The sequence below is a fragment of the Nicotiana tabacum genome, chromosome 8 (genome assembly GCF_000715075.1).
Source record: "Nicotiana tabacum cultivar K326 chromosome 8, ASM71507v2, whole genome shotgun sequence".
NCBI classification, from domain to species: Eukaryota; Viridiplantae; Streptophyta; class Magnoliopsida; order Solanales; family Solanaceae; genus Nicotiana; species Nicotiana tabacum.
In genome coordinates this window covers 30,462,099-30,534,187 of record NC_134087.1, presented here as the reverse complement: position 1 = coordinate 30,534,187, position 72,089 = coordinate 30,462,099, and the positions used below count along the sequence as shown (strand labels likewise).

The 72,089-nt window shown below is 37.9% G+C and overlaps 3 protein-coding genes across 3 annotated transcripts; 2 read left to right on the top strand and 1 right to left on the bottom strand.

The window, feature by feature from the left end:
- Nucleotides 1-28,629: 28,629 nt before the first annotated feature.
- On the top strand, nucleotides 28,630-34,141 carry LOC107776869 (small nuclear ribonucleoprotein SmD1b). Its single transcript, XM_016596810.2, has 4 exons — nucleotides 28,630-28,736; nucleotides 28,834-28,910; nucleotides 33,610-33,801; nucleotides 33,924-34,141. The coding sequence occupies exons 1-4, from the start codon at nucleotides 28,723-28,725 to the stop codon at nucleotides 33,983-33,985; spliced, it is 345 nt and encodes a 114-aa protein (XP_016452296.1). The 5' UTR covers nucleotides 28,630-28,722; the 3' UTR covers nucleotides 33,986-34,141.
- Nucleotides 34,142-42,242: 8,101 nt separating this feature from the next.
- LOC107776870 (protein trichome birefringence-like 10) lies at nucleotides 42,243-47,420 on the top strand. Its single transcript, XM_016596812.2, has 4 exons — nucleotides 42,243-43,011; nucleotides 43,933-44,322; nucleotides 45,679-45,837; nucleotides 46,527-47,420. Exons 1-4 carry the CDS (start codon nucleotides 42,557-42,559, stop codon nucleotides 46,891-46,893), a joined length of 1,371 nt encoding a protein of 456 aa, XP_016452298.1. The 5' UTR covers nucleotides 42,243-42,556; the 3' UTR covers nucleotides 46,894-47,420.
- An 18,745-nt stretch (nucleotides 47,421-66,165) lies between these two features.
- On the bottom strand, nucleotides 66,166-67,632 carry LOC107776873 (protein FANTASTIC FOUR 2-like). Its single transcript, XM_016596816.2, has one exon. The coding sequence runs from the start codon at nucleotides 67,295-67,297 to the stop codon at nucleotides 66,455-66,457; it is 843 nt and encodes a 280-aa protein (XP_016452302.1). The 5' UTR covers nucleotides 67,298-67,632; the 3' UTR covers nucleotides 66,166-66,454.
- Nucleotides 67,633-72,089: the final 4,457 nt, after the last annotated feature.

The window sequence follows — 72,089 nt, the reverse complement described above, 5'->3', positions numbered from 1 at the left end:
TCAGGCTTTGTTCCTATTGAATTCCTCCTGTTTAGATTTGTGTTTGAATATAATTTTCCTTTCTTTGTATAAAAATGTAGTTGACTGATTAATGAGTAATGAGGTTGCATATGTATAACTTCATCTAATAATGTTAGTTTAAATTAATCAAATACTAGTTAATTTGTTTTGATATTATGGTATGTCAATCTCATGTTCTAGTATTATTGAATAATAGAATACAGAATGAAAGCAGTTTTTCTTTGTACAAACTCGATCGCAATTTTCCATTCGCATTAGCCGTAAACTAATAACTAATAAGTTACGTTTTTCAGCATGTAATTAATTAAGAGATTTTCTTTTATTTTAGAGACGAACTTAATAGAAAAAAAAATGTAGTCACTGTAGGTTTATCCTTTTAAATAAAAATGAGACGAGCCTCGCCAAATAAAACGCACAGATTGCGGGGCTCTCACAAAATGTACGTGTTAATTACTTAGAACTCGGGATAGGCCGCTTAGAGAACTCCACGGCCTTACCCAAAATAATAATACGCTAATCGCTTTAGGCGCGCATTTTAATAAATCTTACCTTCTTAAACTCGGGTGCACATTTATGTGACCCAAATCCAAATCTCAACGGAGTCGAAATGTGGCTCTAATAACGGGTACATTGATTGTGACGTGGTCCGAGATGCATGTCCACGACGTTGCAAATTCCTTTTAAAAAGAAGAATGAGATGAGCCTCGCCGAATAAAAAATACAAAATTGCGGGGCCCTCAGTAAATATTTGCTTTAAAATTTCTTAGACTTCGGGTTGGACCGTTTAGCAAAATTCCACGGCCCTACCCAAGGTAGATGATACGCTAGTCGCTTTAGGCGCGCCTTTAATAATTTAATTTTCTTAAACTCGGGTGCACATTTATGTGACCCAAATCCAAATCTCAACAGAGTCAAAGTGTGTCGACGACCACGGGTACATTGATTGTGACGCGATTTGAGATACATTTTCACAACATTGCACTTCCCTATAAAAATAATAATAATAATTAAGAAAGCGGTAAAAAGTTAAAATTTGCACATAAGTTCATACTTGTATAAAAATCAGATAATCAAGCCGAATATGACAGTTGAGCGACCGTGCTAGAACCACGAAACTCGGGAATGCCTAACACCTTCTCCCGGGTTAACAGAATTCCTTATCCGGATTTCTGGTGCGCAGACTGTAATATGGAGTCATTCTTTTCCTCGATTCGGGATTAAAATTGGTGACTTGGGACACCCTAAAATCTCCCAAGTGGCGACCCTGAAATAAATAAACAAATCCCGTTTCGATTGTCCTTTAATTGGAAAAAACTCCTTATACCCTCGCGGGGGCGAAAAAAGGAGGTGTGACAGTGATTTGACTTATGATGTGGAGCGAGCAGCTATTTTGGAGCGTCAGGTTCGAAAGTTGAGGTCAAAGGATATAGCTTTAGTAAAAGTGCAGTGGAGAGGTCGGCTCGTGGAGGAGGCTACCTGGGAGACCGAACGGGAGATGCGGAGCAGATATCCTCACCTATTTGAGGCTTCAGGTATGTCTCTTGACTCGTTCGAGGACGAATGTTTGTTTAAGTTGGGGAGGATGTGACGACACGGCCAGTCGTTTCATGAGTTACCGCTCCGTTTTTTCCTATTTCTGCTTCTTTATTCTTTGTTTATCCGTGTTATGTGGTATCGGGTTGGTCGGATCAAATCCGGAATGGTTTTGGTAAGGTTTGAGACACTAAGTCTCTAAAAGTAGCTTTAGAGTTAGAAAAGTCAACCGAGAGTTGACTTATTTGTAAAGGACCTCGGAATGCAGATTTTATGGCTTGGATAGCTTCGTTAGGTGATTTGGGACTTAGGAGTGTGACCGAAATATTTTTGTGATGTCCGGTGTAGAATTAGGCTTGAATTGGCGAAAGTTAGTTTTTGGCGATTTCTAGTCGGCAGTGGAAAATAGGCTATCGGGGTCTTAATGGAATTTTGACAGTTGGAATAGGTTCATAATGTCATTTTGGATATGTCTGCAAAATTTCAGGTCAATCGGAGTTGTTTTGGATAGTTTCGGCGTCATTGGTGGAATTTAGGAATTTCAAAGTTCATAGGCTTGAATTTGATGTGATTTTGGTGTTTTGATGTTATTTTTGGTATTTCGAAGACTCGACTAAGTTCGAATGATGTTATGGGACGTGTTGGTATATTTGTTGAGATTTTCGAGGGCCTCGGGTGGATCTCGAAAGGTTAACGGATCAATTTAGACTAGAAAAAAAGCTGCTGCATCTTTTCACAGCAGCATGAACAGTAACTCGGGTGAACAGTACTCTGGTGAACAGTAACTCGGGTGAATAGTAAACCGCATGAGCATTATTTAAATAAACCCTCCGCGACCATTAAATCCTTTTACACCATTTTTTGAACGGGAAAAGAGCTTTGAGGCGATTTTGAAGAGAGGAAATCATTGTTCTTTATTGAGGTAAGGATTTTGGACCCTAAAACTTGATTATTTGTGATTAAGAAACAAAATATCAGTGTTTAATTCATAAAAATCAGTAGAAAAAGGCGGAGTTAGTGCTTGAGATTATGAGACTTTCTAGGAATGATTGAGGGGCCAAACGAACTCCGATTTTCGAGTTCTTTATATGTACGGACTCGTGAGATGATGAAGAACATTTTTGTATAAATTTTGTCTAGTTCTGGTACGCGGGCTGGGGGGTCGGGTTTTGACTAATTTCGGGTTTTGTGCTTAAATCGATATTTTTCAATTGGAATTCATTCGTTTAGCATAATTTGATGATAAAATCTGAACTTGGTTTTAAAGATATTTTGAGCTGGGCTGCATATTTTTACTATTGCCTGAAGGGCTTATGAGATTCTGACTGAGTAAGGCCGAGGGGCTGTATTGTGAGGATGTTTTTGGGTCGGGTTGCACGCCGCAGTAGTGATACACTAATTATGATAATGAGGCCGAGGGCCTGAGATTGTATGCCACGAGGTCGCTTGATATTGATATGAGGCCGAGAGCCTGTTTATAATGCCACAAGATGGCTTGATATTGCGCTTGGGCCGTAAGGGGTCCTCCAGGAGTCTGCACACCCCCAGTGAGCGCGGGTACCCATTGTGACATGAGATATAGTCCGAGGGGCTGGTATTGTTCTGTGATATTGCCCGAGGGGCTGATTTGATGTTATTGTGCCCGAGGGGTAGTTCTTATGTGTTTACCATTCCTAGTTGTTTTTCCTATCTATTGTTGACTGCTTAAAAATATGTTTTATGAGATTTCATCGTTAAATTGTGTTACTGATTTTGTTATGCCTCTGATAGCTAAATGTTGTGTTTAACGTAATTTTATATCGTTCAGTCTTCATTTATTCTTATTACTCACTGAGTTGGAAGTACTCATTTTACTCCCTGCACCTCTGTGTGCAGATTCGGGCACTACAGGTCCTACTACTGAGGGTGACAATCCCACAGATCTTCGGAGGTTTATTAGGTAGCTGCTTGGCGATTCGCAGCCCAGTGCAACCTCCCTCTATCTTATTTTTTTCTGATTTAGTTATTTAGTAGTGGAGTAGACTTTCAGACTGGTAGTATTGTTTTAGATGCTCATGACTGGTGACACCACGATGTCGGGCTGTGTTGGCTTTTATTTCAGCAAATTATACTGTTAAATGCGTATTTTGGGATTTTATTTCTGATTAAAAACTTAGTAGTTATTATTTTAATTGCTTAAAGTGAATTGGAAGTGAGTCGGCTGGCCTTGTCTTCACAAGAGGCGTCATCATGACCGGGTTGGGTTTAGGGTCGTGACAAACTTATTCTTGTCATGCTCAGACCTGAAAATGTATAGACCGACCGACTCCTTACCAATCCCCTTCACCCAGCCATTGCATAAATCCTGAAATATACAAAAATCAGGAAAGAAATCCGCAAAGCAGGAGAGTTCTCTGGTTATTTTTGAGACTGATAGGAGGTTGAATTTAAAGTTAGGCACATAAAGAATATTGGATATCATGTCTCCTTTGAAAATAGATGTATGACCAGTATAGGTTATGTCCACCTTATCTTCAGTAGGTAAGCTAACCTTATCCCTAAGTAAGGCATTGATAGTAGGCGATATAGTTGATATTTACACCTTAATATAACCATACTTTGTTGTTGTTTTATAGATAAATTGCCAACAAAATGCTCAAAATAGTGTTCTTTTATTTAGCAGGGAATCTTATATGAGAGGAAGAAACATGGAGTGTTTTGGAGGCGATAATGTGAAGAAAAATACCCACTCGAGAAGTACCCGAACACAAAGAAGCATAAATGGCCTGGGCAAGAAGGCCACCACGACCGCGGTGAACTACGACAGGTTACTGAAGTGAGGCAGAAAGGTCAGCTTTCACCGCGGTTGGCCGCGACCGCGGTGCACTATTCACGCAGCTGGAAGTTTGAGGACCAAAGTGTAATTTTGGGGAAACTTTTGTAAAACCCTTATAAGCTTTAGAAACTCGCCCAACTGAAGGGGGAAGCTAATTTTAGACTACTTTTGGATGAAGAACAAGTGTGAGAAGATCAACAAAACATTAGAGTTTTTCTATCTCCTTTTAAGTCTTGCAATTTTACATTATGAACAATTTAGTAGTTTTCTCTTGTTTTATTATGAGTAGCTAAATACTTATCTAGGGTAGATGGAACCAATTGTTGGTTGAAGTTTTGACTTAAGTTGCTATAATCGAGCCGGATTTATGATATGATTGTTCAACTACGTTTGTATGGTGATTAATTGAATGAGCCCTTGATAAATCGTGTCTAATTACCTTATATTGCTTGAGAAAGAGTATTAGGTTAGACAGCGGTTGAACAACACCACTTTTGGGTAATTGAAGAGATTAATTACTTGAACTTAAAAGTGGGTTTAGAGATAACAAAACTTTGGTGGGATACTTTAGAGATGCATAACTATTGTCAGCTAGAGTAGTTCGAGAGAATGCTCTAGTAAATTATTGTAGTTGATCGAGAGATAATTACGATAACCCATAGCTCTTAATCCTCATAGAGTATTATGGCGAGATTATAGCGGTAGAGTCGGGACCTAAACTAGCAATTGGGGAAATCACTGCCCTAGACCTTTTTACCATTGAATTATCTTTGTTTTAGCTTACCGTTGTTTTTAATAGTAGTCGAAGTAGTTAAACAAAAACCTAATTGTCATTGATCAAAAAACTTGCATCTAGAGATTGATTGAGTTGATAATAACATTGCCGAAGTAGGTAATGGATAGGTTAGTTCCCTGAGGATTCGATTCTGGACTTAAAAACTGGATTATATTTGCAGCGACCGCTTTGTCCTTTAAAAGGCATAGTTGGGAGTTATCAAATTTTGGAGCCGTTGTCGGGGAACTAACAGTGTTATTTATTACAACTTAAAAGTAGTGTTAAAATTATTAGTTCAAATCAAATTTCAAAGGTGTTAAACAATTTTTATTGAAATTCTAACGTTTGAACTCTTGTGGAATTCATGTGTATGCCTAGAATTTTTTCGAGGACTGGAGAACTGCTTGAAGGACTTTCAGACCCCGAGAAAACATTCAGGGCATTGAACCATGCCAACAGGAGGATCCAACAAACACAACAACCACACCAGCTTGAATTTGACATGGGTGACGTAGAGAACATCAAGGGAAACATCAGGGATAAGCCAGCTGACCCAAACGTCAGAGTGGTGGCACCTCCTGTGCCAGAAGCTGCACTTTATGATTCGGCTCAACCCATAGCTGACAACCTGACAACTGCCATAGTTGTGCCCGCAATTCAAGCGGAGACATTCTAGATCACCAACAACATGCTGCATCTACTGCAGAATAAGGGATTGTTCTCTGGGTCACACATTGAAGACCCTCAACAACATTTGAAAATTTTCTGTCAATTTGTGTGACTCAAAAGCAGTCAAATGTGACCCCAGAAGCTATCAAGCTATTACTGTTCCCGTTCTCTGTGACTGGGAAAGCTCAGATTTAGCTGAATTTGCTCCCAATCAATTCTATCGTCACCTGGGAGGAATTAGTAAAGTAGTTCCTGAATAAGTTCTACCCGCCCAACAAGACTGCAATGCAGATTGATGAAATATTGCAGTACAAGCAGCAGCCGACTTAGACCTTGCAAGAAACTTGGGAAAGATTTAAAGGGATGCTGGTGAAGTGTCCTCACCATGGCATTCCAGACCAGATGCTTGGCGAGAGATTCTACATGGGGTTAGATGACAATCTAAAGGCCAATGTGGATGCTTCAGCTGGAGGTGCATTTTTGAGTAAGACATTCACCGAGTGCAAAGTCCTTCTTGACAAGATGTCCCAGAATTTGGGGTGGATGACTAGAGGGACAACACTGACACCTATAGTGCATTCAGTTCCTCTTGACCCAAATAATTCGCATGTAGAGAACATGGACACACTCATGACTCATATGAGTATTTTGATAAAGAAGATAGATGAGATGGGTACCAAACAGGTGTATATTGTTGACACGACAAATGGAGGACTGTGTACACCTTGTGTTAATCAGTCTTATGTGTGTTCATGGAGCGGAGAAGGTGAAAATCAAAAGGCAAGGGAAGATATGAATTATGTTAACAACTTTGGGGGTTGGAGACAAGGAGGACAACAGTGGAGATCGGCACCAAATCAGCAATACAGACCTAACATGCCTCAGCCTGGGGGCATGCAAGTTCAAGGCCAAATGGTGCCATACCACCAGAGACAACAGGGCTACCCACAGTAGAACCAACAACAATTGACATATCAGCCACCTCCTCAGCAGCAAGATAACAACATGGTAGAGATCAGGGGGATGCTCCAGCAACTCATTGGGACAAATGGTAAGATGCAAGAAAAGTTGGCAGTACATGATTCAGCTATAAAGAACATTGAAACTCAGTTAGGGCAGTTGTCTATAGCTTTAAACAACCGCCCCCAAGGAACATTTCCAGCAGACACAAATATTAACCCCAAGGAGCCAAACCCGAATCAGCTGATGGCAGTAAGTCTACGGAATGGGAGAGATTTAGACAAAGAGCAGGAGGTTGCACAAGCCAGCAAAGAGACTACGCCAGCCACTCCAATTCCACTAGAGGTAGATGAACCATCAAATCTGACTGAAGTGGTGGTTGAACAGGGTCAAGATGAAAAGGGTAAGGTTAAGGTAAATGAACAAGCTGCAGAGCAGGTGGTGCCTCTTGTGCCACAGAACCCCAATAGAGAGAAGCCAGCAAATAGTGCACAAAGGGTGATACCGGCACCATTCCCTTAAAGACTAGTAAAATAAAAGAAGGAAGATCAATACAAGAAATTCATGGAGATGCTGCGTCAAATTCAGTTGAATATTCCTTTGATGGATACCTTGAGGGAGATGCCAGGTTATGCGAAGATGATGAAAGACCTAATGTCACGGAAGTTTGATTTTCAGGACTTATCTACAGTGACTCTGACGCAGACCTGCAACGCAGTAGTGACCAAACCGATGGCTCAAAAGATGTCAGACCCAGGTAGCTTCACTATTCCATGCATGATTGGGAGTTATGCCTTTGCAAAGGCATTATGTGATTTAGGAGCCAGCATAAATTTGATGCCTCTGGTTGTATACACCAAACTGGGCATTGGCAGAGCTAGATCGACTTCGATGCTGCTGTAGCTGGCTGACCGCACGGTAAAAAAGCCTACTGGGATTCTTGATGATGTGTTGGTGCAAGTGGGGAAGTTCGTGTTCCTTATAGACTTTGTTATTCTGGACTGTCAGGTAGATGAGGAGATACCTATTATTTTAGGTAGGCCATTTTTGGCCACTGGGAGAGCACTGATCGATTATGAGACTGGGGAATTAAAAATGAGATTGAACGATGAAGAAATCATAATCAATGTTCAGCAATCTATGAGGAGACCCAGTGAATATGCTAATTGCTCTCTAGTGGAGGCAGTGGATGTGATTCTGCAAGAAGATGATGTGACCCTGACTGCTAAAGATCCATTGGAGGCATGTCTGACAAATTTAGAAGAGATGGATAGTGAAGGTTTAGCTGAGTGGGTCATGGCACTTGAAGGCCAAGGATTCTGGAAAAGGGACCCTCAGTTCGAGTCCCTAGAGTTAGAAAAAAGGGCTACACCTCCAGCAAAGCCATCAATAGAGGAACCACCCAAGCTGGAGCTGAAGCCGCTCCCAGCTCACCTCAAGTATGTTTTCTTAGGCCCTGATTATACTTTGCTTGTTATTATATCATCCGATTTGCTAGATGTGCAGGTAGAACAGCTCTTACAGGTACTGCAGGAAAGTAAGACTGTCATTGGCTGGACCATGGCAGACATAAAGGGTATCAGCCCAGCCTTCTGTATGCACAAGATTCTCTTGGAAGAAGGGCACAAACCTTCCAGAGAACATCAACGAAGGCTGAACCCGAACATGAAAGAGGTAGTAAAGAAGGAAGTGATCAAATGCTTAGATGCGGGAATCATCTTCCCCATCTTTGATAGCAATTGGGTCAGCCTTGTCCAATGTGTGCCGAAAAAAAGGGAAATGACTGTTGTGCAAAATGAGAACAATAAGTTGATCTTAACTCGCACAGTCACGGGATGGCGGATTTGCATGGATTACCGAAAATTGAATACATCCACCCGGAAGGACCACTTCCCCTTGCCTTTCATTGACCAAATGTTGGACAGGCTGGCCGGGCGCTCGCACTTCTGTTTCTTGGATGGTTATTCGGGGTACAATCAGATATCAATAGCCCCTGAAGATAGAGAGAAAACATCCTTCACTTGTTCGTATGGCATCTTCGCCTTTCGGAGAATGCCTTTTGGGCTTTGCAATGCACCGACGACATTTCAATGGTGCATGTTAGCTATTTTCACAGACATGGTGGAGGATATTATGGAGGTCTTTATGGATGATTTCTCCATGGTGGGAGATTCATTCGAGGACTATCTTCACAACTTAAGAAGAGTGCTCAAAAGATGTGTGGAGACAAATTTAGTGTTGAACTGGGAGAAGTGCCATTTTATAGTACAGGAAGGGATAGTCCTGGGACATCGAGTGTCCAGTAAAGGAATTGAGGTCGACCATGTTAAGGTTGACGTGATTGAAAAACTACCACCACCCATTTTGGTCAAGGCGGTGAGAAGTTTCCTTGGGCACGCCGGGTTCTACAGGCGATTCATAAAAATTTCTCCAAAATTGCTAACTCATTAGGCAAACTCCTTGAAAAGGATCACCCCTTTGTGTTTTCTAATGATTGCAGGTTGGCATTTGAGGAGCTGAAGAAGAGATTGGTGACTGCACCCATCATTGTTGCACCCAACTGGGAGCAACCATTTGAGCTCATGTGCGACGCAAGTGACTACGCCATAGGAGCAGTCTTGGGGAAGCGACAGGGTAAACTGATGCACCCGATTTATTATGCAAGCAGAACGTTGAGCGGTGCACAACTCAATTACACTGTGACGGAAAAGGAGATGTTGGCTATTGTTTTTGCATTCGACAAATTCAGGTCATACTTGATTGGCTCGAAAGTTACTGTTTACACTGACCATGCATCAATTAGGTACCTGATAGAAAAGAAGGAGTCAAAGCCACGCTTGATTCGTTAGGTTCTTCTGTTACAAGAATTCGATCTGGAAATACGTGACCGAAAAGGGACAGAGAACCAAGTAGCTGACTACCTCTCAAGGTTGGAAGGAGCTGAAAAGAAGGTAGAGGTTGAGGATATAACAGAGACATTCCCGGATGAACAATTACTGGCAAAAAATGGAAGAGGCACCTTGGTATGCTGATATTGCTAATTATTTAGCAAGTGGTATTGTACCTTATGAACTCTCCTCAATTAAAAAGAAAAAGTTCTTTCGTGATTGTCGATATTATTATTGAGATGAACCTCTATTGTTTAAAATATGTGTAGATAACATAATCTGGCGGTGTATCCCCTAGAAAGATCAACATTCTATTTTGCAGGCTTGCCATGCTTCACCATATGGTGGACACTTTAGAGGAATTTGGACAGCAGCTAAGGTGTTGGAGTCAGGCTTGTACTGGCCTACTCTGTTCAAGGATGCCCATGCTTGGGTTAAAAGTTGTGATGATTGCCAAAGGACTGGCAACATATCTCGTAGACACGAGATGCCAATAACCACAATTCAAGAGGTGGAGATTTTTGACATGTGGGGGATTGACTTCATGGGGCCATTCGTCAGCTCGTATGGTAATAAGTACATATTGGTATCAGTTGACTATGTCTCCAAGTGGGCCGAAGCGGTGGCTCTCCCGACCAATGATGCTAAAGGGGTACTAGGTTTTCTGAAGAATAACATTTTCACGCATTTTGGTACCCCAAGAGCTACACTCAGTGATGGCGGAACCCATTTCTGCAATAGAGAATTCGCACGGCTGTTGGAAAAATATGGAGTTCGTCATAAAGTGACCACCCCGTACCACCCACAATCGAGCGGGCAAGTTGAAGTGTCCAACAGGGAGATTAAAAGTGTCCTCACAAAAACAGTGAATGCAACAAGGACTGACTGGGCAAAGAAATTGGATGATGCATTGTGGGCGTACCGCACAGCCTTCAAAACCCTAATCGGTATGTCACCGTACAAGTTGGTGTTTGGCAAAGCATGTCACCTCCCAATTGAGCTAAAGCATAAAGCACTTTGCGCATTGCGGCATTTAAACTTAGACATGGAGACAACAGGTACTAACAGAATCACTGGGTTACATGAGCTAGAGGAATTCAGGTTCCAGGCCTTTGAGAGTGCTAGATTATACAAAGAAAGGATGAAATTAATGCATGATAAGCACATCTTGGATCGAAACTTCAAACCCGGAGATCTAGTGTTGTTATACAACTCGAGATTGAGATTGTTCCCAGGTAAGTTAAAGTCCCGATGGTCAGGACCCTTAAGAGTGGTGCAATTGTTCTTGAGTGGAGCTGTAGAGATTGAATCAAAAGATGGAACAAATAAGTTCACAGTAAATGGGCAAAGGTTGAAACATTACCTTGGAATGGCTGAAGAGAAAAAAGGATAGAGTGGTAATCACTTTGGAAGAGCCCCAGTACGCGGATGAGAAATGATGATCAAATGCTTGCGTCATGCCGTGACGCTAAATCAGGCGCTGCGTGGGAGGCAACCCACGAGTGTGTTGTTAGTGTGTTCATGTAACTTCATATATATATATATATATATGAAAACAACGCTAGCACCGCGACCACGGTGAAAGCACCGCGACCGCGGTGAGCAAACATTCTGCCTCAGATTTTTCACCTCACCACGAACGCAGTGGATCGCGGTAAACCGTGGTGAAGCGTGAACTTTCTGCCTCGAATTTTTAAACCCACCGTGGTCGACCGTGCTGGGTCCCAGGTAATTTTAATTTTTTTATTTTTTCCGTTTTTCTTATATCTTTTCCTCCTCTTTTAATTCTATAGCCCAAACTCCCCCCTCTTAAACCCAACATACCCGATCCCCTCCCCCATATTTCCAATTTCTCTCTCTCTAAACCCCAACCCCTCAAATACTCTCTTCTTCTTCTTCTTCCCTCATACTAACATCCCCCACCTCCATTCCTCTCCCCATTCTTCAACTACGATATGTTCCTCACCTATTCTTTCTCTTTTCTTTAGTATTGTATTATATTGTGTTGTAGTTTATGTAATTTTATATTGTGTTGGGATGTAATTGTTGGAATACTTTTTTTCTTCTTGTTTTTACTTTTAAATTTCTTTTTTGAGCTTGATTGGTGAAGGGGCTGTGCATTGCATGTTTGAACGGTGTTATTGGTGGGTGATTGAATGAAGTAAGTGTGGGGTGTATTGGTGTGGTAGTATACTTGATTAAGGAGGAGCTTTGATGTACCCATGAGGGCTATATGTGTCTGGATAGTGCCCTGCTCACAAGGTGTTTGGGAAATTACCCAATGGAGATATAAGGAGCTATTGTGACATAGTTATGGTGAAGTCTGAGTAACCATCCATAGTCACATATTTTGCGCACTCACTAATAGGCGTTTCATTGTATGACAGGTAGAATGAGTTCTTCCAAGAAGTGACGAAACACCGGACCCTCCACTAGTGGACCGGGAGGCTCCTCACGAGCTAGGAGCCAAGCTAGTGCACCTTAGTTCGATAGCACTCGGTTTGTATCCAGAGCAGCGGAGGATAGGTACAACCAGAAAGCAGCTAAGAAGTTACAACCTGAGGTGCACATTGATCGAACGGCTTTGGAGGTGGAATGCCCCAACATGTTTAATGAGCTGAGGCGGTGTCAGCTGGACATCTTCTTCGAGGTACCGGAGGAGGCAAATGTTCAACTAGTAAGGGAGTTCTATGCGAACTTGCCAGAACATGAGAATGGGGTTGTGATGGTGCGCAATACCCCGGTAAATGCATCCCTTGACACCATCCGCAGGGTATACATGTTGCCTGTGTTTCGGGGTGAATTTGATCCTTATCGTACTTTTAACGGAACACGGGCCTTATGGGGCACTCTTCTTGATACTATCTGTGTGCCGGACGGAGAACACCTATGGATCAAGCACAGGATTACTCTCAACTCCCACTGTCTGAATTGGGAGGCTAAGTGTTGGCTCACCATTGTCAACAGTCGATTGTTGCCATCAAGCAACACGACAGATGTTAATCTACCACGAGCGTCCGCAATCCACTATTTCATGTCCCACAGTGATTTTGATTTGGCTCAGCTCATCCATGAAGAGATGTTCATTAGATCACTTGAGCTAACCAAGAGCCACTACTTCCCTTCGCTGATCACCCGGCTGTGCCATATTGCTCGAGTCCTTGAAGACCCTCGGGTTGATGGGAGATTGCCACTAAAAGCCCCGTTCCAGGCGAGAAAAATTGGAATTGGACGAGAGCCGGTGGCGAATGTGATGACTTTGATGATGATTCATCTGATGATGATGATGATGCTGAGGTAGCTGAGGTTCCCCCTCCTCCGAGAGCTGATGTGGCAGGCCCATCACAACCCCGCCGGAGCACCCGTATGACTGCTTTGGAGCAGGATATGGCTGGGTTGCGTACCTCAGTCACTGATTTGGGTGTCCGTATTGATGCGGTGGCTGAGAGGCAAGTGAAATCGGAGAAGAAATTCTTGGGCTGGTTGAGAGCGTTGGGACGTGCGTGCAACGTGAACCCAGACACTATCTCCGATTAGGAGTGAGCCTTCAGGGAAGTTCCTTAATCTCACTGTTCTTTAAATTTTAAGCCATGGGGGCATGTCTTCATTTTAAGTGTGAGGTGGGGATATTTCATTGTATGTTTGTAATTGTAATAATTGACTGTTTAATTTTGCTTGTTTTGTCTTGCCTTGATTGTTTTGATGTAGAGTAATAGTTCATTAGGAAAGCTAAAATAGTAAGTGACTTGTCCCGACGACGGATCTCTTTCGGTGGGGTTCTTGAGGGACTAAGTCGAAGAAAAAAAATTGGAATATGGAGACTCTTCCTGATGACGGATCCTTTAGACAATTTTCTTGAGGGAAGTAGTCTAGAGAAAAGACCAAAAAGATTTTTTATTTTATTTTTAGGTAGTGTAGTAACTCCCCCTTGGTTTTTCTTTGGGCCATGGTTCTTTTCCAAGGGTTTAGCTTGAACCGGGTATAGGTAATTTTTGTTTTTGTTCTTTTTAGTTTTAGGTTAGGATTAATGGGCTACGAGCGAAAATCGATTTTTTACACCTGAACGCAATAGACACTAGAGTCTAACGCCTAGCTTCATTGGTTAAATCTTGTTAGAGTGACTTAAAATTGTACGTTTGTATCTAACTTGAACACTCAAAAGAGAATGTCTTGATAAACCAATCCGGAGTGAGTCACGTGCCATGTGTGTGTGAGTTTTACTGTGTTCCATGTTTCATATTTGATGCCTAGAACTTGACATGTGTGTTTGCAAAGCGAAATAGTAGTTTCTTTCAGTTTTAGAAGTGATATAGGCATTTCTTTGTTGAGCCAGATATATAAAGTAAACTCACCTGAATGCAATACATCGTAGTTAACCCCGTTGAGCCTATAATCCAATTCTTTGGCAACCACATTGCGAACCTTACCCAATTGTTTGAATAACTTGCCGTTTGAACCCTTTTACCTGCCAATAAGTACTTGAAAGGTAATGGAAATATGCAAAAGTAAAAGTGTGGGGTGGTGGTTTGGTTTTTGAGTGGAACCATTGAGATAGAGAAAAGGTGTGGAATTTGAAGCATAAAAGAAAAAGCACCATGAAAAAAAATATGGGTCATAAACAATTATAATGGTTGATAAGTGGTGGCTTGTACAAATTGCACCTAATGGATGGGGATGTTTTAAACAAATGAGGTGGAGTGTTTGGTTGGCACAACTATGATCTTTAAGTTTAATGTAATTGTATTAAAAGTGCTTAGGGAGGTTAGTCACTATATCTAAATATATCCTACCCGTCCATTAGCTTACATTACAACCAAGTAAAGTCCTATTGATCTTAGATTGAATGGGCTCAATCAGTAAAGTATTACACTACGGACAAACCTATGGCGCATCTTTGTGGCATGTGAACGTTCTTTCTAAGAGTGAGCGAATTTTGTCTATCTTAGTTCCTACTTGTTCTAATTATCGTTATATGTGGAACTGCTCTCTTGTCTGATGTGAGGGCATGTGATCCACAAAGGAAAGGTAAGTCTTGACTCTTGTATAGAGTAGTTTGAGTAAGTACAAATGTTGCATGGTATAAAAGGTTTGATTCTTGAGGTAAAGGTTGTTCACTACTAGGTGCAAATTTTTGTAAAATGTTCATGGTGTTAGCCGTTAAAGGAAAAGCTTAGGGAAGAAATTTTGATGGAGTGTGGTGGATTGCTCGAGGACTAGCAATGATTTAAGTGTGGGGTGTTAATAGTAGGAGATATAGTTGATATTTACACCTTAATATGACCATACTTTATTGTTGTTTTATAGATAAATTACCAACAAAATGCTCTAAATAGTGTTCTTTTGTTTAGCAGGGAATATTATATGAGAGGAAGCAACATGAAGTGTTTTGGAGGCAATAATGTGAAGAAAAACACCCACTCGAGAAGTACCCGAATACAAAGAAGCATAAATGGCCTGGGCAAGAAGGCCATCGCGACTGCAGTGAACCGCGACAGGGTACTGAAGTGAGGCAGAAAGGTCAGCTTTCACAGCGGTCGACTGCGGTGCACTGTTCACGCAGATGGAAGTTTGAGGACCAAAGTGTAATTTCGGGAAAACTTTTGTAAAACCCTTATAAGGTTTAGAAACTCGCCCAACTGAAGGGGGAAGCTAATTTTAGACTATTTTTGGAGGAAGAACAAGTGTGAGAAGATCAACAAAACATTAGAGTTTTTCTATATCCTTTTAATTCTTGCAGTTTTACATTATGAATAATTTAGTAGTTTTCTCTTGTTTTGTTATGAGTAGCTAGATACTTATCTAGGGTTGATGGAACCAATTGTTGGTTGAAGTTTTGACTCAAGTTGTTATAATCGAGCCGGATTTATGATATGATTGTTCAACTACGTTTTGTATGGTGATTAATTGAATGGGCCCTTGATTAATCGTGTCTAATTACCTTATATTGCTTGAGAAAGAGTATTAGGTTAGACAGTGGTTGAACAACATAAACTTAAAAGAGGGTTTAGAGATAACAAAACTTTGGTGGGATACTTTAGAGTTGCATAACTATTGTTAGCTAGAGTAGTTCGAGAGAATGCTCTAGTAAATTATTGTAGTTGATCGAGAGATAATTACGATAACCCATAGCTCTTAATCCTCATAGAGTATTATGGCGAGATTATAGCGGAAGAGTCAGGACCTAAACTAGCAATTGGGGAAATCACTGCCCTAGACCTTTTTACCATTGAATTATCTTTGTTTTAGCTTACCGTTATTTTTAATAGTAGTCGAAGTAGTTAAACAAAAACCCAATCGTTATTGATCAAAAATCTTGCATCTAGAGATTTATTGAGTTGATAATAACATTGCCGAAGAGGGTAATAGATAGGTTAGTTCCCTAAGGATTTGATTCCAGACTTAAAAATCGGATTATATTTGCAGCGACCGCTTTATCTTTTAAAAGGCATAGTTGGACGTTATTAGGCATCTACATTGATTCCATTTAATATCATATCTAGACTTGCAGCTATATGGTGTGTAGCACCAGAATCCACAATCCAGTCATTTTGTTGAATCTGTGACATGAAACAGGTAGCATTACTTGCCAAATTTGCATGACTATCTCCAGTGTCCTTGATTAGCAATGCTATAATCTACTGATATTGCTCATCAGTAAAAAAAAATGCCTACAATAGGTTCCTTTCCCTCAGAGTTTGACAATGGAACATCACTATTCCCAGACATATTATTAAGGGTGTCTAACGGGTGGGCCGGGCCGGGTAGGCAAATTTTGGAACCGGACGGGTTGGGAACCGACCTGGTTATGGGTTAGGGCTTATCGGGTTTAACGGATTCTGGTTTATCCGGGTAAAAAATAAACTGTACAGGTTACGGGTACAAGGGTCGGGCCGGGTTAGTGTAATTTTTATTTTATTTTTTGTATTTTGTATAACTATTGTAAGTTATATTAATATAAAGTAAAAATATAAATAATACAATGAAAATGGAAAAAATTGCACTTATAAATTGCAAGTGCTACATTTATTTCAAAATTACAAAATTGAAGTTTGCATTTAACAAGTAAATTAACGAAAAAAGAGTAAAACTAAATTTTCATGCATAATAATACTTCAAATTAATCTAACAAACTAAAACATTAAGCATAAACATGTCTAATAATTTTAAAATAACACAAATTGTCTTAAATCAACTTAAATACGAATTTCTGGAGGACGCTCAAGGCAACTCTTCATATGCCTCCTTAAACTGCCTGTGCCACACTTTAGACGAAGATTTAAGACTCGACCACCATTCTTGCACTTTACTTTCTAAACTTCTTCATTTTCTTCTACCACCTCAAAGTGCTCCCAAACATAAGAGCGCACTCTAGAAGTACGGGGCATGATTTAACTTGAATTGAGAATTTGAGAAATAAGAGATGAGTGAAGAAATGAAGAAGAGGGGTGGTGTATTTATAGTTTTTCAAAGGGCTAAATTAGTAATTACAAAAAGTGTTAAGTTTAAAAAAAATTGGCACAAAAAGGGCTAAATGTGCAAAATAGCCGTTGGGCCAACGATCGAAAAGTAGAAATATTTTTTAAAAAAAACAAAAATTAAAAGTAGCCGTTATACGGGTCTGGGCCGGTCCGGCCCGGTCCGGTTAACCAGTTCTACAGTAAAAACTGTTGATGGGGTTTGACCGGGCCGATTAACTGGTAGCCCCAGCATAAACGGACCAACCCCCTTACCCCATAAACCCAGCTCCACCCGGCCCTCTTGTACCGGTCCGGGCCGATTCCGATTTTAACCGGTCTGGGCCGGTTCGATTACGGTTAAACCTGGCCCGTTAGACACCCGTACTTATTAGTCAAAGATGCTAAAGCTTGTTGTTGTTGTGGTCTCCTGCGTTGACCCACTGCTGAGTTCTAGAACCACTGGTACCCTGTCCAAACTTCTTCTTACTTTTCAAATTTGTAGGATATCCTATTTGCTTATAAACAATTCTCCTTAGTATGTCCTTTCAGGTTGCAATACTCACACTTCATACAATATTGTTTGCCTTTGTAACCCTGCCCTTGGCTTATTTGCATAGCCATTGGATCTAATTTAATTCCTACTGCATTTAGACTAGGTAAATTTTGAGTTTCATCCTCAATAATCATAGTATATGCTTCATTGAGTGAGGGAACACTAGTTTTTAGTAAAATTTGCGTCCTTGCTGAATCATATGAATCATTTAAGCCACTAAGAAACTGTAATAACTTTGTTGTTGCATAAGATCCACATAGTATTTGGAATTGGGAGTTGGCACCATAGCATCATATTCATTCCGCAAGCTTTTCAATTTTGTGAAATAAGTGGATACATAGTAAGTACCTTGAGATAGAGTGTTGATGGCTCTGTGTAGCTGGAAGATATGCATGCGATTGACTTTGTCAAACCTATCTCTCAGATCCTCCCAAACCAGATGAGCATTTGTTGCATAAGCAATTCCACTCAAAAGCTCGGTGGATACAGTATTCATCAACCATGAGGGTACAATAGCATTACAAGTCTCCCATTGCTCATGCAATTCTGAGTTATAGGTCTCTTTTGTGCAAGTGCATTCACGAACCCTAACTTTCTCTTCCCTAAAAGAGTGATCTTTATCGTTCGACTCCAAAGCCCATAGTTTTTAGATATGGTAAGCTTAATCGAGATCAAAAGTATGCCGGGAGTGTTAGACGGTCCAAGATATAGAGGATGTGTGTATGCAAGTCCCTGCTCCTCAATTGTCGAGTCAATCACCATTGTTGCACCATAAAAAACTAGAAAATAAAGAAATAACATAAATTTATGCGAGGAAAATTGAAATCAAATTGTGCGAGTAAATAACATCGGCTACTCTGATACTATGTTAAATTGTGGATGAGAACAATGTTCATCCATGGGAGCAATTAGAGAGAAGCTGGAGAAGAGAAGAGAGAAAGGGATTTTTGGAAATGAAACTGTTCCATTGCTTCAGCTACAGTAGGCATACGTATATACAGGCTAACTAACTCAACTAATAATGGCTCATCAACAGCTAATAACAACCTAACTAACAAACTAATTATCTATCTATTAAATAAGCCACGTGTATAAATATGCACTGATAATATTCATGTACTAGCAGCCCTGGACCAAACGGACTACATAGAGGAATCTCAACAATTTCTTTCCATCTTTTATAAATGTCGCCAACCCCATTTAGGGTAAACACCTTGCATATTATCTGAGAAATCCAATCATTAAACAGGGGATTCACATCGAAAACACGCACTTTGTATTCCTTAGTGGAATGAAGATATCCAAACCCAAATTTGTCACTTCCATTTAACACAGTAGGCAAATATTTCGGCAATTTAAAGAATTGTTGCATGACAAGATTGCACAAATAAATGCAATTATCACTTGATTTAAAGCAAACTAAACCAGCGAACACATGGAAACTGGATACGGGGAGAGGGAAATGACGTAAAGTGGCAGAGTATACCTCATTGCTTTTTACCTTTCCTTCCATGTCTACGGAAACAAACCGTAGCCTACACATTTCTGACCGTCGGAAATAATTGAGTTGCAGAAAAAGATGTTGGGCAGTTTCCGTGAATGTTCAAGCTGAGAATGAACGAAAAAGGACTAGTAATCGAGCCATTCCACGACTTTGATGCACACCTTAACATGGATAACATATTCACGGGCATGTTATAAAAATAGATCTTATAACTGTTTGACCAAAAAGTGTTAAGACTTTTTGTTAAACTAATTAAATAAGGAGATTTTGGGCAAATCCTAGCTAGAGATAATTATTCTAGATCTGAGGCAGAAGATAGGAATAAACAAGCATAGTTGAACATAAAATTTGATTACAGTTGCGATTGAATTTCATAATGTAAGAAAAAGATGATTGCTATTAAATGGTAATAAAGAATACATAAATGAAAAGAGTCACCATTCTTGAACAAGACCGACCTCCGTACATTTGATAAAGTTGAATTACAAATGAATACCGAGATTCTAAGATCTTTCTCCTTTTTCGGCGAGGAACCTAAGATCAGGAAACACCTTCACCTTTAGAGAGATGTATATTTTTGTGTGTGTGTGTTCCTATCGGCCCCCCTTCTTTTACTCTTTCTCATGATATTTATATAAAATACTTTCCTTACCCAGTGGTCCTTAACTGGAGTATCTAAGTTCTTGGAATATCCCGTAGAATATTCATCTAAAATGTCTAAGTGTTCAACTGGCTGTTTGGGCCAAATTGAGTGCTCGACCTCGACCGTTGCTAAATCACTCATCGGTATATTGCTTCCTATACGTGACTTTAGCTTGGTTGACTCTTGGTCATTCTTCCTTAAGTGAAATTCTTTTGGTCAGATTTTGACCTATATAGTTAGTCCCTCCACCCATCGAGGTTGCCTTTGGGCGAGCTCGGTGGGAGGATTTCGCCAATTGCACTTTTTGAGAAATCTGAGCACATTGGCTAAAGAGTGACTCTTCATAGTGAGATGACGATGTGATGCTTCGAGAGCCATACCTGACCGTTAAATCAATTTGAAATGACATCAATTCGGCATGCGTCATTATGGTGCATGTTCCCTATGCGTTACATCATTTCTCGTGCCTCTTCTGCTTTGGTTTTAACGTGTCGGCGTTTGGTTTTCCTGCTCAGGGTGCTTGTATTTCTATAAATAGAGAAAAGAACTCCTCATTTGGGGTTGTTGTGTTTCCTATATATTATATGAAAAACTCTAGTCTTATTTTTACTCCTTCTTCAGATTCTTACTTCTCTATCTCTCTTCTTTTGAAGTTTCTTGCCATTGTTACTCCCTCTACCTTAGCACTTATCATCTACATAATCAAAGAAAACATGGCTAGTGCACCTTCTACCTCCAATAGAGTCATCGGTACCGTTGTATCGAAAACGGATATGCCCTCCTATGAAGAAGGGACGACCATTGTGGAAGATGAGAATATTCCCACCGTGGATGAGATAATTCCATGCTCGGGGAAAGCCAGGACCGATTTTAAGAACTTACCTGACGCTGATCCTAAGCCCATTATTTCCGTAATGGACACTGCGTCGCTTGCTGCGTTACAGCTAATCGGAGGATTCCTGACCATGTTGAACTCATTCCCGCGGGTAAGGACGTCGTGCAGATACATTGCCCAGGGTACTGCGTGTTTTATAAGTACCTATTTGTCATCAGTTACACACTTCCCCTTCCATACTTTGTGAAAGATTTCTATCGCTATTATGGGGTGTGCCGGGCTTAGCTCTCTCCGTATATATACAAGCTCTTTCTCATGCTTACCAAGTACGCGGAACTGGCTGGTCGGGGGATTTCTCTTAATCACTTGCTTCACCTCTTCATACCTAGTTTTTACAGGGGTACTATGATACATCTTCGTCACCGCGAGACGAAGGGATTGGTGGTGAATATGGATTATAAGACCAATCACCGCTTTTGGGAGAGCTTCTTCTTTCAGAGGACGGGGCACGTGGTGTCAAATCCTAACGGATTTTCTGAGGAATGGAATTATGCCTGTAAGTTTTTTTTGTATATATATTTAAACGGTTTCTCGTTGTCCCCTTATGGTGATCTGATTGTTCTTTTTCCTTCTCTACTTTACAGTCAAAAAGGCACCTCCTCCGCTAGTCATTGATATTCGCAAGTGGGTGAGCAGGTTTTTCCCCATACGATAGGGATTCCTAAATGGTCGTCGTTTCATAAGAGATTCGGGCGTAGACCTTCTGCCGATGAGTTATCTCATCTTGTCCTTAGCCGCTTGGCCCTTTGTTCTGTATTTTCCTCTTTGGTTTAAGATTCTCTCGTTAGTAGGTCTACGGGTCATGAGGAGGGTGAAGGCTCCTATACGTGCTTTCTGTCAGTTGAGTCTCTCGATCAGACCTGCACCGTTTTACGGCTGTAAGTGAGATCATTTAGACCGTTGCTACTTTAAAGACTACGACCCCTCCTAGAATCGGCCGTTGTGAGGTCACTCATTAGGCAGAGACTCTGCTTCCCTAGTTCATTTTGTGGACGAATCGTCTTAGGATGACAGCGAAGAGGCTCCATTAAAGAAGCGGAGAATAAGGGCCGATGGGGTACCCAGAACCGAGGAGCCTTCGAGGGGCGATCCCGTGTAGGTAGTGTATGAGTCTGCTGGTGATGCCAATTTAGACGAGGAGACAGTATCCCCCTCGGGCGTGGAGGTGGTGCCCTTTTCTGGCGTAGGGGATTCTACCGTGGTAGGTGGCAGAACTCGGAGGCCACTGCGATCATTCCGAGTGGTCCATCGACTTCACAATAGGCCCGTGCTCCCTCTTCGGTAGCAAGACGACAAAGGGCGTAGTTGTAGACGACTATGAGTCCGGTTCAAATATTGACCCCAAAGACATAAGCATGTTTGAGGTGGGGTTCACTCGGGTGGTGGCGGGAACAAATGATTCCTCCCTCGTGATAGAGATTGCTCCGGAGTGCGATTTGTTGGAGGACACGGTGAGCCTGGTAACCCAATTTGCCCTTATTTTGTTTTGCTATTAAAAGTAGGTCCCTTCAGGAGATCAATGATGCTAGCCTATCACGGGGCATAGCCGGAATGGCTTTGAGGGTGAGTCTATTGCTTTCTTTATTTTACGTCTCCCACTCTTGCTGATTTTCTCTTTCTGTTCTTTTTTCTTTTTTTAGACTTTCATTTTGGAGATTGAAAGTATCCTTCGCGAGGAGAGACGGGCGTCCGTTTTTCAGAAAATGATTTCAAAATACCACCAATACTAAACAAATGTCGCGAGATGCATGCACGACTCAGGGCAGGCGACATTCCTCAGTCCCTTAGGGAGGAGTTGGAGCGGAAGGACGAGAACCTGATGCGGCCTATGGGCAGATGCAGTGAACTCTAGGGTTGCTTAGGTCTAAGGAAGAAGAGCTCAAGGTGGGCAAGGGTGTTGCAGCTAAGTGTGTTGATCTTCAGGCGAAGGTGGTGGCCCTGCGAGTGGAGATTGAGTAGAGTGACACTAGGGTCGCCAATCTAAGTGTTGAATTGGCGGAGAAGGTGACCGAATCGGAAGGGGAGGTGGATGATCTGGAAAGGGCTGAGGGAGACCAAGTAGCGGCCTTAGCGAGGGCTGCAACACTGGAAGATATTATCCAAATTCTTAGATCTGAATGTGCAGCTAAGATGGAAACGGTTGCTCTGAGGGAGGCGCGACTTGATGAGAGAATTGGCGGTCTTGAGAGAAACGTCTCGACCCTGGGTGATCAAATTACTGCTCTCGAGGCTGAGAAGGCTCAATTGTTGGCTTCAACTTCTCCTGCGTCTGCTTTTGTTGGCGTTCCTCACTCTTTACATGAGATGTGGATCCACGCTGAGGCTCAGCGGGATATATTTAAGGGTTTGTTGGTAGCGGGGAGTGTTCTTGAAGCCGCTTTTGAAGAAGCTCGTGTTAAAGTGTGTGATGCCTGGCTTGCTTGCGGTTAAGACCCCGCAACCCTGGAAGCCGGTGGGGTTGATGAGGCTGAGGACGAGCTTCCCTTGGACGATGAAAATTTTGATGAAGAGGGTGACGGTGGAGGTGAAGCCGCTAACCAAGCAGAGAGAGAGAGATGACGACGTGGATGGGGATAATGCTTGAGTGAAGCTTTTGTAATTAATTCCCCCCCCCCCCCCCCGTGTATTTACCTGGCGTTACTCCGGTTGTTATTTGGGCTATGTTCCTTTTGAATGGAACAGTTGAGCTGTCCTTGAGTGTATATTTTTAGCCTTTCCTTCTTTTTATTTTTTGAATTTCTTGAATCTTTTCACAATGAGTCCTTGACTTTCGGTAGTTAATTCGAACGAGGTCGAATTTGTCTTGCTAATTCGAGCGAGGTCAAATTTAACTTGCTAATTTGAGCGAGGTCGAATTTAGACTTGTTGATTCGAGCGAGGTAGAATTAGCCTTGTTAATTCGATCGAGGTCGAATTTATCTTGCTAATTCGAGTGAGGTCGAATTTAGACTTGTTGATTCGAGCGAGGTCGAATTTAACTTACTAATTCAAGCGAGGTCGAATTTAGACTGTTAATTCGAGCGAGTGTCGACTGTTTATTTTCTAATTCGAGCGAGGTCGAATTTAAATTGTTAATTCGAGCGAGGCCGAATGTAGATTGTTAATATGACCAAGGTCAAACGTATATTTTCTAATTCGAGTGAGGTCGAATGTAGACTGTTAATTCGAGCGAGGTCGAATGTATATATACTAATTCGAGCGAGGTCGAATGCAGACTGTTATTTCGAACGAGGTCGAATGTATATTTGCTAATTCGAGCGAGGTCGAATGTAGACTGTTAATTCGAGCGAGGTCGAATGTATATTTCCTTTGCTTGCATGATGTGTAAACTTGGTGGAGTTGCGTAAAAATTCTGTATGTTGTTTTGCTTACTCATTTATTGGAGAATACTACATGTTGTTGTACGGTCCGTACACACATTCGGGGGGTTCCAGTCTGTCTAATCCCTTTATCGCTCGGCTTAGAGGGATAGTTGATAGGCCGGGCGATTAATGTTTCGCTCAAGCTTCGGGACGTCTCAATGTATGTACGAGGTCGAATTTTAGCTAGTTGCGTCGTCGCATAGTGGCTTTAGCGAACGCGTGAGTGAGTTTCACGCACTTGTGTTCAATCTGCATGTTGGAGAGATTTGTATGTTTTCCGGCCTGGTGACCCAGTCCCAGTCTATACAGACTCTTCCTTTATGGCGTTGGGTACCAACTTATTGAGGGGGGTTTTCGTTCAACCGTTGCCTGTAGGATGATATGGCACATAACATTTTCTTGGTGTGCTATTTTGATGGCATTTGTTCCCTGTTCGCGTGTCGGTGAGGGTTCCCCTGTTCCTGTCCCACTCTGACAAGAAATAGAAGTTTAAAGCCAAATAAAATCGTTTGTTACCTCGACTGATTGGTTGACGAGTAGAATGGAGCGACCGTGTTCCCTTCTTTGGCTATGCTTCGTAGCGGTTATCATTGGTTGAGCTAATATCCACCAAACTCAGATGATGTCGTGTAGGTCTTTGACTTGGTATTTTTGCCTTCTCCGCTACTTTGGTCTGGAAAATCCCTTCGATATGATTAGCAACAAACTAAGAGTGCTAGCTTCAAATCTGATCTCAACCTCGTACTTAGCTTCGGCGTTAGTCAAATTTGGGCATCTTATGGGTTGATGACTTACTTCACTCGTTTTTGATCTTCGAGTTCAAGTCCCAAACCGATCCAGTCCTGAGTGCGTGAAGACGCGAAAACATAAGCCGCACCACAAGCACACAGTCGAAGGGATGAAGTTATAGCGAACGGGAAGTAGAACTAGAACCGAGTTTAGATCTAGAGGAAACTAAAACTTTGGCTAGAAAATCCCCACAGACAACGCAAATTGTTTGACCACAAAGTGTTAAGCCTTTTTGTTAAACTAATTAAATAAGGAGATTTGGGGCAAATCCTAGCTAGAGATAATTTATTCTAGATCTGAGGTAGAAGATAGGAATAAACAAGCATAGCTGAACATAAAATTTGATTGCAGTTGCGATTGAATTTCACAATGTAAGAAAAGGATGATTGCTCCAGCGATATTAAATGGTAATGAAGAATACATAAATGAAAAGAGTCACCATTCTTGAACAAGACGACCTCCGTACATTTGATAAAGTTGAATTACAAATGAATATCGAGATTCTAAGCTCTTTTCTCCTTTTTCGGTGAGGAGCCTGAGATCAGGAAACACCTTCAACTTTAGAGATATGTATATGTTTGTGTGTGTGTTCCTATTGGCCCCCCTTCTGTTACTCTCTCTCATGATATTTACACAAAACATTGTCCTTACTCAGCGGTCCTTAACCGGAGTACCTAAGTTCTTGGAATATCTCGTAGAATATTCCTCTAAAATGTCTAAGTATTGAACTAGTCGTTTGGGCCGAATTGAGTGCTCGACCTCGACCGTAGCTAAATCACTCGTCGGTATATTGCTTCTTATATGTGACTTCGGTTTGGTTGACTCTTGATCGTTCTTCCTTAAGTAGAATTCTTTTGGTCAGATTTTGAGCTGTACAATAACATTAGCAGGTAGCTTGTTAAACTCATTATTATTATTTGCATTATTCCACTCATCCTCCTCCTTTATACTTTTCCTTAGAGGGTGTTTGAATTGGCTTATTTTAAGTGTTTATTGGCTTTTAAGCACTTTTTTAATTTGTGTAGTGTTTGACAATGATAAAAAGTGCTTCAAAGCACTTACTTTTAGGCATAAAAAGTACAAAAATAAGCCAAAAGCCAAAAATTGGGTATTATCAACTTATGATTTTTGACTTTTAATTTAAAAGCTACTTTTTATAAGTCAATCCAAACAACCTGTTAATATTGATCGGTTCTTCTTCTTGTTGCTGCAATAACATCAAACCATAGCACATATTAGCATTTTTCAAATAAACCCAATATTCCTATGTTAATTAAAAAAGCAAGAAAACAACTTAATATATCATTCAGGAAACAACTTCAATCAAAACGGTAAAAACCTAAAACAACAACAACAACACAAAATTAAGCAAAATGGCTAATGGTATAAAATTAAAATGCTAATAATATTGCGAATTTTTACCCGTCGACGTCGAGTAACAGTAAACTCTTTCATAGTTTCAATTTTTTTTGTTTTTTGTTTGGCTATGCCTCAAGGAAAGAGATGACAAAATGTGGGAGGCATAACAGGTAGAGGTGTTCATAAAAATCCGAAAAATCTAACCAAACCGAAAACCAAATCAAACCGATCAAAAAAATTGATACTTTTTGGTTTGGTTTGGTTTTGGTTTTGAAATTTAAAAATCGATCAAATTTAGTTTGATTTTGGTTTTAATAAAAAAAAAATCCGAACCAAACCGAATATAGGAGTAGCTATTTTAAATTTATTATTACACCTATATATATGTATACTTTTATACAAAGTTTCAAAAAATTTATAGTAAATGTTAACCGTTTGCTCTTTTAGAGCCTGATTGGCCAAGCTGCCAAAATATGCTTATTTTGAAAAGTAATTTTTACTTTTGAAAAAAAAAATGTTTGTGTTTGGCCAATTCATTTAAGAAGTATTTTTTGTAACATTTGGTAAACAAATTGAGTTTGGTCAATCTTTTTAAAAAGTACTTTTCAGTGTCAAATTACCAAAAAAGATAGTACCATGGTCTTATAATTCTTTTAAATAGAAAAATGAACTTAAATATTTATCCTAAGAGACTTTTATTATTTTTATTTTATTTAATTAAAATATAAAACATAAAGTAAACAAACATATTACAGATTTAAATTAATTTTATATATATAGTTATACCAAAGCATATGATATTATCTAATACAATTACTTATTGTTATATGGTGATTTGAGTAATTAAAATACATCATTCAGTATAAATTGAAATTTTATCCACAAATTACTATATATTGATAATCCATCATGAAATAATAAGTAAAGTCACTCACACATGATAATGTTTCTCAATAATTTCATCTTTACTTCTATCACGCAATGCCTCCATATTAGTAGAAGACTTGTCTCGCATTTCTAAAGGAATATCAGAAGGCCCATCTCCTTCATCAATCTCTGCAGTAATATCTTCATTAGTATAATAGTTGAATTCTTTATCGGTAGAAGAATATCGTCGAATGAAATTATGTTTAGTCATGGTAGTTGTAACTAGATAATTCTGAGTGTCAAACTTGAAAGATGGTATTAAGCATAAAATGGAAATAATTTTAAATATATAAAAAATCGTTAAGTATGTTTAAACTAATTCAAAAAGAGTAACTAATTATTAACAATACATAATATTTAATTTAATTTTTTAAAAATTTAAATTTAAAAAGAAACTAATTATTACCTAACTTTACTAACATTATCCTAAATTGCCAAGTGGCCTATTGTGAGGCTGTCACTTGACTTAATGTGGATGCATTTTTTTTTTAAATAATATAAAGATAGATTATGCAATGCGATTGTAAATATATTACCTATTTCTAGGTCATTTTCACAAATTAGATTTGATAACTGTTTTAAAGATTCGGAAACTAATAATATATAATAGAAGAAATTACAAATGATTATTTGTCGGAAGAGAATTGATAATCCAAAGAACGATGTCGATAATTTGCTTTAGTGTACAAAAATAAGAATATAATTTGGAAAGTTACAAGACATTATACAAAGAAAAAATCAAAAATAAGAAAAGTCACTAAAGAATTCGAAAAGTCACAATATGATTTACATGTATAATATCTTTAATTTTAATAGAATGGTAAAAACTAGAAACAAAAATGAAAAGAAAAAACTTAAAAATAGTAAGGGATAATTTGAAAAATATAAATTTATGGTGAGGCTAGTTTGATCAAACAGGCTCTTAGTACAGTTCTTTACCTTTACATTGTAGTTTGATTGGTAGTTTTTTTTGTGTGTTAAGTGTAAGAATCTATTTCATGTTAAAAATAATATATTTTTAATTGTGTCCTTAAATTATTCATCACTATTTGATTTAATTATCATCAATATATTTGATAAATAATAGATTTCTGAAAGGGCAATTGATTTCATAGTATTACGTTGAAATGTGGTTGCCAAAATATGTTTTTGGTAGTGTATGTCTTATATTTAAGAAAAAACCGATAAATAACCGAAAAACCGAAAAACCGAATCGAGAAAAATCGACTTAATTGGTTTGATTTAATTCTAATATTTAAAAAATTAATTTATTTGATTTGATTTATTTTTAGGGGAAAACAGGTCAAACCGAACCATGAACGCCCCTAAATTAACATGCTATAAGAAAGAAAGAAAGAAAGAAAGAAAGAAAGAAATAAAGCCCAGATTTTGTCGATTGGGCCTTCGACGGCCCAAGTTCTATGGCCACATAAAAATACGACGCCGTTATAATGGGAGCTTGTTTTATTTTTGAATAAACCCTGGCGCTGCTTTGCCCTAAACCGTGGTGGTCGTGTTCGATCGTGCTTCGACTTAAGCCCTAGTGTGTTCTTCAATTTCTTCAGCAACAAAATGAAGCTCGTCAGGTCCGTTTAAAATCTTCAATTTATTCTCAAGTTCTCTTTTTCTTTTTTCCCTTACGGTAAGCTTAAGTCATGGATTTGACCTTGAGTTTCTGTGCAGATTTTTGATGAAGTTGAACAACGAGACCGTATCAATTGAGCTCAAAAACGGCACCGTTGTTCATGGAACCATTACAGGTTACTCTCTCTACCTTTCTGTCAATTATACTGAGCTTTTTATTCTTACTGTATAATTCATGTAGCTATTTGCTTACTATGTACGACCTAAGTTAAAAAGAAAATCCTGCACTTCCGTAATAGCTGTATTAGTCACGCCAGTTCGTTACTCTAGTTGCTGGGAGGAATATGCAAGTTGCTGCAGTGAATTTTGGTTAACGTCACATGTTAAGTTTGTTTATACGTCAGGAATTGTAACTGCAATAGCTTACCTCACTCTCCGTCATTACCACCACTAGCAGAGTTTGATTCTGGATTTGAAGTTTATGGATTTTTTTTGTTGATTAAGTAATTTGTTTCATTAGAAGAAAAGGCATAAAAAAGATGCAAGATTACAAGGAGCTTAATTACTGGACACAGAAATACAAAAGAACATAAGTGAATTGCTAGCCCCTATACAATGTCTCAATGTAGAACAAGAGTGCTAACAAATACAAAAAACTGTCCAATACTAATTACTGGACAAATTTGTCCAGCAAAAAAGAGTAGTTAAACATTTGGCTTTAAGTGAGTGGTTTGGAGTTGAGATGCCATCAAAATATCTTCTGTTTCTCTCATTCCATAGACACCAAAAAATAATTGCAGGGATCATAAGCCAGATCTTTTTGATGGATTTATCAACGTTCCAAAGACTTCAACTCAAATATACCTCTCTCAGATTATGTGGCATGACTGAAGTTTATGGATTTCTACGGCCTCTCAATTTAATGTACTATAGTATGTGAATTTCTTAAGACATATATATGGTCTGTACAAAAGCTACCAGGTTCATGTGAACCCATAGGTTACACTATAGACCCGCCTCTCAACACGAGTCTCTGCCACTTGTCTGAATCTTTTCCCTTTTCTCCTCTCTAATTCTCTCCTTTTCTTCCTCTGATGTTCTGTTCAAATGCCAATAAGATTTTTTTTTCAAGTGCTTGGCTATTAATGCCTACTATCGATATAGTTTATGTCTAGAGCATTGTAACTCTTCTCTGTTAATTCATTAATTCAACTCTGTTTGAATATAAGTAAAATCTCTACTTCTCTTTCATGGCTGTACAAGTTGAAAGAAATTGATGGGTTGGTTACCCTAAATGTTCAATAATTTCTTCCTAAGAAAAAGTTTTTCCAGTACTATGGCAGACTTTGTTTTAGGCTCTCTAACACCGATATAATATCCTTCTCAAGAAACTATGCAAGGACCCACGGTGAAAATTCTAATCATTAATGACTTTTTGTGCATTCAAATACAACTATCTTGCCTCCAAATAGTTGGGTTGGCTATACGAATGATGAATTCACATTATCTGTTTTGTGCTATGCAGACGTTCATTAATTCACACTTATCTGTATACTAACATACAAATCTCTAAGCAAACTAAAGAAGAGGAACTTGGTGGCATAAACATGGTATTCATAGCATGTTTCTTGTTATTTTCTTAAGATATTTAATGATTTAACTCCATTTCACATAATCTTTCCTTTAAAATTGGTGGCACTCCTTTATGCATATTCTGGACTGTCTGCTGGAGAGAAATAGAGTTTGTTTTGATGGACAGAAATGTTAAAAGCAAGTGTTTTCACTTTGGTGTAGAAGTAGTCTAGTTGATGACAAAGATCATTGTATGGGGTTTCTGTAGTTGTTAGGGAGATGCTGTAACTGATTGCATGGATATTCCCAGCTGTCCTGTATAATTCAGTGGTACCATCTTCTTGTTCAAAAAAAAAAAAAAAACGGTGGTACCATCTTGGTACTTTTTAAGTAAAAATGTACAGGAAGCGAAAGTAGATGGGTGTTTATCCCTCTATATATATTACATAGTCTATCTAAAATTTGATGGAAAATTGAAACGTATTTGTCTTTCTTCTCTTCCAACTATCCAAACAACCAGATGTACATGGTTACCCTGCACTAAATGGAGGAAAATCAGTAGACAACAGATACTTCACTTAAGGGAGGTTATTAGTAGGATCTATCTCCTTTATGCTACCCCTTCCATTATAGAACCAAACAGTGTACGAGCTGAATCTAATGTAATGGCGACTTGAGTTTGAGATATAGTATTTCAAATACTTCTAAATTTTCACGGGTAAGACCATAAACATTTTGCTTCCAACAAAATGTCCTAGTGGTTAATGAAGTGTGTACAAACCCCAAAGGTCAGAGTTCAACTCTATGTTGCTTAGGTCCTCCAAAGATTCCACCACACCCGACATCACTTTTGGATTACCAGATACAAACCGGTAGCTTTTTTGGAGGATCCGGGTAACATATGTTTAAATTCCAGCAGAGACAAAAATGATAGATGATTTCTTTCCATATTCCTAAGTCTTGGTGGGCACAGTTACCTCATACCTATGCTGGTTGGAGCTAACAGATACCGGTGGAATAGTCGAAGTGCGCGCAAGCTGGCCGGAATACCATACTGTAAAAAAGACCACAACCATTATTTTGTTGATACAATAGGTCTATAATGTAATGCTCTTCAGGAATATAAGTGATGTAAGCCCACAATGTTTTGCACGTCGCTTTGTATTATTTTGAGACAACTGAACTTAGTCCTCTATACAAGTGAAAAATTCTATGTTGGAATCATTTGCTCCAAGAGAACCATGTTGCCTTCACCACATTGTTTTCCAAAATGTGCATTAGTTACTCTTATCCCCACAAATATGGCATTGATTGACAATCTTATGTTCAATGGTCATTTCATTTGTATAAAAAACTTGATTACCTAGTTGTTGCTATACCGTAACTTTATGGTGTAGAAGTGATTATATAAAAAATTAACATGATGATCGATGCCTTAACTTGTGTGGATTGTCATTGTTTATGTGAGGTGTGAGTAAGCTATTATTTAGAGTCTGTTTGCAAAGTCACCCTGTAATTGGAATTGGTGTAATTACTAGGATAATTACTAGAGTAGTAATTACACAGTTGTGTAATTACGACGATCTGTTTGTTTGTCATAGTGTAATTACAAGTTTACTGTTTGGTTGCACAAGTGTAATTACACAGTTAGATTACATTTCAAATTAAGTAATTATCAAAACTTAAAAGTTAATATAATAAATATATGCCTATAGATTTTTATAAGTATAAATGATATTATATTTTGTATTTAAGATGTATATAATAAATATATGCCTATACATTAATTTAGTAATCATATATTTATAACTAATATTATAGAAATAATTTATATAAATATTTTAAATTAATAATATTTAGTTTAGATACTTACAAAAATAAAAAAATATACGAATTTTGTAAGAACATCATGGAATTCATGTTTGATAAAATAAAGTAATATTTACAAATATAATGTCATAACATCATTCAAATGTTTGACAAAACTAATCTATTTATTCTAACTAAAAAATGAACATCATGCAATGTGAGCCAATACTACTAAAACAAGTAAATTTGAATCATGAATATAACACAATTTCAAAATTCAAAAAAAATAAAATAGTTTAACATATGTCAAATTTCAATATAATAATAGTAAGTTCCAGTGCAACTTAATAATTAGGAAACATGATAAGTTCATAACCACATTCAACAATGAAATTTCACTTTAATTGCATCACTCATTATATGACAGGTTTGTTAATGATTCTTTATTTCTAATATTAGGAGGTGTAATTTAAAAAAATAAAATAATAAATAAATAAAAAATAAAATATAGTAATCAATTACATGGAATCACGAGAAGTAAAGATAGAGAAATAAAAGATAAATAATGTACAAAGAAAAATATATCTTAAAATTTCAAAAGAAATTAAAAAGTAAAAATAAAATTAAAAAATTAAAATAATAGAAATAAAAAGTTATAAAGAAAATAAATTAAAATAAAAACAAAAAGGAAAGAAACTAAAAAGCAACCTTGTAATTACACAGTGTAATTACCACCAATTCTCACCTCCCCTTTGAGAATTGGAGAGTGTAATTACACCCCTCCAATTACATCCAATTCCATGCTGACCAAGTAATTACTTGGCCAAACAAACATGCCAAACTGTGTAATTACACCCAAATCCATTTCCAAGGTGGCTTTCCAAACAAGCTCTTAATGTTCAGAGGTTAAAGTTTTAGGTGTGCAAGGACAGAAGCTTAACACAGCAAGTTGAGTGCTAAGGCTGGTGGAATTTTATATTTGAGCATGTAGAAGTAGAACTAGTGAAAATAGTGAGAGCTAATTGTCATATGGGGTGTCATGTATCCTCCCCCCTCTTTCCTATAAGAAGCACATACACGGTTTAAAAAATAAACAGAAAAATAGGCATGCCGTGCAATCACGGGTCCCAATTTTGCATGGAAGCTGTAGTTGATGCTATCTCTGTATTGCAGTTTGAAAGTTATCTCTGTTTTGGAGAACGAGGGTAGTCTAAATAGATATTTGCCCTATTCTCCTCATATTTATAGCCCTCTATGCATTCTTCCATAATCTGTCGGATGACCTCTCCATGCTTTCTGATTTTTATTCTGTGAGTGGTTGCTTATGCTAATAGAAAATTGCTAGATATATTTGGGATATAGATATATGTTCTCTAGCCCATTGTTATGTGTTTTTGTATTAACTAATCACAATGGCTACTGATCTGTCTCCTTATTAGAACTGCTGAATTAAGGGTTGCGAGTTAGTTTCTAAGTAGAGTTTAATTTTTATAGGTGTGGATGTTAGCATGAACACACACCTGAAGGCTGTCAAACTTACACTAAAGGGAAAGAATCCAGTGACGTTGGATCACCTGAGTGTGAGGGGTAACAACATACGTTATTACATCCTCCCTGACAGCTTAAATCTTGAAACTTTGCTGGTGGAAGAAACACCTAGGGTGAAGCCGAAGAAGCCAACAGCTGGTATTGTCATATTCTCAAGGACTATGTTCAAAAGATTTTTTGCCTTCTAGCTGTATGGGTTAAATTTCCTTGATGCTTGGTCACCCTACTAATATCCCCTTCCTGTGATTCTTCCTCTTCAGGAAAGCCTTTGGGACGTGGTCGCGGGCGTGGTCGTGGACGTGGACGTGGTCGAGGCCGCTAAATGCATTTTAGCTCTTCTAATTTTTTGCAGTATGTCTATGTTAACGTATATGTATGGATGGAGAGATTTGCTCTTAGTTTTCCAGCGGAAAAGAGATCAATCTCATGCAACAATTTATTCTGGATCTTTAAAATCAGAGCATGTTATTTTGTTGCATCATATGGGCCACTACTCGTTCACTTCTGTTCCGCCTAAACAAGTCGGAACAATTATGGTTACTTTTGCATCTGCCTAGTTGCATCTCTTTTTTCTTTTTTCCCCTTACTATAGCTTCTAGCTTTTTCACTGCATTTAACCTTTACCAAACGGTTTGGTCCAAACCTCCATAGTGCTAACACTTGAAGGAAGAAAAAATGACTGCTTGCACATGGCCTGATCTGTCGAGTGCAGTTGTTACTGAAGTAGGAGAAAGGCCAAAACATTTCTCTCAGTAGCATTTGCCTTATTGAGTTGTTTTATTGTTATCAGTAGTGTTTGCAGACACGCACACATTTTCCTTCATAATTTAGTCTTTTATAGTCGAAAGGATTTTGTGCATGCGTGTATCTGGAATTTCTTTTCCTGACTTGTTTCTCTGTCAACATAAGAATCTATCAGCTACCGCTCAGTCTATAATTCATTTTTGGTTTCAAGCTGTATTTTTGCATTTTGATTCATTTCACCCAGTAACGTTCCAAACCGTGAAAACAATAGCCAATAGTAGTGTTTTCTCTCTTAATGAAAATGAGTCGGATTGGTGGGATAAGGGATTATAGTTTTGATTCCAGGATTAGCTATCTGAGGATTGTTTATATCATAATTGTGGTATTATTTTTGTACCACATTCTGTATGGGATAACAATTTCCAGAATAAAACAACTAAATGACATTTCTTTTTTTCTCGAAGTTTTTTAAGAAAGACGAGGTAAAAATTAGAAATATGAGTATATCCCAATTTATCTAGTTTAAACAAAACTCATATTTATATTATAATAGCCAATATTTTTAGTCTATTGAACTTAACATAAACTACTACAACAACAGCAAGCCCAGTGAGTTCCCACAAGTGAGACCTGAGGAGGTGAGTTGTCACAAGTGAGATCTGAGGAGGGTAGTGTATACGCATACCTTAACCTTACTCTAGGAGGTAAGAGAGGCTGTTTAGGCCCTCGACCAGGGAGTAGATGAAAAGAAGCATAGACCACAAGTAGTAAAACAAGAATCTTGTTATTATTTAATTCTCTTATTATAATTTAGGAATAATTTACTGCCCAACCAAACAACCCCTAAGTACTTAATTTGGACCAAATTGGGAATTTGAGGCCCCAAGTAATCGGGCCCTATTGAATTCCGTCTTAATAGCGCTAGCCCGAAACTTTTGTCTCACTATAAAGAATAGAGTAATAGTAAATCGTCTCGAGAGCTGCGACCTAAAACCCTCGTCTATACGACAAAAAATATTGGAATTTGGCGGTCAATCATCAATGGCGAAGAATAACTCATTGAAATCGGCAGCAGTGGTATTCGGAGCCCTAGCTTTTGGATGGCTGGCAATTGAGCTCGCTTTCAAACCGTGGCTTGATAAAGCTCGAGCTGCCATGGACAAGTCTGACCCTTCTCGTGACCCCGACGATGGTGACGCCGATCAAACTTCAGAAGCCGATAAGTCTCAGGTCGATGTTGATCCTCCCGAAAAAAGTAACTGAATTTTAGAGTCCGATTTAATATTTGGGCTGTAAACCCTGGTAATACAGTAAAAACAACTCTTAGGAGTATTATTAATGTGGTGACTTCTTCATTTCTGTTTTCCTAGTTCTTATAAAACAATCCAGTTTCTTATTGTTTATTACCCTTGAAGCGAAAAAGAAAAAAAAGTCATGCAAAAGTTAATTTGATTCAAGAGGGGATTTCGCTTAATGTGCTAGTTTAGATTGAATTTGATTAAAATGTCACTATATATCTTAAATATAAGTGTTTTTGAAAGATTGCATTTACTAGTCGTAGGATGTTATCTGACCTGTCCTTAATATAGAAAACATTTGAACGATTTGTTATGTTGATATATTACGCATATATATCTTTTGAAATTGGTAATGTGAAAATACTTAGTTCGGAGAATGTCACATTAGACAATAATGATATACATAAAGCAATGTTACTCAGATTCTGATTGATATCAGGAGATTGATAATTCAATACTCCTTTGTTTGTAGATATGTTCTTTACGCCAAACTGGGGGTCTTTTAGAATTATAGTTGTCTATATCTTACTTTTAAACCGGGATTAAAAGAACATTTGACAAAAATGAGTAATCAGATGCGGAGTAGGATTTGAAGCTTGTGGGTTCGGGATTCTAGTTCTTTTAAGTTATTGGGTTCTAAAATAATAATTTGTACATATTTCATAAATTTCACAAGACAAATACAGAATTTGTACAAAAGCTATTGTGTTCGGCTGAACCGGCAAGCACCGGGCTAGCTCCGCCCCTGCCCGGTTAATAATAATAACAGCTAGGATTACTAAATTTTAAATTCATTGTACAAAAAAGTTACCTATGTTTTCTTCCCACATTCCCACTTTCCTAAAGTTGGAAATAAGTAAACTTAATTCATCACTGCTCACCAGTCTGGTCTTTGCACTTTCATCTTTTCCTAAATCTGTCTTTAAATAATAACGTGTGGGAAGTACTTAAATCTGTCTTTAAATAAATAACGTGTGGGAAGTACTTTCTCTTTGCATTTCTGTTCAGTGTACACGTTAAAACTACATTTAAATGAGGGATTCCAATTATTTATTGCTTGTTTTCTATGGTTTGATTTGTATTTCTCTTGCCATTATGGTCAGTTTGTATTGACACATGAATACCCTACACATCACAAATCTCAAAAGGAGATTTACTGGGCGTTTGGACATAATTGTAAAATTCCAAAAAAGGGTGAAATTTTTTTCCAAGTGAAAATGGTATTTGTAATTTGGAGTTGTGTTTTGACATGAATATAATTTAGGGTTGTTTTTGATGTTTTGTGAGTGATTTGAGTGAAAATTTTGAAAGTTAGGTTTTTAGAGTTTTTCAAATTTTCGAAATTTTTCAAAATCGTCTTCAAGTAAAAATTAAAATTTTTATGAATAAACGCTGATTTTGAGAAAAGCAAAAAAAATTTAGGAAAAAAGGAAAAAATTTCTTTATGTCCAAACGGGCTCTTAGACTTTTAACGTGTTGTTGTTGATCCATCATACATCAAATAATATATTAAAGGATTGTCTACAGTTGATACACCGCATATTGCACCAAATAATGGGCAGACATAAGAATTTGGAAAATTGTTTTTTGCTGATTTTTCATGCACAGACAGAGTTGATTGAATGGATGCTTGTCATTAAATTTGATTTGACTACTTAATTTCTCATAATCTCACCAGATTCATGGGCTACACATGAATAATACGTGAAATATTTTTCATAAAGCACTATTTTTTAGTGGTAATTAGTTATCTATAGATATCATTTGCTATATTATGGATTGTAGATACGTTTTCTGTTGTTATAAGATGTATTTAAGCTACTATATTCATGAATACAATAGCAAAAATAGGCGTAAATAAGGGAAGTCCACCTAATCAGTTTGTTATATTCGACTGTATTCATGGCGTGAAACATGGGATTACAGCTGGACAGATTATTGTATTCGACTGTATTCGACTATATTCACAGCGTGAAACAGGGGACTACATTGTTTTTAAACGGAAAGTGTATTAATTAACATAATAGACTCCTAATATAACTCAACAAACTCAATTATAACACACAAAATTTGTATTTTCCGGTTATAAAAAAGATTTTCAACCGAAAAATACCCCAAAAAACATAGCAATCTTCAGAGAAATTTGATAATACATCTGAATACATAAATTATATTAATTAAAAAAATATATGAATATATTTATGGCATATAGCGAGACAGTGAATACAATAAAATACATAGAATACAGTGGGATACATTGAAATACAATAAAAAAAGACAGTGAATACAATGAAATATATGGAATACAACGAGACACATTGAATTACAATGAAAAAAAAGACAATGAATACAATAAAATACATTAAAATACAACGTGATACGTTGAAAATATATTGAAATATATTAACAGAAAATCAAGTTGCTCAGCCCCAAACTCCGTCGTCTTTGTTCAAGAATAAACCCTAATTTTCGGCGAATTCGTCGTCGAGCAATGATGGCAGAATAAGGACTCTTTAAAGCTTGAATCTTGTATTGAAGATGACGGAAGTTGAGAACCTCGAGTTATCGCTTTCCCAATTGGTTTTGGATAATGTTGAAGTTCCTGCCATTGGGATAATCGTACCACAAATCAAGTTATTCATGAAGAGAATCGAGTGGAGTTGTTTTGGCCATGGTGTAGGAATTGGGTCGTTGGATTTTGAAGCATTGATTAAAGTGAGGCAAATAGAAGATGCCGTTAGAAGGAGGAGGAGAGCGGAAATTTTAATGGGATGGGGGAAGATGATGACATGTATCAAAGTAGAGAAAGAATGAAAATAATATAACTGAATAGCGTAATTAGTGGCTTAGGGGTAGGAGGTAACCAAAATTAGATATTTTGCTATAAACATTAAAAGGTATCTATAGAATATAATTCTCTTAAATAGTATTTATTTAAAATAAATAAGGTGTTAACCTTTGCTATAAGAGGTAAAAATTTCTAATATGTATGTCCAAACGACAATACTTTAGAAATAAATTCAGTTTCAACATCAACTACTATGCTCCCGTTTTGGACATGGATATTTTTTACTTTGAAAACAGTGTTTGTACATGATATTTGATCTTTTTGTAAATTTAATTGGGCCAGTTTTTTAGTATCATTTTGAAATTTTTACCTCCTATAGCAAACCTTTACACCTTCTTTATTATAAATAAATATTTTTTTTTTATAAAATTATATTCTATAGCTACCTTTTAGGTTTTATAGCAAATTATCTATTTATGGTCACTTCCTGTTGTTAAGTCATTAAATACGCTCTGAAATATTTTTCTCTCTCATACTTTCTATTATCTCTCCTAATAACACCGGTATTATATACAATTTTGTTAAACTCACGTTCTCTCTCCACTATCTCTCTCCCAACCAAGTATTTTTCCCACGAATACAACCTCCATTATCAACTGATTCATCTCAATTCTCTCTCTCAATTTTCAAAATTGTTTGCCCAAAAAAGTTGTGGTAAGTGTTAAATTTTTTAGTTTTTCGGTGGCACATGTATTATTCTGTATATCTGTACTTTGTTTTTGTAGAAACAATCACCATTGTCATCTTTTTACAGAAAACTCGAATTTTCTTCTCCAATGGCTGATTCAACTCCTTACAAGAGGGTTATCCGAGGTATACCGACCAAAACACTCAATTTCGAAGAGCCATCTTTCGATTTGCAAATCACTCAAGCGGAACATGTATTTGCAGGTTCAACAACAAATACAGTTGCGGAAAAGAGAACAAAAATATGCAATGACACATCGAAACAAGTCCAATTTGAGAAAATTTGAAAGAATCAACACTTTCATTGTTTGTTTTTAGATGTATTTAGATATATTTTGATGTATTTAGATGACTTTCACAGTTGTACTTATGAATGTGTTATGTATTTCAAATACATGTAGTCATCTGTGTTTTACTGATAAATAGTTATTACAGTGACTTTCACTGTTTGTTTTTAGATGTATTTAGTTGTATTTACAAGACTTTCACTGTTGTACTTATGAATATGTTATGTATTCCAAATAACTGTATTCATCTAAAATGAGTACATGTTTTGAAATCTACAGAACGATAGCAGCAGAAAAAGGAGGGATTGAAAGTTTAGAGATTGCTCTGTTTTGTGGTCTTTTTAGGCTGGAAAATCTTTTCTTTAACGTGAAAAATAGATTCTGCGTGTTATAGTTGAGTTATATTAGGAGTCTATCACGTTAATTGATTCACTTACCATTTTAAACAACTGAAAAGACAATTTTTTACGCAGTTTACGTTACTGTATTCACAAATACAGTTCACGAATACAGTCGAATACAATCAAATACAACCGTTGCTTAGCTGGATCACCCGTTTCACGCCGAGTTTTGCTACTGTATTTATGAATACGGTAGCTTAAATACATCAAATAGACTCTATAACAACTGAAAATATAACTATAGGAAGTAATTTAGTAAATGATAGCTATAACTAGTTAATAACCACTAAACAATAATGATTTGTGAAAATTTCTCTAAAATTTTCTTCCACTCGTAAAATTTTAATTTTTTCCCAAGTAAAATACATGTCCAAAATAACTTTTAACTTTCAAAATTCAATTTTCAACGTAATTTCGAAAACTCTTGTTGTTAAGTTACAACTAAATTTATATCCAAATACTAGCTTAGTTTTTAGGATTGGTGAGTGTTATAGACAGTAGAATAGCAATTAATCAGTTTTGGGGACAGGTGCAGCACTCAGCTCTCTTTTTTACAAGCACGAAACAATAAACAACTGTTGTGGCATCGTGTGGGTGAATTTAAGTTGGCTGACATATGTCTTCTGCTTATTAGCTGTATTAGTTAACACTCATTTCGGTACTTTCTTATCTCGATTACAGCTATTGTTTAACAAATCAAGAAATTAAGCTACCACTTAGGTCGTTTGGTATAAGGTATAACAAGCTATAATAGTGGTATACAAATTTAATATCATCTTAATACTTTATTTGGTTAGCTAATCAGGTATAAGTTATTCTGATGTTAATTTTAGCACATGTATAACTTATACCTTCTTCTTAAAAATTATGCAATTGTCATTCTTAATAAACATACCAAACAATGAATAAACAACAATCCCAGCATAACTTATCCCAATATAACTTATACCAGCATAACTTATACCGATATATATCGTATTCCAACCAAACGATCCCTTAGGAAGTAACATTTAGGAATTGTTAACTATTACTAATATCCAATAAAAAGCTACTCTTTACACGTAATATTTCTTTGTAAATTATAATGTACCCTCTATCAAGAACGAATGAACGTTTCAGCAGCAGGCACATGCAAAGCGAGCATTCAGATCCCATATATTAATACTCCCTCGCGTATGCATATTAAAAATTAATTAATAATAAAATTGATCATACTAATTTTAATTTATTCATTGAAAATATAACAGATACTCCTTGACTCATTATTTCAAGAGCAACTTTGGAAAAAAGAAGTTAATCCCTTCTTAATATCTAAAAAAACAAATATTGCGAATCACAAAAAAAAGTTAAAAAATCAATTAAAATAGATCGAAGGAAGTACTTATTTGTCAATATTCAATAGAGTTACTACTTTCAGTTCATCCATTTTTTATTACTCATCTTGAATTTGTGTTATGTAGCTCTCTTACAATTCTCAGAGAAGTTTTATTTTGCGTCTCGTACAACTGACACTAGTTACTACTTTTTTTTCCCAATTCTCATGACCAGAACTTAAAACATCTGATCAGATTAATAGAAGGAATAGTCTAGTCCACAGTTTTATTTGGCAGTTCATCTCATCTGTTAAGTTCATGCCATTGCAGCAAAAGAGTATATATAATATTACCCCAAATTAATAACATCTGCCTTTTAAAACTCTTACACATAGTCTTTTTTTTTATTTTAAAAAAAAAGACACATCTATTAGCATTAATCCAAGTTTTGTCTAATCAATGCTTTATTTCTCTTGATTACTTACTTAATAACAGTCTATATATTGAAAAAAAGACATATTTTAGCACAAATTTACGTAATTTGCTAAGATGGGAATGCAGTAATATCTATTCTCGTAAAATTTTGGGATCCACTTAACTACTTAGAAACTCGAGTTTTTTGCATGTAAAGGAGACAAATTTTTGCATTTTGTAGTGAAAATGAAGTGCTCTACAATTCCGTTCTTTTTTGACATCCCACGTTAAGCCCACGTTCCCACAGATTCTCCCTTAAACTTCCCGGCGGTTCCACCGGCTTTGTACAGTTCCTTTTCACCGCTTTTCCGACATCTTCGCCAATAGTACTAAAAAATAAAGTAAAAAATAAATTAGTACTCAAAGGTAAAAAAATGTGTAAAAGAAGCCATGGAAATTTCTCTCTGTTGTCCCTTTCTTCAAAACGAGCATACCAAAGCTTTAAAGCTCACCTTTTTTTTTTGCTTATTATTACCAGAGAGCAATGTGTAAACTGCATTTTTTTGCATGGACCCATTTTAGCCGTTTTATTTTGAATGTTTGTCTTTAATTTGTCCACAACTGTCCCCACCTCATCATCCTCAACTTCTTCTAACTCTGTCCTCTTTTACACACACACACACACATATTTTCTCTCTCTAAAGAACCCCACTTAGCTACTGAAAAAGCTCTCTGTGAAACACTTTTCTATATCTTCTCAAAACAAAAACCCTCCAATATTTTTCAACTTTTTTATTTTTTATTTTTTCCTCATTCTTTTGTGCTTTTTCGAGACTTGTTTATTCTATTTTGCTAATCCTGTTCATCCCAGGAAGTCTTTTTTTTATAGTCTAAAGCAGAGATGAGTGAAACCCCATCTCCTAGAATCTTAAACACAATGACCCAATTGAAAATTTTCAAGAAATTCAAGCGCTTGAAGCTTTTTGAGCCATCACCAGGTGTACTTGGCTGTTTTTTCTTCACTGTTTGCTTATTCTTGTGTCTCTTCTTGTTAGATTACAGAAAAGTAAACAAAGGGCCTCGTTTGTATCAGCAAACATCCTTGTTTGCTACGTGGATTGGGCTCAATGGATCGTCTGTTCCATATAACAAGAGTGAAAAGTTGGATTTTTTTGAGAAGGGAGCAGAAAGTTGTGATCTTTTTGATGGGATTTGGGTTTGGGATGAAAGTTATCCACTGTATAAATCAAAGGATTGTAAGTTCTTGGATGAAGGCTTTCGTTGTTCTGAGAATGGTAGACCTGATAATTTTTATACTAAATGGCGTTGGCAACCTAAAGATTGCAACTTGCCCAGGTTTATTTACTTAATTTTCTTCTTGTACTTTATTACTGTGTGTTTGAGTTCTACTGGTAATTTAAGTAATGAATTTAAAAGAGAAGAAAGTGAAATAATTGCTTAAACCGTTTAGGTGTTGATATGATATGTTTTTATAAACCCCTAATTTGATATTCTGGCATAGCTTTTCCTGCTCATTTAAGCTGATTAAGGGTCTACAAATCTAAGTTATATATACTCATAGTTAAAGAATTCTTTACACTATAAGTGAACTTGAACCTAGATTAGTAATCATTTTTAGCAAGTGAAAGAATTGCTTGAACCGTTAAGGCTTTGATTATGTTTTAGAGAACCCCTAATTTGATTATCTTGCATTGATTTCCTGCTTGTTATACACATTTATGGTGTAAAGCACTTTTTGTACTATCAGTGAATTTCAACCTGTAATAGCAGGTTAGTTACCGTTTTTAGCAGATTACCAACTTATCAAGAGATGACTTGCAGCTGATAGTGTAAATAATTTTTATACTGCGAATCCATAGAACTTAAACTCAGGTTCTCCACATTGAATAACTGTGTGAATTTTATTATATAAACTAACAGAGCAAAATTTTGTTACACAATCAGCATAATTAACTGGTTGTAGTAGGTTCTCATTCTATTTTGCAAGTTACCATTTCAGTCTTGATATAAAGAATTACCTATTAGGCCAATTTTACTTGATGGTGTGTATAAAGAATATGTACATCTGTCTGTGCTTAGAACTTAAACTCTTACTGTGTTGGGTCTCGTTTAGCGTCATTTAAAGTTGTTAGCTTGACGATTTAAGTTTAACATTGTTATTTTAAGAGGACTTTGACCTTAGTTGGTGAGAGCTTTTCATAATCTTTTCCATAATTATTGAATGCAAATTTTGGTGTTTTGATTACTTGTAAGCAGATTCGACGCAAAAATTATGTTAGAAAAGCTGCGAAACAGACGGGTTGTATTTGTTGGGGATTCAATTGGAAGAAACCAGTGGGAGTCTCTTCTCTGCATGTTGTCTTCTGCAGTTCCCGACAAAAGCAAGATATATGAAGTCAATGGAAATCCTATCACCAAGCACATGGGCTTCTTGATTTTTAAGTTCAAGGATTTCAACTGCACTGTTGAGTACTATAGAGCTCCGTTCCTAGTGTTTCAGGGTCGTCCGCCTTCGGGGGCTCCCAAGAATGTTAAATTGACATTGAGGTTAGATCAAATGGATTGGAGCTCTACTCAGTGGAAAGGGGCAGATGTTTTGATATTCAACAGTGGTCACTGGTGGATTCATGAAAAAACTATTAGAGAGTAAGCTCTTTTCTTTCTTTATCAATTTAAGCCCATAATTTTCTTGCTTGTTAACTGATACATTGAATCTTATTGAACACTGATTTTATTTTTATGTCAAGAACTAAGTCCAATAGAGCTGCTGCAAATAAATTATAGCCCTGCTATTATTAGAATCATTCCCAACACAGCCAATAGTTGTATTATACTGTTTGTTGCTATGGTTATATATATTTCCTTTCTAGATTTTGCATTTAGAAAGCTAGAAGTATGGCCCCTTAATAACTAGACATATACAAAAAACTCTATTAATTAAATATCTGCCAAAGATTGGTAAAACATAAAGAAAGTTGTCAACAACCACAAGAGTGCATAGAGAAAACTAGCATAACCATTTGCCACATATTTCCAGAACCTTCAAATTTATTGAGCTACTTTATGGCAAGGATTTTCCATGGAGAAGAAGAGTACGTCACAGAAGATCAAATAACTGATAACCATTAGCGAGCACCTTGGCTGCCGTGCGCTTTATATCTTCCTATGCTCTCTTTGCACATTGTGAAAGGAAAAATAAACGGATGGGAGGGTAGAGTATTGAAAAGTATTGGTGCTCAATGTCCCTTTTGGATTGTGCCCATGCACTAAGCATGTTTTGCATCTACAAGATGTCTGGTGTCCCATCATTCATGGTTATTTATGTCCTTATGTTAAATTTGGCAGTGAAGGATTCAGCTAATTGATCTAAACTATGTACCTTGAGTAGTGGCTATGTACAGCGAAATAGGTTTGGCAGTACAGTCACTGGAAATGGTTCAGTAATAGGCTTAGTCATTTAGCGTAACAATAAGATTCAGAATTTAACTCCTCTGTCATGTAGCTATAGTAAATATATAAAAGTTATTATGATATGTAGAATTGAAGGGGGTAAATTTGAATATCCGCATGCTGAAGCTTCTTTAAATATGTTTTAGCTCTTTCATTTGGCCTTTTTTGTGTTAGCCTTGAGGTTGGCCTTCTTTCTGAAATTGAAAGGGTTTAGTGAGGCATAAGTGATTAGGAGTTGTCGTTGGATTCTATTAGCTAAAAAATGTTACAACTATTATGTATTCCCTAGTAATATTTATTAGGGAAAAACAACATAATTTTTCTGGATAAGTAGCTTAAGAGGTTTATATGAAGCTGTTTACTCGGATTTAGTTCTCTATTGTCCTCATCACCTAAATTTATTCCTCAAGGTGGTTTAGATGTGTTGCTTCTCATCACTAAGTGGTGTATTATCATTAAGCACTTTAAGTTTGCGTTTCAACTTTTGTTGCTTTACCTGTTACACTAATAAGTCTAAATTATTTGTGACTTCTTGATTTCCTTACTTGATAGGGGATGTTACTTTCAAGAAGGTGGAGAAGTCAACATGACCATGAGTATAGAGACTGCATACCAAAAGTCTATTTTGAGATTGGTTGATTGGATAGGTCATGAAGTGAACATGACCAAGACGCATGTTGTATTTCGAACTTATGCTCCTGTCCACTTCAGGTATGTCTTGGTCTTGGTCTGTTGAATGAAGGTAACTTTCTATATGACGTAGGTACTGAGTTTAGACCTAGCTAGCCCTCGGAAATTTCTCGATTATCACAAATAAAATAAAATAAAAAGAGAAGAAGAAGAAGAGGAAGATGAGAACATTTAAGGTTATTAGATTCATAATCTTAGTATCTATTGGTCATATTAAATGAGTTCTGAGTTGTTATTGGTAGTGGTTGTACTTTTACTATCCTGTAGAAATGGAAGATATTGAGTGTGTACATGTCACACAAGGTTGAGAAAACACACACACGGTATGTATGTCCATTTATCTGTACGCCTGTGTGTATCTCTACCCCACATTCAATGTTTCCTTTGCTTTAAACAGACAGTTTAAGAAAATAATAGGTCAAAAGATCTCCATACGACCTCCTCTTCCCCAAATTGTCTCTCAACATGCATATTTCAGTGGCATTCGTTATGTTCGAACTTCTATTTCCAACATGGACATATCTCCTGTTACTACGCTATTTTCAATAATCAGATGGCAAAGTCCATGCTTACATCTTTCAATTCATGAGTTGGCAACATATTTTGTGACGTTATAATATACATCCAGATTAGTTTATTCATTGCTTCATTATACATCTAGTTGTATTTATTCAGTCAACAAGCAATTAATGAATTACTTTGATGAATAGAGGTGGGGACTGGAAAACTGGTGGTAGCTGTCATCTGGAGACACTACCTAATATAGGATCGTCCCAAGAGTTGCTGAAGACGTCATTTGAATATAACACAGTGATTAATGTGCTGTCAGAGCAACAGAAGAAATCAAAAGCGTGGAACTTGGATTTACTGAATGTAACAGGAATGACATTTCAGAGAAGAGATGGTCACTCATCTTTGTATTACTTAGGTCCTAAGGTTGGGCCAGCTTCTCTCCACCGCCAAGACTGCAGCCACTGGTGTCTCCCCGGTGTCCCTGATACATGGAACGAGCTTCTCTATGCCACCTTCCTCAAACGGGAGTTAGCTCGTGCAAATTTTTCCAAACAAACTTCTTGATCTCCCACATGATAGGTAAAGAGATCCGCGAAACCATGTCACCATGTTGTCTCCGACATTTCAAATGTTACACCTTGTGTACCAAATGTAAGAGGAGTTGATTTTTTAAGTTGGAGGATTTCCTAATCCTAGTACACTTGCAGTCTCGTGGAGTATAAGACGCATGCCTTGGAAAGGAAACTCGAGTTAGAAAATCCTCAACTTTTGCGCTCCATGGTATATTGCTATGGAGATTAAACATAAGGAATGTGCCCTTTTTCAAGATTAAATTTGAAATTATTTAGGGGCATTCTCTTCTGAGCTGATGACATTCAACTTATGCAGTTTGTATACTTAGGATTATGTAGAATCTTGGACTTCACCAAATTATTGGATTGTACATAGCATTGTGTGTTGTATAGCTGAAGAGACATTAACCTTTTATACAAAATCCTGCGTATTTGATGCAAGCTGTCCCAATTGCAAAATTGTAAATACTTTGCTTTTTTATATTTTACGACAAGCTTGAGTTGAATTGGTCTTTGTCATCCCCAATGTTCGTCATGTTAATTCATAATGTGAACTTATTTAGACAATGTTTTTGGGCAGTACAGCTTCATAATTTTTCTTTTTGTTGTGAGCTATTTGGTTTGGATTAGTAACGACAGGTATTGAAGCAATCCAATTATCAGCACGTAACAACAATTTATTACCCTGCAAGAGAAAACGTTTGCTCTATTCGTTTCATTTTATGCGACTTTATTTATTATTTTGTTAAATTTAAAAGAAAAAGGATCACCTTTTTGAAAACAATTTTACGTAATTTTTTTTTATTTTATCTTGAGTGACAAGCTTATGAAGCCACAAATGTTATGGCTATGTTTAATTACAAGTTTCAAAATTTTATTGCCATACAAGAGTTATGACATAACACAAAACAACAAGCTAAAAAGTCATTGTTTCTTTTTTTAAACTTAATGGTCAGTCAAATAAAATTACATAAAGTGAAACAATGTAAGTACCAAGGATAAATGACAAATTTGTGATATAATTGAAGAACACACACGGTCAAAGCTGTTTATTGTTAGTATAGATTGGTGTTTTTGTCAACTAGAGATATCTTTAGAGAGAAATTTTGGAGAGAAAATAACATATTATATATATATATATATATATATATGATAGTTAGTGGTGGTGATGGCTAACGATGGTGCTTGTGAATGCTTCCTAGAGGCAGTGGTTGGTGGTGGTTCTAGGTAATAGCTAGTGGTGATTGATAGTGATAGCGATTATGGTTGAGGATGGAGGTGGTGAGTGATAATAATTAATAATGGTGGGTGATGGTGGTGGTTGTGATTGAAGAAGGTGGTGGTAGTTTATAATGGTGGACAGTGCCGGCTACGGTTATTGATGATGATGGGGTAGTTAGTTATGGCAGTTGAGGTGGATGAGTTTGTGGTTACAGTTGAGAATGATGGTGGTGAGGTAGTGGGGATAATTGGTGGAGGTTGTCGATAATGGTGGCGGTTATGATTGAGTATGGTGGTGGTGTGTGGCATGGTGATAGTTGATAATGGTAGGCGATGTCGACAATTAATAATGAATGTGGATGATAGCATCTTAATGAAATTAAGTCTTTGTTGTAGATCTTAATCATACAGACCTATTCAGACCCATTAAGTGATTGTGAAGTGAAAATGTGATGACCCAAAGGGTCATCTTTCGTTTTAGAATCCGATTCCGTCGAGACCTTAAAAATCTCATGTTCATTCTCCTCGATTTGCGTGCGCAGTCCGGGAGCATTTCCGGAAAGCCTTTATGTGAAATTTAAGAAAAAGAATATTGAATTTTACTTTTAAAATTAATTAAAGTTGACTTCGGTCAATATTTTTAGCAAACACACTCGAACCCGTGATTTGATGGTCCCGTAGGGTCCGTAGTAAAATATGGGACTTGGGCGTATGCCCGGAATCGAATTCCGAGGTCCCTAGCCTGAGAAATGAATTTTTGAAGAAAATTGTTTGGTGGAAAATATAAGAATTTTTAGAAATGGAATGGAGTGTGATCTCGTTGGTATCGGGTTCGTATTTTGATTTTGTAGTCCGGTACAAGTTTGATATAGTATTTAAGTCGTATCTGTGAAATTTTATGAGAAACGGGACTGATTTGACGTGATTCGGACGTCCGGTTGTGAAAATAAAAATTTCAATGTTCTTAAAGATTTCATGAGTTTTGGTGTTAAATTCATTGTTTAAGATGTTATTTTTGCGATTTGATCGCACGAGCAAGTCCGTATGATGTTTTTAGACTTGTGTGCATGTTTGGTTTGGAGCCCCGAGGGATCAGGTGAATTTTGGATAGGCCACGGAGTGAGTTTGGACTTAGAAAATCTGTTGTGCATCTGGTATCTATTGCAGGCCTCTGATCTCGCAATTGCGAGATCAGGCTTCGCATTTGCGAGCTTCACAGGCTTGGCAATTGCGAGGGTTTTATCGCAATTTCGATGATGACCTGGGCCAACATAGTTCGCATTTGCGAACTTTTCTTCGCGTTTGCGAAGTCATCAGGGAGGGGCAACCATCACAATTGGGACCAAAGGTTCGCAATTGCGATAGTAGCAGACATGCAGCAGGTTTGCATTTGCGATGCATGTCTCGCATTTGAGAGCTTCGCAATTGCGAAGCTCTGGCCGCAAATTAAATGAGTATGGATATTAGTTGAGTATTGGCTCAAGTTGAGATTTCTGTTGTGAAATTAAATGATAAAATGAAGTTATTTGATTGTGATGTCATATTCGGGTTGTTATTGTTTCTATTTATGCATATGGTGAGGAAGAGTGATAAAGCACAAAAGGGTGATGCTGTGCACATTTACATTATTCATATGATGAGGAAGAGTGATAAAGCACGAAGGGTGATGCCGTGCATATTTCTATTATTCATATGGTGAGGAAGAGTGATAAAGCACGTAGGGTGATGCCGTGCACATTTCTATTATTGATTGCATGGTGAGGATTGAGAGTAAATTCACGAAGGGTGATACCGTACACTTTCTGTTTGCTATGTTTATTTGTTGTTATCGGTTCTAGTGTTCTAGTTGTTTAGGTTCCTTTACTGCTGTGATTCTTTGTGTTGGAACCCCCATAGCATGATTCCCCTTCCCGTTCATTTCTGCTCAGTTTTTAATATTTGTTATTCAGTTAGTATATTGTTTAACTACACAGAGTTTATATTGTTTGTCGTGTCCTAGCCTCGGCACTACTTCGCCGAGGTTAGGCTCGGCACTTACTAGTACATGGGGTCGGTTGTACTGATACTGCACTCTGCATTTTCTTTGCAGAACTCGGTACTGGACCATACTGATCAGAGTTTGAGGTTGCTGCCTTTAGTCCACAGGAGACCCAAGGTAGATCTGCCGGCGTTCGCAGACCCTGGAGTCCCCTTCCCTTTATCTTAGTTCCTATTTTCTTTCATTCCGAGAAATAGATGTATTTTTTCCGTTAAACTAGTATTTGTAGAAATTCTTAGACGTTTGTGAATTGTGACACTAGATCATCGGGGTAGCCTTGTTTTAGAGTTTTGAACTGTTATGAAACTTTCGCACTTTATGTTTGCTTAGCTTTAGCTATTATTTATTATTGTTTGAGTTAATAACTAATGCGTTAGAAATGTATCTGTTGGCTTGCCTAGCTTTCAAGAGTAGGCACCATCACAATCCTAACGGTGAAAAATCCGGATCGTGACAAGCTGGTATCAGAGCACTAGGTTGTCTAGATCTCACAATTCACGAACAAGCTAGGTACAGTCTGAGGGATCGGTATGGAGACATCTGTGCTTATCTCCAAAGGCTACAGAGTTTAGGAATAATTTCACATCTATTCTTCTCTGTCATGCGATTTGATTTTCTCAATGCTTATTGAACTCCTACTTTGTTCTTTCGCAGATGGTGAGAACACGTACCGCTTCATCAGCTGATCAGCAGCCCAAGCCCCCAACGACAGCTCCTACGAGGGGCAGAGGATGAGGCCGAGGCCGAGGAAGGGGCATGGCTCAGACCAGAGCAGCAGCACCAGCGGCGGAGCCTCAGGTAGAGTTTGACGATGAGGTTCCGGCCCAGACTGTTCCAGCAGAGCTAGCTCAAGCTCTGGAGGGGTTCATCGTTACTCTGGTACTTCAGGACGCTTTGGTCTGTCTAGTGGGCCTTATGGAGAGTGTTACTCAAGCCAGCATACTTCCTATAGCACCAGCCGTCTCTCGGGGTTTGGGAGGAGCACAGACTCCCGCTACTCGCACTCCGGAGGAGGTGGCTCCCCAGTTTCAGACTCTAGCAGCCTGGCCAGTTGGGGTAGTTCCACCGAGTGTGGTAGCTCAGACCGGTGATGGATCAGCTATGTCTTCTGCTGCTTTGTGGATATTGGACAGGTTCACCAAGCTTTTTACTACTACCTGTGGCGGTACATCTTCAGAGGATCCCCATAATTATTTTGACAGTTGTTATGAGGTTCTACGGAACATGGGGATAGTGGAAACCAATGGGGTCGACTTTGCTGCTTTTTATCTGTTAGGTTCCGCTAAGAAATGGTGGAGAGATTATTGTTTGGCCAAACCAGCTGGGTCACCAGCTCTTACTTGGGACCAGTTCTCTCAGCTATTTCTCGAAAAGTTCCTTCCCGTCACTCAGAGAGAGGAGTACCGCAGGCGGTTCGAGCATCTTCATCAGGGTTCTATGACTGTCACCCAATACGAGACTAGGTTTATTAATTTGGCTCGTCATGCTCTTCTTATACTCCCCACCGGAGAGAGAGAGAGAGAGAGAGAGAGAGAGAGAGAGAGAGAGAGAGAGAGAGAGAGAGAGAGAGAGAGAGATGGTGAGAAGGTTTATTGAGGGATTCGCTCAGCCTATCAGATTGCAAATGGCTAAGGAGTCCGGGAGCGAGATTTCTTTTCAGGATGCAGCCAATGTGGCCAGGCGAAATGAGATAGTTTTAGCTCAGGGGAGTGGTCAGGGGTCAGACAAGAGGCCTTGTCATTCTGGCAGGTTCAATGGTGTCTTGTCTGGAGGCAGGGATTCTTTTGGTAGAGGCCATCCTCCAGACTGTTTATTCAGCACTTCAAACTTCTCACGGTGCTCCAAGTGGTCGTGGCCATCATATGTAGTATTCTGATTAGCTATCCTACAGTGCTCCATCATCTCCTATCAGTGCACCTCCGCTATAGAGTTTTCAGGGTGGTTACTCTGGTTGTTAGAGTCAGTTTTAGGGCCAGCAGTCTCAGCAGCCGGAGTATTGTTATACTTGTGGCGATCTGAGGCACATTGCTAGATTTTGCCCTCGAGCCTCGAGCAGTTCTCAGCATCAGGGTTCTCGTGCCATGGTTCCAGCACTGAGTGTTCCACCTCTCGTTCAGGCAGCTAGAGGTAGGGGTCCAACAACTAGAGGTGGAGGTTGAGGTATTAGAGGTGGAGGTCAGGCCGCTAGAGGTGGAGGCCAGCCAGCAGGAGGCCGTCCTAGGGATGTAGTTCAGAGTGCTGGGGCCCAACCCCGATATTATGCTTTCCTAGCCAGACCTAAGGCTGAGTCCTCCGATGCAATTATCACAGGTACTATCTGGTTTGTAGTAGAGATGCTTCAGTCCTGTTTGATCCAGGGTCTACATACTCCTATGTGTCTTCTTATTTTGCTTCCTATTTGGTTGTGCCTCGTGATTCCTTAAGTGTTCCCGTGTATGTATCCATGCTAGTAAGGGATTCTATTGTTGTAGACTGTCTCTATTGTTCATGCATGACTGTTATTGGGGGTCTTGAGACTAGTGTAGACCTCCTACTTCTCGATATGGTTGACTTCGATGTTATTTTGGGGATGGATTGGATGTCACCTTATCATGATATATTGGGTTGTCATGCCAAGACCGTGACCTTAGCATTGTCGAGGTTGCCTCAATTAGAGTGGAGAGGGACTCCTAGTCATTCTACCAGCAGGGTTATTTCTTATATGAAGGCTCGGCGTATGGTCGAGAAGGGGTGTTTGGCTTATTTGGCTTATGTTCGTGATTCTAGTGCTGAGGTTCCTTCTATGGATTCTATGCCAGTTGTTCGTGAGTTTCCAAAGGTATTTCCTGCAGACCTGTCGGGGATGCCACCCGACAAGGATATTGACTTTTGCATTGATTTGGCTCTGGGCACTCAGCCAATTTCTATTCTGCCGTACCGCATGACCCCACCAGAGTTGAAAGAATTGAAGGAATAATTGCTAGACTTGATTGATAAGGGCTTTATTAGACCTAGTGTCTCGCCTAGGGTACGCCAGTGTTGTTTGTTAAGAAAAAAGATGGATCGATAAGGATGTGCATATATTATCGGTAGTTGAACAAAGTCACCATCAAGAACAAGTATCCATTACCGAGGATTGATGATGTATTTGATCAGCTTCAAGGTGCCAAAGTGTTTTCGAAGATTGATTTGAGATCTGGCTACCATCAGTTGAGGATTAGAACATCCGATGTCCCTAAGATAGCTTTTCGCACTCGGTACAGGCATTATGAGTTTCTAGTGATGTCATTTGGGTTGACAAATGCCCCAGCAACATTCATGGATTTGATGAACCGAGTGTTCAAGACCTATCTGGATTCCTTTGTGATTGTCTTCATTGATGATATCTTGATCTACTCCCCCAGCCGAGAGGAGCACGGGTAGCATCTTCGAGTCGTTCTTCAGACTTTGAGGGACAACCAGTTATATGCTAAGTTTTTGAAATGTGAATTTTGGTTGAGTTCAGTGGTGTTCTTGGGTCATGTTGTATCAGTAGAGGGTATTCAAGTGGATCCTAAGAAGATTGAGGTAATTAAAGACTGGCCTAGACCCATATCAACTACAGAGATCCAGAATTTCTTGGGCTTGGCGGGTTATTAACGTCGGTTTGTGGAGGGGTTCTCATCTATAGCAGCCCCGGTGACCAGGTTGACCCAGAAGGGTACCCTATTCAGGTGATCGAACGAGTGTGAGGTGAGCTTTCAGAAGTTTAAGACAACTTTGACTACGACGCCGGTGTTGGTATTGCCCACAGGTTCAGGGCCATATACAGTATATTGCGATGTATCCCGTAGTGGACTTGGTGCGGTGTTGATGTAGAATGGCAAAGTTATTGAATATGCTTCGCGGCAGTAGAAGATTCACGAGAAGAATTATCCAGTTCATGATTTAGAGCTAGTAGCCATTGTTCACGCGCTGAGGATTTAGAGGCATTATTTATATGGCGTGTCGTGTGAGGTATTCACGGATCACAAGAGTTTGCAATACTTGTTCAAGTAGAAGGAGCTAAATTTGAGGCATAGGAGGTGGTTGGAGCTATTGAAACACTATGATATCACCATCTTGTATTATCCTGGAAAGGCCAATGTGGTGGTCGATGCTTTGAGTAGGAAGTCAGCTAGTATGGGTAGCCTTGCATATATTCCAATCGGTGAGAGACCGCTTGCTTTGGATGTTTAGGCTTTGGCCAATCAATTCGTGAGGTTGGATGTTTCTGAGACCAGTCATGTTCTAGCTTGTACAGTCGCTCGGTCTTCATTGTTTGAGCGTATCAGGGATCGACAGTATGATGACCCTCATTTGCTTGTCCTTATAGACACAGTGAAGCACAGTAGTGTCAAGCAGGTTACAGTTGGAGATGATGGAGTTTTGAGGATGCAAGGTCGTATTTGTGTGCCTAATGTGGATGGACTTTGTGAGTTGATTCTAGAAGAGGCCCATAGTTCCCTGTATTCTATTCATCCGGGAGACGCTAAGATGTATCAGGATTTGCGGCAACATTATTGGCGGAGGAGGATGAATAAGGATATTGTTACATACGTAGCTCGGTGTTTGAATTGTCAGCAGGTAAAGTACGAGCATCAAAGGCCTGGTGGTTTGCTTCAGAAGATTGAAATTCTTGAGTGGAAGTGGGAGCGTATCACTATGGACTTCGTTGTTGGACTCCCATGGACTTAGAGGAAGTTCGATGCAGTGTGGCTTATTGTGGATAGGCTGACTAAGTCAGCGCATTTCATTCCTGTGGCAGTTTCCTATTCATCGGAGCGGTTGGCTGAGATCTACGTCCGAGAGATCGTTCATCTTCATGGTGTGCCCGTGTCTATCATTTCTGACCGAGATAAGCAGTTTACCTCGCATTTCTAGAGGACAGTACAACATGAGTTGGGTACGCGGGTCGAGTTGAGCATAGCATTTCATCCTCAAACGGACGGACAGTCCGAGCACACTATTCAAATTTTAGAGGATATGCTCCGCGTATGTGTTATTGACTTTGGAAGTTCTTGGGATTAGTTCTTGCTGTTAGCGGAGTTTTCCTACAACAACAGTTATCAGTCGAGCATCCATATGGTCCCTTAGGCACTATATGGTAGACGATGTCAATCGCCGATTGGGTGGTTTGAGCCGGGGGAGGCTCGGTTGATGGGTACATATTTAGTACAGGATTCTTTGGATAAGGTTAAGATTATTCAGGATAGGCTTAGTACATCTCAGTCCAGGCAATAGCGTTATGCCGACCGTAAAGTTCGTGATGTAGAATTCATGGTCGAGGAGCGAGTGTCGCTTCGGGTGTTACCCATGAAGGGCGTGATGAGATTTGGGAAGAAGGGAACGCTAAGCCCTAGGTTCATCGGGCCTTTTGAGATCCTTGATCGAGTGGGAGAGGTGGCTTACAGACTTGCGTTGCCGCCAGATTTATCAACTGTACATCCAATGTTTCATATGTCCATGCTTTGGAAGTATCTCGGCGATCCACCCCACGTGTTAGACTTCAGCACTGTCCAGTTGGACAAGGATTTGACCTACGAGGAGGAGCCGATACTATTCTTGATCGACAGGTTTGACAGTTAAGATCGAAGAGTTACCCTTCGGTTCGTGTGCAGTGGAGAGGTCACCTTGTTGAGGTAGCTACCTTGGAGTCCGAGTCCGATATGCGAAGCAGATATCCCCATCTTTTCACCGACTCAAGTACTTTTCTATGTCCGTTCGAGGACGAATGATTGTTTTAGAGGTGGAGAATATGATGACCCAAAGGGTCATCTTTCGTTTTAGAATTCGATTCCATATTCTGAGGCCTTAAAAACCTCATTTTCATTCTCCTCAATTTGCATGCGCAGTTCGCGTGTGTTTCCGGAAAGCATTTATGTGAAATTTAAGAAAAAATATTGAATTTTGCCTTTAAAATTAATTAAAATTGACTTCGGTCAATATTTTTGGCAAACGGACCGAACCCATAATTTGACGGTCCCGTAGGATCCGTAGTAAAATATGGGACTTGGGCGTGTGCCCAGAATCGAATTCTGAGGTCCCTAGCCCGAGAAATAAATTTTTGAAGAAAATTGTTTGGTGGAAAATATAAGAATTTTTAGAAATGGAATGGAGTGTGATCTCTTTGGTATCAGGCTCGTATTTTGTTTTTGGAGCCCGGTACAGATTTGATATAGAATTTAAGTCGTGTCTGTGAAATTTGGTGAGAAACGGGACTGATTTGACGTGATTCGGACGCCCGGTTGTGAAAATAAAAATTTCAATGTTCTTAAGGATTTCATAAGTTTTGGTGTTAAATTCGTTATTTAAGATGTTATTTTTGCGATTTGATCACACGAGCAAGTCCGTATTATATTTTTAGACTTGTGTGCATGTTTGGTTTGGAGCCCCGGGGGTTCTGGTGAGTTTTGGATAGGCCACAGAGTGAGTTTGGACTTAGAAAATCTGTTGTTGCATCTGGTATCTGTTGTAGGCCTCTGATCTCGCAAGGCTTCACATTTGCAAGATTCACAGGCTTGGCAAGTGCGAGGGTTATATCGTAATTGCGATGATGACCTGGGCTAGCATAGTTCGCATTTGCGAAGTCATCAGGGAGGGGAAACCATCGCAATTGCGACCAAAGGTTCGCAATTGAGATAGTAGTAAACATGCAGCAGGTTCGCATTTGCCAGCTTCGCAATTGCGAAGCTCTAGTCGCAAATGCGACATCTGCAACTGATCAAAATACAATTTAGACGGGATTTCAACTCATTCTATCAAATTTTCAAACCCTAAGTTCCCATAGGCGATTTTCCAAAGAAGAGTTCTTCCCCAACTCATAGGTAAATGATTTCTAACTCATTTCCTTCAATCTATTCCTTCTTTTTACAAGATTTCATCACAAAATCTAGGGATTTTCATGGGAAAATTGGGTGTTTTGGATAGAATTTAGGAATTTCAAAATTTGGGAATTTAGACCTCAAATTGAGGTCGGATTCCAAAACCAACTGTATATCCGGACTCGGGGGTGAATGGGTAATCAGATTTTGGTCCAAACTTCGAGTTTTGACCAAGTGGGCCCAAGGTCGATTTTTGATTTTTGGGAAAAATATTGAGAAACCTATAATTAAGCATTGGAATTGAGTTCTTTAGCATTTATTGATGTTATTAAGTTAATTATGACTAGATACAAGCGGATTGGAGGTGGAATCGAGAGGTAAAGCGGTAATTGAGGTTTGATTGTGGCTGTGGAATCGAGGTAAGTATTGTGGCTAACCTTAGCTTGAGGGATTAGGTGTTTTTGCCTTATTTTCTACTTATTTAGTTGTTAAGTACGACGTATAGGTGTGGTGACCAGTATTTATACGTTGTTGTAGGGTCATGGCATGTGAGTGAGTCTTATACTTTGACCGTTGTGTTCCTTTATACGTATTGTTCTTGCTGAAACTAGTTATTACTCATGTTAAACAAGTCTTACTATGTTTTTCTTGGTTTTGGATATTGGTTGAGTATTGACTCAAGTTGAGATTTTTGTTGTGAAATTAAAAGATGAAATGAAGTTATTTGATTGTGATGCCCTTGTCGGGTTGTTATTGTTTCTATTTATGCATATGGTGAGGAAGAGTGATAAAACACGAAGGGTGATACCGTGCACATTTACATTATTCATATGGTGAGGGAGAGTAATAAAGCACGAAGGGTGATGCCGTGCACATTTCTATTATTCATATGGTGAGAAAGAATGATAAAACACGAAGGGTGATGCCGTGCACATTTCTATTATTGATTGTATGGTGAGGATTGAGAGTAAAAGAACGAAGGGTGATACCGTGCACGTTTCTATTATTGATTGCATGGTGAGGATTGAGAGTAAAAGCACGAAAGGTGATGCCGTGCATTTTCTGTTTGTTGTGTTTATTTGTTATTATCGGTTCAAGTGTTCTAGCTGTTTAGGTTCATTTACTGTAGTGATTCTTTGTGTTGGAACCCCCATAGCATGTTACCCCTTCCCGTTCATTTCTGCTCAGTTTTTAATATTTGTTATTCTGTTAGTATATTGTTTAACTGCACATGCTTATATTGTTTGTCATGTCCTAGCCTCGGCACTACTTCGCCGAGGTTAGGCTCGGCACTTACCAGTACATGGGGTCGGTTGTACTGATACTGTACTCTGCACTTTCTGTCCAGATCCCGGTACTGGACCATACAGATCAGAGTTCGAGGTTGTTGCCTTCAGTCCATAGGAGACCCAAGGTAGATTTGCCGGCGTTCGCAGACCCTGGAGTCCCCTTCCCTCTATCTTAGTTCATGTTTTCTTTCATTCCGAGAAACAGATGTATTTTTTTTCTTTAAACCAGTATTTGTAAAAATTCTTAGACGTTTGTGAATTGTGACATCAGATCATTGGGGTAGCCTTGTTTTAGAGTTTTGAACTGTTATGAAACTTTCGCACTTTATATCTGCTTAGCTTTAGCTATTATTTATTACTATTTGGATTAATAACTAATGCGTTAGAAATGTATCTGTTGGCTTGCATAGCTTTCAAGAGTAGCCGCCATCACGATCCTGACAGCGGAAAATTCGGGTCGTGACAAAAAAAAACACAATTAATGATTAAGGTCCAGATTTTAAAAATAAACGCACTTAATATATGAGATCCGAATGATTAAGATTCAGACCTTCATTAAGCGCAAACAAATGAGGAGTCGATAAATAATTTTCTCCATAACCATATATCCATCACAAGCAACTAAATACATTATGTGATTTTTTCTCAACTGTCTAAATCTTGATGAATAAATTAAGTTATCCCTATAATATTAATCGCAAGCTAACTCGAATATCACGATTATGAAAAAGGAAAAGAGCTAAGTTTAGACATTCTTTTTCTTAAGAGTAAGTTGATGCTCGCAACCAACTGTAGCCATTACATTCCGACAGTGACCACAGTGTTGAAGATCTAGCAAATCTTTGTCCTATGACATTTCTTAGAAAGATAGGTCTCTCCCAAAATTATCGTCCTTCATTTCCTTGTAAAAGACAATGGTACAAGTTCGGACGTAGCTGATGCGAAAGAAAACGATACGCATGACAAAAAGAACGATGACCTCGGAGCTAATAAAGTGAATTGAGAATTATAAAATTTTAGATTCAAATCTCAGTAACAATAAAAATATTATGTAATTTATTGTCATTTAAGTTTTGATAGACAAATTATCTCATATTTATATTGGTGAAGAGATAACAAATACGTAAGTAAATACAAGCTAGCCCGAACATTACGTAGTATAATTTTAAAGGGGTGGGGAAAGGAGACCTAGATTTACTTTGATTATTACATGTACGTTTTACAAGCCTATAGAACAATCATCATACAGAAGAAACCTATGACGAGTGTGTGGTGTACTTTGTGAGAGAAACAGAAATTATAGCCAATAGAAACACGAAACGTAGTCTTAAAATTATAGAAATAGTGGATACTTTGGCTCATATTTCGACACGTAAGGGCATATAAATCTAGGGACTTTCAGAAAGTTGAAACAGTAATCTCTCCGAATTCCCACTGACTCAAAGATTGAGGGGCCAATGCTAAAGGAAAAGCGTCGGCTCTTATTCATCAACTTCCAAATTTAGTCAGCTTTGGGTAGATTATGGGATCCTGTACTTTTACCTATCTTCCGCGGATTTTGGTACTTGGTTGGATATGTTACGACATTTTTGTCCTTATAAATATATGACATTAAAAATAAAAGTTGAAGTTTAAAATAAGTTTACTTCTAAATATCAATTTTTCCCTCATATTTTTTAAATATATATATATATATATATATATATATATATATATATATAAAGAAAGTGTGACGACACATAAAATGAAACTAAGTGAGTACAAAATTCCCTTTTTCACACGAGAATGGGAAACTATTCTTTTTAGACTTTAACTTGATATTATATATAAAAATTGTTTATATTGCCAGTGCAATGTTATTTGTTATAATATGTTTTTTTTAAAAGTAACTTGTTCGATTATTACGGACATTTACTAATAAATATCTTTTGGGTGGCCAAAAAATTCTTTTATGCACATATAAATCAGTTTTAAGCTTTTTTTTTTTTCTTCTCTCTCACATGTTTCCAAGAGAGTGAACACATTTCCTCTACGTTACTACTTAAGGGTGTATTTATTCCAATTCGAAAAGGTCCTGAAAGGTCATTGGACACCGGAAAATTGAAGTGTGTAACTATAAGTTCATGGGATATTTATGCCTTTTCCTTTTTTCAATTGTTAGGCCGCCAATTCAATATTACAGCATTAATCTATGACTTTTGTTGACTTGTTTAGCGCTGATTAATTTGGAAAAGTTTAGTCTCAAGCGGATCCATGATTTAAAACTTATGGGTTCCTATAACGATCTTAAGTAAATATACAATAAGTAACTGAGTTCACAATCAAATATTTGTGAATATTTAATGAGTTTTCTTAATACATATACAAGATATATGCAAAAGCTACTGGGTTCACGGGAACCCACCTTCAATAGGCTGGATCCGCCCCTGGTTTCATGGTTAACTGTTTCATTTTGGAAACTAATGATCCGTCATAGTTTGAAACTGTGGCTGCAAATTTTTTATTTCATTTTCATGTGATCAGAACATCACGGGTTCAAGCCGCGGAAACAATCTTTTGCAGAAATGAAGGGTAAGGCTGCGTACAATAGACCCTTGTGGTCTGACCCTTCCCGGAACCCCACACATAGCAGGAACTTAGGGCTGCCCTTTTTTCATGTTTCTGTTTGGGAGTTGATTCCATTTTAGCTTTGCGAACAGAAACATTGGCGAAAATAGAATAACACGAGCAAGCCAAGCAGTAGCCTTTCTCCTCTTTCACTACTTAATACCAACTCCGGTCATACTCTTGATCATCATGAGTATAACAGTTTAACCTGACGGATCCATAATTTTGATTTTAAGAGTTCTGAATTTTATAAAAGTAACTTACTAAGTCCTGAATAAGTTATTTATACATATATATTTAGCGAATTTCTCAATAAAAATATAAAATTTTGGACAAACTATCAAATTCTATTGAACCAGTAGATAGAACCCTAGTTGTGCCTTCGAACTTGTATTATTTTAAAACGTGTCAGTATGTTGTTAGGTTTGCTTCCTTCAATTTCTAATAAGTTTTTCATGTTTTGCTAATATGGATTTGCCTAGGACGTTGCTTCCACCACCTCAGGACTCAGCATTTTCGCTCCTTTTTCCATATCCCATATATATATATATATATATATATATATATATATATATATATATATATATATATATATATATATATGATAGCTTTCTCCCTCGATATTGTTTATTTTGGATCTAGGCATGCACAATTTTAAAACAAGTCACTAGGTTCTTAGACTTGTTTTCTTAAATTTCTAACATCTTTTATATGATCTTGCCCTTGTGAAATTTGCCTAGAATGTTATAAAGAGTATTTATCTAAATTATCTTTTATCTCTCCTTAAACATCTCACTTGATTAATAAGCCGGAATAGGAAAGGAAAATCTGAAGAAAGAAAAAAAGTACTACGAATAAATAACTTCTTATTTTTTTAAATGGTCAAAAATCTTGAGACAAATTCAGGTTACTACGATGTGAATATTTGGGAAAATCCTTGGTAAACTGGTAACAATTGCCATCTGAAAGGGTAACTGCATGTGAAAATCCTTGGTAATTATATGCCGTTACTCTTAAGGACAATTCAAAAGCAGACCAAAGACTTTTACAGCTAACTGACATGTACAATATTATAGCATGTGCAAAACTAAGTTCACATTTTGCTCTCTTTCTCATTTCAGGAGAAAGACTTTCTGATAATTTGAAGTAAAGGCTCATAGATCAATGTAGGTGGGGAAAACGGACAAATTCCTTGTTAGCTTTTACAGAATGTGGGGAAAAAAAGACGTAGATGGTAAAGTTAGATGGACCACTTGATTTTTACCGGTCCCTGTTTAGGATGGATACCACTGCCCTGCCACTTGATTTTAGAACCCCGTCCCCCTAAATGAGATTTTTCGTACTTGCTTTTACTGATTTATAATTTGCGGGATGGTTGGATCGTGATTTGGGAAAGTTTGGGTTGAAATAAGAATACTTAGTTCCTTAAGATTGGCTTAAAAAGCCAAGTTTGACTTCGGTCAACATTTTGAGTAAACGACCTCGGAATCGGGATTTGACGGTTCCAATAGGTTCGTATGATGATTTCGGACTTGGGCGTATGTTCGGATCGGGTTTTGGGTGACCCAGGAGCGTTTCGGTGCCTAATAGTGAAAGTTGGTTCTTGAAGGTTTTTGAAGTTCTTTAAATTTGGTTTGGAGTAGGTTTTGGTGATATCGAGGTCCAAATGAAATTTCGAGATGGGGAATAGTTCCGTAATATCATTTAAAACTTGCGCGAAAAATTTGGTGGCAATCTGAGTAGTCTAAGTATGATTCGACGCGTTCGGAGTGATTTAGAAACTTGAAGTTCAAAGTTTGATTCAATTTGGTTTTGGAGTGTGATTCTTGGTTTAACTGTTGTTTTACGCATTTTGAGAGTTCGAACAAGTCCGTATTATGTTTATAGACTTGTTGGAGTAGTTGGACGGGGTCCCGGGGGGCGTTTCAGACCGCCCGGAGTTGAGTTGAAACACAGCAGATTTCTACTTCTGGTTTCCTTCTTCGCGAACGCGGTCAGACGCCCACGTTCGCGATGAAGGATTTGGGGTACTGTGGGATGGGGAGATTTTTCCCTTCGCGTTCGCGTGCGCAGGATCGCGTTCGCGGAGGTCTGAGTCCTCTAGCCTTCACGTTCGCGTGACCTGGCCAGCGTTCATGTCGGGTGGCCGATGTTCATTCTTCGCGTTCGCGATGGGTAAATTTCCTGGGCCTGGGCCGTTTGCCTTCGTGATCGCGAGGCCTCTTCCGCGATTGCGAAGAAGGCAGACCTAGGCAGAAACTTTTTAAAAAACAGGACGTAGGCTATTTTAGTTCATTTCTTCCATTATTGGGTGATTCTTGGAGCTCTTAGATAGGGGATTTCACTTAGCACTTTGAGGTAGGTAATTTCTACACAATGTGAGTTAAGTACATAGTTTATGGGTAGATTATAACATGTAAATTAGTAAAAATCATGAGTTTGGGTAAAAACCTAATTTTTAAATAAAAATGCGATTTAACCACGGAATTTGTCATGGAATTTAGTAAAAATCATATATTTATGTTCCTAAAGTTATGGGTAACGACTTTCTTTAAAAAATTTCGGAATCGAGCATGTGGGTCTGGAGGTGAATTTTAGGAATCTTGTAATTTGGGTTGGATAATCACTTTAATAGTGAAAATATGAACTTATGAGAATAAATTGATTAGTTTATGTAATGTTTGATTAGTTTCGAGTCGTTTGGCATCGAATTAGGAGGTTTGAGCGCATTCTTGAATTGGGAAGTAGGCTTTGAGACGAGGTAAGTCTCATTTCTAACCTTGTAAGAGGGAATTAACCCCATAGGTGAATTAAATGAATGTTTGTACCTATTTGTGGGGGCTACGTACGTACGAGGTGACGGAGTCCGTACATAGCTACTATTATGCTATTGCCCGAGTAGTTTAGGACCCATATCATGCCATATTTGAAAATGTTTGCGTCCTTACTTGCTAATATAATCACTTAAGTCATGTTATAAATTGATAAAAGAATTACAGAAGGTTATATCCACTTACTTGAAGATTTGTATGAGATACTTGATTATAAATGAGAAATTTGTATTTTCTTAAAAATAATTATTATTTGTGGATCAGGCCGAGCGTCTCGGTAGTAAATAGATGCATTTATGGTTCGCGCCGTTCGACCCCCCAGCAGTGCATATTTTAATATATTGGACTGGGCCGTACGACCTCGACATAATTTGCGCATGATAATTCTTTGGTGTCCTCCATGATTGATATTGCTTAAATATCTTCAAATGTAATTGTTAGATGATAATACCGAATATTGCTTAAATATCTTAAAACTATTTGTTATAATTTGGTTTGTACACGAGTTTGGGTCCAAGGGATTCCAAGGTTTTACTTCGTATCTTACTTTATATACACAAGGTTTTATAGAAAAATATTAAATGGACAAAGTTGGTTAGAGAGAATTAACATAGCCGACCCCAACTTATTTGGATTAGAATATAGTACTAATATTTGTTGATGTAATTATTTGAATTTTTTTGTGAAACGATGTCGGATGACACTACCACCCAAGGGCGAAGGTACATGACCCTAAGGCTGGTCAACTGACCACCCTTTATCGAAAAATTATACTGCATATATGAGTAAAATATTTGATTTTAATGGTATATAACACATATTGAACACCCTTTATTAGAATTTTTTTTTACTTATTTTAAGTTTGAACACCCTAAATGAAATTTCTGGCTACGACACTGCTACCACCAAGCGAGGGGACCGGTGAGACAATCAGTCCCACAACAATGATTAGAGGGTCCTATTTGCATGCCCAATTAACAACAAATTTCTCTTGATAAATTGTGTGCTGATCTTGTTTCTCTCGACCTAAACTGAAGTGACGCTGAAAATCAAAAATCTCAGGGGACATCCAAAGCAGAATGCTTAACTAGAATAAGTATATCAATGAAAGGAAGTGACTAATGACAGTCACAATTCAAGTCATATATTCCAATTGGTTTTAGATGCATTGCTCCTAACACAAGAAAAACCAAAGTTGAGAAAGAAGATGCAGTGTAACAATGGATTCATGGTATATATTTGATACAAATGTCATAATCCTATCAATTAGTACAAATCTTAACTTTGTGAAAAAGAATGTGATTTCGAAAGGAAGATGATGGGAATGCCTAGTGCAACGAACTTAATCTTTAAATAATTCCTCACTTCTTACTAAGATTTTTGTTCAGGAGAGGTTAACCCATTATATATATGCTGAAACCATGTCTAATTTTGAACAAGGAACAAAATCAACAATATGCTTGAAAGTAGAAAATTAGGCATAAATGCTGAAATACTTACAAGATTTTGATAGTTTGGCAAATGGTTAAGTGAAATCACCAGTTAGGCATTTCCCCTTTCTCATTAACCAATTCCATTAAGAGCTTTCCTTTATTGTCATAAAGAAACCTCAAAGTATAAAATATTCATTTTGATACTCTATTTGGTCTGATAAAATTTGCGAAGGTCAGCAGATTGTATTGATTGTTTGCAATTTTCTGTCTTCCTCGAAGACGTAAACATATGCTTATCTGAGTAAAAGTTAGACACCCCTTCGTCGGAAGATAGACATATATAACCACCTAGCTTCAATCGACATTCCTTCGTCAAAAAATTATGGGTAAAAAATATTTTGTCATGTATATATACTATGAGTTGAATCCCATTGTCTTCTTCAAATATTTATTTCTTTAATTTTAATACCTCTGCTACATATGGAGGCCAAGTTGGTCCAACCGTCCAAGTAAATGGAGTGTAACTTTTATATATGGATAGTGTGAAGAAATTTTGCTCTATCAATGTAATTTTGTCTGCTGTAACTAATCATTCACCATGTTTTTATGCTATATAAAGTTACATGTAACTAACTTTCAAATAACATGATTTTATAAAGGCCCATTCACATTCCCATGCATGTTATCATGACGAATGGAATTTGAGTACTTAGTATCATGTGATATTGTTATCGTCCTAAAAGTCATGTGTCGAGCTGTACTTGCAGCTAAAGTTCAACTTTTATACATTTATAGTAATTTTTATACTATCAAGTTGCTTAACTGAAAATTACAAGGACCACTTATCAACAGTATAAATGGCAGGGACATGCACCTTGATCGAACTTTTTCACTAATAAGAAAAATGAAAATATTGAGGATATATATAGAAAATGATACCACTTCTTGTTATAGTGATTTATTCATTTGCACATTTTTTCAAATTGTGACACGGCGTCTAATGACTTGGAATATGAGATAGGTTACCTACTCTAATGTAATATTCTTTGCACGATCACTATATAAAAAGTTAAATCTTACTAATACCTAAACAGCTTGGACATTCGGGCCAAAGTTAATGCATATTAAGTTGCGCAACCACAAACGGATCGGACAATATACTAGTATCAAATAACCTTGATTGGCGTTCGAGATGGTCCAAATTAAACTGCCATACGGACAACCATAAGAAAATCACGACAGGAAAACAAAATAAAAAGCTTAAATAGACTAGTAGCAACAATAATGGGGAAGACAAAGCTTATTAGTAGGATTTAGGAAATGGCAACCCAAAATGGCTCCCAGCTTGGAATCCCTTTGATCCTACTCCCACTTTCCTTGCATTTTCTTGGTCTTACGTACTCTCCTACCCCTTTTTCACTTCCTACATTTTCATGTTCATTGACTTGCGCTTCAGTTTGAGTTTCAGCTTGCTCATAACTATCAGGAATATGAGTGTTAATACCATCATTCAACAAAGAAAGTCTAAGTCTGCCATCAGCACGTTCTGTTTGGAAGCAAGATTTGCATGTTGTGGCTTTCAAAATTAAGCGACCGCCTTCGCGTTGAGACCTGACTTGAACAACATTTAGTGAAGTTAGAGGAGGAGGAAAACTAGATATCCGGTAATGTTTTTTAATAATTTCTCGACGTTTTGATCGTCCAACATCATGAGAGTTCTCTCTTTCTGACAGGAAACAAGAGTTTTCCTCGATACTTTCGCTAATGTCACTACCCGTTTCGCTTCCTAAGTTCTCTGTGCACATCTCCAAGCTTTTGGGGCTAAGGGTACTGGAAGAAGAGCGTTTCATTAAAGGGTGAATATAGACTTCATTTTCTGCATTATCTTTTTTTGCACTATCCAAAGCCTCTAAGAAACTCCATCCACCCTTGTTATCATTGCCATGCTGGTTTTGCAAGTCATTGGAACGAACACAAATCTCTTCATTCGGTTCTACTCCTCTTTTTGCTTCTGCTTCTTGGGAAAACATATTAAACTTAGACTGGGAAAAGATTAACGTTGGAGGAGAAAGTTTGTTTATTAGGACATGCTTTTCAGGTAGTTGTGCTTCCATGCAAGATTGCATCCCTTGACATAGAATGGAAGCTGAGGCCATGTTGTTTTCAACAATTACTATAACAGAAGAAGAAAACAGAGGAAGAACAGGGGATTCGCTCGTGTGAATTTTTCTGGGTTTTTATGAATCCGTACGTTTAGAATGACGATAAAGATTTTACGAAGTATTAAATGTTAAACGACCTTGGCTGACTGAACAATAATAGGGAAAAAATAAAAGGATTTGCTCAACTAAGTTTTAAGTGTGGAGGTAAAGACTAGGTAATAAAGGAAGAGGCACTGAATGAAAGAGAAGTGAATGAGCAAGTTTGAATTTATAGGAACAAAAAAGTAACCAGCTTGAGAATTGGTCAGCTACAGTCAAGTGGTTTAAAACTCATGTTCTAACTAATTCGGGCAAAGGCGGAGCCAGAATTTTAATGTTACAGGTTTTGATCTTGTCACCGAATCCTAGCTCGTTTTAATTATTGGGTTCGCAATTAAATATTTTTACATATTTAATGATTTTTTCAATACAAATATAAAGTTTAAACAAAAATTACTGGGTTCGATCGAACCCGTAGTTGTAGCACTACCTCTCCCATATGTGGCAGTGTTTGACTGATCACGAGTTTAAGAAAGAAACAAAAATTTTATGTTGTTATAAAAGCATGGCATTAAAAATGAAATAGAAATTGAATGGTAAATGGTTTCTAAGCATGGGAACGTGGATTCTATTTGAAACAGAATTATAAGAAAATAAAATCATATAGAATGAAACTGAGAGAGTGATTACGTTGTTGTGCTATATTTAATACTTTCATGATCACAATTTTCCAATTGGATTGTTATACTCTTTACTACTTCATCAAACAACAACGTATCTAGTATAATCCAACAAGTGAAGTTTGGAGACAATAGTGTTTACGCAAACCTTACTCTTATTTTGTACAGATAAAAAAATTATTTCTGATAGACACTTTTTACTATGAGAAGGCAACAAAACAAAAAAACTTGGCCAGAGTTGCGAGGAAGGGATACCTCAACTTAGTGAATATATGACATATATTTTTGTATATACTTTTCACTAAATCATACTACTATAGTACACATCCTCAACTTAATTTGTCTACTTAACAATGATAAATTGGTACCATTCCATGTAAACATGAATGATTAATTTTTTAGCAAAATAGGGTGATCTAATTGCAAAGAGGAGAAACAGAACTTTTGAGGCCACTAGAATTATTTAGTTAGCTTTTACTCTTGCTACAAAATATACGGACGAAAGGAACAAGAAAAAGTCGAAGAAAGTGGAATGCTAGAATAATTTGAAATTGGACGAAGCTCATTGGTCATTGTTTCTCTTGGTTTTTAGTCCTCTCTTTTTTTCCTTTTTCTCTTTTTGTTAGTTTGGGTAGAAGACATAGATATTGGCTATTAAGCCTCTATTCAATAGATAAAATCTGATTGGCCATTTTAAGAATTACTCCGAAAGAGGATGAATTTTCTTTATTCTGCCACTACATGAGGAGAATGCAAACCAAGATTCTTTACTTCCTAAACATTGCGTCTATTAATAATTCATCAACTTTACATGTTCGAAGTTTTTCATTCTGTTGTAAAAAATTTAAAACTTTTCATAGATAATTTTGGACAATTAAATTTAACTAGCACAAATTTTTTCTTCCAATGAGTAGAAACAAATTCAAGAATCATGAACCAGTTTCTCGGGCATTTGCATCTATACCCGCTTTTTGTGTCACGTTTTAACTTATGTCCGCTTTGTAAAAAAAATTGCAAACGTACCCATTTTTTCACATAACTTCAACATACAGGGCTGAAGTAGCAAAGACAATCACGCAAAACTTCGGCATTCTAGTAGCCGGGCCTGAAGTTCAGCTCTAGAGCTGAAGTTTTTGTTTTGTAACATAGAGCTGAAGTTTTTGTTTTTGTAACTGGCGAAGTTTTTGTTTTGTAACTGGCAAACTTATGCTCTAGAGATGAAGTTTTTGTTTTTGTCACTGGCGAACTTCTGCTCTAGAGCTGAAGTTTTTGTTTTGTAACTGTCGAACTTCAGCTCTAGAGCTGAAATTATTTAGTTCTCTTTTCTTTCTAGTGTTTGTGTGTTTGTTTTTCTTCTTCTTAATGTGTGTATTCTGAGAGACAAACAACTATTCTTTCAAAGAATTCTCTTCGACAGATCGACATTTGGAAACATATGTCTGCTATATCCTTTGGCACAAGCAAATTGTTATACATGGATTGCTTTTCAGAATTTATTTTTATATAAAAATACTATTAAAGTCCCAACCTTCAATGACACATGCCTTTCTGCGATGCAAAAGTTCACACTGCTATTGATTCTCGACATGAACAAGCAAGCGAATGTTACCACCACACATTCTAGTGCAGCACCAACAACAGCAAAAGAAAGAAGAAGAAGAAAAAAAAATGAAGGAGGAGGAGGAGAAAGGGGGCTGAAGTTATTTAAAAGGTGGGTACAATTTAAAAGTTTTTAAAAAATGGGTATAGGTTAAATGGTTTGGTCGCCCCGTATAATTTTTACCAGTTTCTCGAAGTAAGCGGTGGAAATGACATCAGATAGCCAGTTTAAAGAGTTGTTATTTAGAAATTAGCCAGTGCGTCCTGAATTTCAGTTTTTCAGAGTAAAAATATCCTGAATTGTCTTGAAGTTAAAAATTTAGGACAAAATAAGTGTTGGCTAATCGCTAAATAGCATTCCTGAGAAAAACCATTTGTGCACTTGTATAGTCTGTTTCCAATACTCGTGCACCACGCCCATTATGATATTTGTTTACCTCGAAAATACGAGTAACAATTAAATTTGATTAGTGGTTTTAAAGATATGTGATTTAGTCCAATACCAATTAATAATCAAGAAATACGAAGTAGAAATGAAAGGTAGAAATGAATCAAACCAATGTTACTTAGTAACCGTGACCTCGGGGTAGATTAGGGCAGTAAGAACAATTAAGTAATAAAAATAAAGCAAGAACAATGGAGCTAAAGGGCAATGCTGATGATCAGTAGGCAAAAAAGCAAAGCGTATATTCTTTTCTCAGTGATTCTAAGATGTCTTACAAATGATTGGGGTCCCCTTTATATAATAGGGGAGCCCTAAATAAGGAATATTTCCATTTACAGTAAGGAATATTCTTGGTATAGTTGTCTAACCGCCTAGTACGGAATAATAAAATCACATTCCGAGATTTGCGTCATGCCTTTGGGGACGTGGTAGGAATCTAACTCGTTCTAGTACAAATCCACAACGGTACTATTTCGGGGTCGAACATACTCGACCTCGGTATGCATCGCACTTCGCCTTTGAACTCAGGCCTGGTCCTTCGAGCTCGAACTTGATCTTACCCGGACTCGGGCTCAGGACATCCCCTCGAGCCTTTAAGTCGGGGGCATATGATTTTGACTGTATATAGGTAGTCCCCGCGTTTCTTGGAGTAAGATGATAAGAAATGATTCGAACCTCGATTTTCTCGAACCTCTTATAATGACGTCATGACCTTGACGTAGGCTCTTGAAGTGATCGGAAATGTCATGTCAACACGCTTCCCCAAAATATTAAATGTGCTCCAGCATTGGTCGGCCACTTGCGCCGTGAATTTGTCGCCAACTTTCTATAAATAGGAGGTTGCTCTTTTAAGCAAAGAACTGTACTTTTTTCATCTTCACCTACTTTTGATCTTTTCCCTTCTTTGCTTCCTTCTTTAATCAGCTATTTCCATGGTTCGACCCTACGATCACAAGGTCACATGACAGCAACTTTACCAGTTATGCCATGACTCCCCTTTTCAAATATTCGATTTGAGACAATGAGAGAAGGGCGTCGAATCCTTCTCGCACCAGAAAATACGCGAACTTTACACTGCTGCTCATCTCTCTTAACTTCAACCTGGTGTGGCACTTCATTCCTTTTGCTTTCCATGGAATGAGGTTGCACTATCATATACTAACTTTTGCATCCCACACCAGAACAATGTACCAAGGAAGAACATTCTTGGATCGTTGCTCGTGCATTTCATGACCTTTTTTGGGTTTTCTTGTGATAGAAGGTGAGGCTACATCTTGTGGTCGTTTTCTTTTGCTGCTCTTTTTTTAACGGATTATGGCTCAAAATTTCAACAGAATGCTCAACCCTCGCTGCTGGAGACATAGTTACATTTATCAAGGGCTTTCTGCGCTAAATCTCTTTGGGCACACAAACGTTTCCAAAGATCAAAATGGGGTCCCCGGGAAGGAGGTTCCCGAAGATGACGCTCTCGAGGACGTGGTCTTAAAAGTATATTAGGCTCTTGGATTTTGTTCTTTGCTTCTTTGTTCTTGTGTAAGTACCCTTAGCGGATGTTGTAGTTATATTTTGCAACCATCTCTTGTAAATATAAAAGGATCCTTTGTCTCCCTGTTGGCTCGTGTTGAATTTCATTCCGTCTTTACTTGTGGAAAATCTGATTGTATGACTTTAGCGACTAGTCCAAATACCAGATTCAGGACATAATAAACCCTTAAGTTTTTAATCGATCAATATAATACCTCTTAAGATTCTTGCTAATCCTCGAGCTAAGCTTAAATTGATTTATTGCGAGCTCGGGAAATCGGGACTCTTGAATCCGAGTTGAGTGAGAGCAAGGTCTCGACTTTGAAATAAAGTTTACCTTTAGGCTTCGTAGATAATCATCGAGTGAGAATTTTCCCAGACTCGGATAGCCCTTGGGCTTAGTAGTCGAGCAAGCACTTGATCGAACTTGAGATAGAGTTAGCCTTTAGGCTTTTTTATATTCCCCGAGTGAGAATTTTCTCGAACTCGGGTAGCCCTT

Excerpts from the sequence above, each read along its gene's own strand:
- LOC107776873 (XM_016596816.2), bottom strand. The coding sequence starts at position 67,297 with ATGGCCTCAGCTTCCATTCTATGTCAAGGGATGCAATCTTGCATGGAA.
- LOC107776870 (XM_016596812.2), top strand. The coding sequence starts at position 42,557 with ATGAGTGAAACCCCATCTCCTAGAATCTTAAACACAATGACCCAATTG. Across the intron at positions 43,012-43,932 it reads AAAGATTGCAACTTGCCCAG|ATTCGACGCAAAAATTATGT; the intron begins GTTTATTTACTT and ends ACTTGTAAGCAG. Across the intron at positions 44,323-45,678 it reads CATGAAAAAACTATTAGAGA|GGGATGTTACTTTCAAGAAG; the intron begins GTAAGCTCTTTT and ends CTTACTTGATAG.
- LOC107776869 (XM_016596810.2), top strand. Across the intron at positions 28,911-33,609 it reads TGTTCATGGAACCATTACAG|GTGTGGATGTTAGCATGAAC; the intron begins GTTACTCTCTCT and ends TAATTTTTATAG. Across the intron at positions 33,802-33,923 it reads GCCGAAGAAGCCAACAGCTG|GAAAGCCTTTGGGACGTGGT; the intron begins GTATTGTCATAT and ends CTTCCTCTTCAG.